Source organism: Indicator indicator, chromosome Z (genome assembly GCF_027791375.1).
Source record: "Indicator indicator isolate 239-I01 chromosome Z, UM_Iind_1.1, whole genome shotgun sequence".
NCBI classification, from domain to species: Eukaryota; Metazoa; Chordata; class Aves; order Piciformes; family Indicatoridae; genus Indicator; species Indicator indicator.
This window is the reverse complement of record NC_072053.1, coordinates 63,391,831-63,459,044: the sequence shown is the minus strand read 5'-3', so window position 1 is coordinate 63,459,044 and position 67,214 is coordinate 63,391,831. Positions and strand designations below refer to the sequence as shown.

The window sequence follows — 67,214 nt, the reverse complement described above, 5'->3', positions numbered from 1 at the left end:
ACACACGATGAAATTGGGCAATGCAGTAGTGAGGCTGCACCAGCCAGTGCAGGATGGTAGGAAAGCAGAGCCCTGAGACAAGGGGCAGAGGGTGCAGTGAGGAGGAGGCTAGGCCTGAGGTGATGAGTGGTGAGGCACAGCCTGGCTGGCCCTGAAGAATCCCACAGCTGAAAACATCTGCTCTAGGACCAGCCACCTAGATCCAGGCCTGGAGCTGATAAAGGTAGGGGGACCCCCTCGTGGCCAGGGCTTGTACTGCTGCATCCCTTCTCCCACCAGGCTGCCCCCAGCAGACACATAAGGAAACAGTGGCTGTAGCACCAGGAAAAGGCAGGGAAAGCAGCACAGGTGGGGACAGCAACACCACTGGCATTGTTAATAACACTGAGCTTTTTCTGCAGTTTCTTTGATTAAATACTAAATAGGGTTGGGAGCCCAGAAGCCAGTCTGGCTGTCCCTTAGACCTACCTAATGTCAGGTCTCCCTATTGCCCCAGCACACAGTGGTGCCAACAAGCTGATGGACACAACTCCTTGTGTCCCTGCCCAGGGAGATCCACAGCAGATGGATCACAGCCTTCTCATCTAGGCCAAATTATTGCAGGCAGGATGTGATGAGGCTCTGTGCTTCTGCTTCCTGGGCATCCTTGAAAAGATGTCCCAGCTCCTGATGGACCCAGGGCAGCAGAGGATGGAGAACTGCATGGTATACATGGAAGAGGGATGCAGGTATACATGGAAGAGGCATGAAAACCACCCACTGGAGCCCAGGGCAGTGGCCCTGCAGCTGCTGGTGTAGGTGCCACAGGGTGATAGAGGCTGTGGGTGTTTGGGTGTTCAGAAGCCTTTCCTGCCAGGTGGATGACAATTTGATGGTGTTGCAGGTGATGGGATAACATGCTTCTCATACATCCTCCCACACTGAGTGAAAGATGGAGCAGCTCACCCTCCTTTTGAAGAGAGGGAACTTGCTCTCAGTCCACTGCAGGACGCAAGTGGAACCGGTTGAGGGTAGGCATCACATAGCTGGCCTCCTTCCAGCTATCCAGGCATACTGGACAGTTGTCCAGTTCTGTGGCCATGCTCTTCACATACTGTCATAGGCTGGGGGAAGCTGGGGATGACAAGCCAGTCCTCACCAGTGCTGCAGCATCTAACATCACACTAGAAAGAGAAGAGAGGCCACAGTCATGGAAGAAATGCCTGGGTCTGTCAAGAAGGAAACCCTCCCAGCTCTCCAGGGTGAGGTGCTCCCATCCAGCTCACCTCTGCTGCTGCAAGAACACCTTCTAGGTGCCCTGGCTGCCTCAGCCTGGTGGGGCCAGGAAAAATTATCTGAGAGTTGAGCACCAAGAGCTGCACTCAACAGCTTCCCCAGTAAGACACCAGCACAAATAACTGCCTCGTACGACACCTTGTATACTCACTCAGTGCAGGTGTGAGCTGGTTGGGTGAAACTCAGAGCCCAAATATGAGCAGCAAGGCATGTGTGGTCACTGTCTATTACTTGGGAATATCACAATTGCTTGGACATGTTGCAGTCCGTCTCTGGGTGACATCAGAACCCATCCCTTGGTGACTCCACTATCTGTCATGTAGGCACATCACTGCCTGCAGAACTCCCCGGAGCCACAGCACACATACCCAGGGCCTAGTCAGTTCCCTCCAGGTGTATGTGGTAAGAAGGTTCATTCAATAGTACCTTGTGCCTCTCTTGCATGTGGCAGGACAAAGTCCCATGAAACCAGGACAGAATGGAGCGAATGTCCTGTGAGTAGTGGTTAAGAACAGGGGATTTGTCTGGCTTGGAGAGAAGGAGGATAAGGGGTGACCCCATTGCTCTGTACAGCTTCCTGAGGAGCTGAAGTACAGAAGGAAATGTTGATCTCTTCTCCCTGGGATTTAGTAACAGGGCACATGCAAATGGGTCAAAACTACATCGGAGGAGATTCAGGCTTGACATCAGGAAACACTTATTTAAAAGAGGGTGGTCAAAAACTGGAATAATTTCCTAGAAAGGTGGTCAATGCCCCAAGCCTGTCAGAGTTTAGAAGCATTTGCCCAGTGTCCTTAATAACTTCTACTCAGCCCTAAAGAGGACAGGCAGAGACAGGATAGACCTATTCTATTCTATTCTATTCTATTCTATTCTATTCTATTCTATTCTATTCTATTCTATTCTATTCTATTCTATTCTATTCTATTCTATTCTATTCTATTCTATCCTATTCTATCCTATTCTATTCTATTCTATTCTATTCTATTCTATTCTATTCTATTCTATTCTACTCTATTCTATTCTATTCTATTCTATTCTATTCTATTCTATTCTATTCTATTCTATTCTATTCTATTCTATTCTATTCTACTCTATTCTATTCTATTCTATTCCGTTCCGTTCCATTCCTAGTTGCTATTCATTGCTATTCCTGCATGTGAGACTTCAGCCTGTTCTTTCACCACATACTTACTGCTCTGAATCAGACTGTGTAGCAAAACTCTCTTAGTGAAAGATCATAGAATCATAGAATCAGTCAGGGTTGGAAGGGACCACAAGAATCATCTAGTTCCAATCCCTCTGCCATGGGCAAGGATGCCCCACACTAGAAGAAATAACAGCTTTTCACTATACGCTGATGCTCAGACTCAGGGCTGCAATGGTGCACTGGCAACTAAACAGGAACTGTTCCCTGCTCTCTACAGCAGGCTGGGCCAGCAGCATGGAGAAAGGGTAGACTTTCCTGGTAGCCAGAGCTCTATGCTGCCCAGAGCTGTACTCACAACACTCGACATTCAGTGCTGAGCAGGGTGCAAGGATAGTAATTTAGGACCAGTTCTGTAAAGGCATTAAACCTGGCATTTGGCACTAGAGAACTGTAGATATTGGTGCCTCTGTAAGTTGCATTTGCTCTGGGCACAGCTTTGCAAAACAGTGGCACTGGCACAAGCTTATAAACTGGCTGTGCTGAGACTTTCCACAGCTAAACCTCAGGAGCAGCTATCAGTGCCAGCCCTGTGCTGAGCCTTTCCACCTCTCAGTAAAAGAGTGACAAAAGAGATGTGTTTCCAGGGACTCACATGCTACCTCACTACTAAAATTCCCTGGAAAAGGAAGATCTTGGCACAAGGACATGGGTATTGTGTATTTCTAAAAACAAATGCAATGTATTAATCTAGTTTTATTCAGTAGGTCAATTACAGTATCATCAGTTTGATAAGCCACCCAGGAAGCTGCCATAAAAACATAAATCTGAAGGTAGTACCCACTGATCTTAGGATAAGTGTTGATCCTCTCAAGTTCCAGGGTAAGGCAAATCCAGAAAGTTGCATCAGTAAAACTGGGAGGTATTAATCACTTTCTGCTGGCTCAGCCTCGGGTTTTTTACCCACTGTATGTTTGACTTCCTTTGCATATTTGTAATGTAAAGACAGTGAGCATTAATGTTGGTTGTAAACCACTTACAAGGCATCTACACCGTCTGTAGTACATCTACACTAATGTATGCAGCATGCCCATGGCAGGAGTTGAAAGCCATTGTGCAGCATGGAAACTATGGTAAACATCAAAGAAATGGAGTTGGGAGACTCACACATCTGGAGTGCTGCAGTGGGTGGCTATAAACTCTCCAAAAGGGACAGACAAAGAAGCAAAAGCAGAAGTATGGCCTTGTATGTTAAGGAGTGTTATGATAACTTCTGAGAACTTAATGATAGTGAAGGTGGGGTTAAGTGTTTATGGGTAAGAGTTTGGGGAAAGAACAGCAAAGTAGCTATCCTGCTGGGAGTCTGTTACACATCTCCCCAAACCAGGACAAAGACGCAGATAAAATTTTCATAAGCATCTGGGAAAAGTATCACAATCTCTTGCCTGTGTTCTTGTGAAGGACTTCAATTTACCAGACATCTGCTGGAATACAATATGCCAGAAAGCTAAGAGTTCTGGAGATTCCTGCAGTGTGTGTAAGATAACTTCCTGACAGGTGCTGCTAGACCTGCTGTTTGTGAACTTGTGGGAAATGTAGTGGTTGGAGGCTGTCTTAGGCAGGGCAATCATGAAATGATATTTTTTGATTCTTGGACAACAAGGAAGTCAGCACAACTGCCACCTTGGGCTTCGTGAGGGCAGACGTTGGCTTGTTCAGGAGATTGGTTAACAGAGTTCCTTGGGAAGCTGTCCTGAAGGAAGATGAGTCTGGGAAGGCTAAACATTCTTCAAGAAGGCCCCTCTCATGTGCCAAAAGGCTAGCAAGCAGGGAAGAAGACCAGCCTGGCTGAACAGAGAACTTTGGTTACCATTCAGGGGAAACAAACAAACAAACAAACAAAAAATAAAAAAAACCCTTTGTGGCATCTGAAGAAGAAGCAGGCCACTCAGGAGTACAAACATGTTGTGAGGCTATGCAGGCTAAGACTGACTAGAACTTAATACAGCTTTTGCTATGAAAGACAGTAAGAAATGTTTACACATATATTAGCAACAAAAGAAGGACTAAAGCGAATCTCCATCCTTTATTGGATGCATAGTGACCAATGAAGAGGAAAAGGCTGAGGTACTTAACCACAGAATCACAGAATGTGTTGGGTTGCAGGGACCTTTAAAGGTCATTGTGTCCAACCCACCTGCAGTAAAAGCAGGAACATCCCCAGCTACATCTGGTTGCTTAGAGCCCCATCAAGCCTGGCCTTGAATGTCTCCAGGGATGGGGTGTTCACCACCCCTCTGGGCAACCTGCTTCAGTATCTCATCTTGCTCATAGTGAAGAACTTCTTCCCAACATCCAGTCTAACCCTACCCTACTCATTGCCCCTTGTCCTAGTGCTACATGCCTGTGTAAATAGTCCCTCCCCAGTTCCCCTGCAGCCCCCTTCAGGTACTGGAAGGCTGCCATAAAATCTCTCCAGAGCCTTCTCTTTTTCAGCCTGAAAAACCCCAACTCTCTCAGCCTGTCTTTGTAGGAGAGGTGCTCCAGCCCTCTGATCATCTTTGTGGCCCTCCTCTGGACCTGCTCCATCAGGGCCATAGAGCTCGACACAGTACTCCAGGTGAGGTCTCACCAAGCAGAGTAGAGAAGTGAAATCACCTCTCTCAATCTGTTGGCCATGCTGCTTCTCATGCAGCCAAGGACACTATTTGCCACCTGTGCTGCAAGTGTGCATTGTTGGTTGATGTCCTATCCCCACGTCCTTTTCTGCAGGGGTGCTCTCAATCTCATCATCCCCCAGCCTGTACTGATAATAAGGACTGTCCTGACCCAGGTGCAGAAGCTTACAACTGACCTAATTGAACTCCATGAGGTTCATCTGTGCCTACTTCTCCAGCTTGTCCAGGTCCCTCTGGATGACATCCCATCCCTCTGTCATATAACTGCACCCTCAGCATGGTGTCATTTGCAAATGTGCTCAGGGTGCACTTGAAGCCACTGTTTATAGGATTGGTGAAGATATTAAAACAGCATTGGTCCCAGTATGGGCCCTTGAGAGACACTGCTTGTCACCCATCTCCATCTGGACATCAAGCCATTGACCACTACCCTTTGGATGCAACCATCCAGCCAATTGCTTATACACCAAACAATTCACCCACTGAATCCATACCTCTCAAATTTAGAAAACAGGGTGTTGAGGGGGACCATGTCAAAGGCCTTTCAGAAGTCCAGGTAGACAACACCTATCGTCCTTCACTTGTCCACTGATGTAGTCACTCCATTGTAGAAAGCCAGTAGGTAGGTCAGACAGAACATTCCCTTAGTAAAGACATTCTGTCTGTCTCAAATCACCTCCCCGTTCTCCATGTACATTATCAGAGCTTCTAGGAGGATCTGTTTCATAATCTTCCCAGGCACAGAGGTGAGGCTGACAGGTCAGTAGTTCCCAGGGTCTTCCTTTCCAACCTTTTTTAAAAATGGGTGCAATGTTTCCCTTCTTCCAGTAACAAAGGACCTCACCTGGCTGCCAGGACTTTTCAAATGTCAGGGACAGTGGCTTGACAACTGCATTAGCCAGTTCCCACAGGACTCTTGGATGTACCTCATCATGTCCCATAGACTTGTGCTTGTTCAGGTACCTCAGGTGGTCATGATTTCTTTGCCTCAGTCTTTAGTAGTAGAAGTAATTATTTTCTGGCTACTCAGCTCTTGAGCTAGGAGACGAAACAGGAAACTGAATGAAACCACCCAAATCCGAGAGAAAATGATTAGTGACCTACTACACCAATTGGACCCACACAAGTCTATGGTCCAGACGGAATACACCAAGGGTAATAAAGGAGATGGTGGAGGTGCTCACCAAGCCACTTCCCATCATTCGGTAGCAGCCCTGGTGAACCAGGAAGATTCCAGTTGACTGGACACACAAATGTGACATCTGTTTACAAGAAGGGCCATAAGAAGGATCCAGGAAACTACAGACCTGTCAGTCTGACCTCAGTACCCAGCAAGGTCATGGAGCAGAGACCAGCCTGAGTACCCCTACTGGCACATGCAGCACAGTCTTGTAATCAGGTCTAGTCAGCATGGGTTTACAAAAGGCAGGTCATGCTTAATTGTCTTTATATCCTCCTATGACCAGGTAACCCACTCAATGGATGAAAGGCTGTGGATGTAGTCTGTCTGGATGTTAGTAAAGGCCTTTGATAGTATGTTCTCCTGGAAAAACTGGCTGTGTATGGGTTGAATGGATTTTCCCAAAGTGTTGTGGTGAACGGAGTTAAATCTAGCAGGTGGCTGGACACCAGCGGTGTCTCCCAGGGCTCACTAACAGGGCCAGCTCTCTTTAATATCTTTATCAGTGATCTTGATGAGGAGATTGAGTGTTCCCTCATTAATTTTGCAGTCAACACAAAGTTGATGGCATTGTTGAGCTGCTCAAGGGTAGGGAGGCTCTACAGACCTGGACAGACTGTATGGATGGGCTGAAGCCCATTGGGGTCAACAAGGCCACATGCCAGGCCCTGCATTTGGGTCACTTGGGAGTAAGTACCATAAACAAAAAAAGCTGCCCTTCAGAAAAGGACCTGGTAGTGTGGGTTGACAGCTGTCTGAGCATGAGCCAGTAGTGTGCTTGGATGGCCAAGAAGGCCAACAGCATCCTGGCTTGTATCAGGAATAGTGTGGCAAGCAGTGATTGTCCCCTGTACTCACCACCGATGAGGCTGCATCTTGAATACTGTGTCCAATTTTGGGCCCCTCACCACAAGAAAGGCATTGTGGTGCGGCAGCATGTCCAGAGAAGAGCAACAAAGATGGTGAAGGGTCTAGAAAACAGGTCTTATGAGGAACAGCCAAGGAACCTGGGTTTGTTTAGTCTGAAGAAAGCAAGGCTGAGGGGAGACCTTCTCACTCTCTGATACTACCTGAAAGGAGGTTGTAGTCAGAGGGGTGTCAGTCTTTACTCCCTAGTATCAAGCAATAGGACAAGAAAAAAACAGCCTCAGGTTGCACAAGTGGAAGTTTAGGCTGTACACTAGGAAAAATTTCTTCCCTGAAAAGGTTGCCAGTCACCTGGGAAGAGGTTGAATCATCCCTTGAGGTATCTAAAAAGATATATAAAAGCGGTTCTTAGGGACACATTTTAGCAGTGGACTTAGTAGTGTTAGATTAATGGTTGGGCTTGATGGTCTTTTAAAGGCCTCTTCCAACCTAGAGGATTCTATAATTCTTTTATCAGAAACTCCAGAAAGTTGCTTCCATTTCTCTACTGAGTCTAATTCAGAGATGTCCTAGGATTTCCCTTGCTCTTGGGCTTTTAGTCTGCAAGACATTGTAACAGGTCCACTTGTCAGTTTGTATTGGGTTTGGCCAAGCTGGAGTTAATTCTCCAGTGCTGTGTTTTGCAGCAGCAGTTGATAACATAGCAATGTTTTGGCTACTGTTGAATAATATTTGCTTTGTTTTGGAAACATTTCGGTTGTTTGGGAACATGCCGAGGCAGATAATGGCTATGTGTTTGTTTCTCCTACTTGTAGGGCTACTGTTCTGTGGGAGCTATGCTGGAGAGGTTATCATTTCTTTCTCCCCGCCTGAAATGAATATAGAGAATTTTATTATGCAGGCCCCCAAGATTTTGATCCATCCTTACGTGAGCTCTCTAGTACTGCTAATCAATGTCACTGGCATGTTACGGGTTTTGTGGAGTTTGGTTCCATCATGGTATGACAGGAAACAGCCCTTGGGTGGGGATATATTGAAACGTGCCCTGAGGTGGTCGGTCCCTGGGTGGCAGGGAGTGTGGAAGGATTTGGGCAGATTCCTAGGACGGTTATCACCTCCCATAGCCTGGGACTTTACCCCAGAAGAGCTGAGCAATCCCACTAAGCTGACTCACCATCTGATACAAGGGTGCCTTGCCTATCCCAATGAGAACCAACAACTTCTTGCACTCTACTGGGGCCTGGCCTGTGCTTACCGAGCCACAGTTCAGTGCTCTAAGAAAACTGTGGCTGAGGCAGGTACTCAAACATTACCTGAGGATATCATGGTTGAGATGGGGACCCAAATGACAGCCAAAGAGGTTGCCCCAGTAGTGAAAAAGAAACAGTGGACAAGGAGGTCAACAGGTCCCTCTCATCGATTGATAAGGGATGAGGAAGATTATGATCAAGAGGCTGGTCCATCAACTGGGAGATCAGAGGCAGTGAGCGAGATCAAACAAGAAGCAGAAACTACTCGGTCCTTAACCTCGGCAGAGCTGAGAGACTTGCGCAAGGATTACAGCCGCCAGCCAGGAGAGCGGATTGCTGCTTGGCTGCTCCGGTGCTGGGACAATGGGGCTGATAGTCAACTGCTAGAAGGGAAAGAGGCCCAACAACTGGGTCCCATTGCCAGAAACAGAGGTATTGAAAAAGGGAATTGCAAAGGAGACAGGCATATGCAGCCTCTGGAGACGACTCTTGTTAAGTGTGAGGGCAAGGTACCCATGCAAGGAGGACCTTATGAGCTCTCCAGGGAAATGGAACACTGCAGATGAAGGCATCCAGTACCTAAGAGAATTAGCGGTGCTGGAAGTTATCTATGGTGACTTAGATGATCAAAGTGTCTCCACAGACCCAGAGGATGTCCCATGCACGCGGGCCATGTGGAGGAAAGTGATCCAAGGTGCTCCAGCACTGTACTCAAGCAGCCTAGCGTTGATGTACTATCTAGATGAGGACACACGGCCTGTGGAGGTAGTGTCAGCCTGGCTCCAGAATTTTGAAGATAACCTCTGCACCAACTCATTCCCACGAACCAGTGCCTCACCTATTAGGTGTACCCCAAGAAACCAGTCCCCTTCTGCCCCAGTTGGAGGGAAGGGGAGACCCAGGCGCACGCCACGTGGAGTACTCTGGTTCTTCCTGCGTGACCAGGGAGAGGACATGAGGAAGTGGGATGGTGAACCCACTTATAAACTGGAAACTCGTGTTCGTGAACTAAGAGGGAAGACGGCGGTTAAAAAGGGATCATCTAAGAAGGCAGCAAAGGTATCTGCTGTAGAAAGCCAGGAGAGCAATCAAACGATCTTCCAGGAGGAAAAGAACTGAGGTTACACCCCTTGATCCTGATGAGGGGACCTCTGGCCACGTACCACCTGGATCAGACATTGAATATTCTGATGAAGACCAAGAGTAGAGGGTCCCTGCCTTTGGCCAGGAGAAGGAAAGGGATGACAGAGTATATTGGACTGTGTGGATTCGATGGCCTGGCACATCAAAGCCACAGAAATATAAGGCATTGGTAGACACGGGGGCACAATGCACGCTGATGCCATCTAGGCACAAAGGTGCTGAATCCATTTGGATTTCTGGAGTGACGGGAGGCTGCCAGGAGCTGTCTGTATTAGAAGCTGATGTGAGTCTAACAGGGAGCAAGTGGGAGAAACATCCCATTGTGACTGGCCCAGAGGCCCCTTGTATTCTTGGTATAGATTACCTCAAGAGGGGGTACTTCAAGGACCCAAAGGGTTATCGATGGGCTTTTGGTGTGGCCACAGTGAACACAGAGAAAATCAGACAGCTCTCTACCCTGCCTGGCCTTTCAGAAAATCCTTTTGTTGTGGGATTGCTTCGGATTGAAGAACAACAGGTGCCAATTGCTACCAGAACAGTGCACCGGAGGCAGTATCGCACAAACCGAGATTCCCTGGCTCCCATTCATGAACTGATCCACCAGCTGGAGATCCAGGGAGTGATCAGTAAAACACATTCACCTTTCAACAGTCCCTTGTGAAGAGCTGGTATCCATCAATTGCAGCACTCCAGCCATGTGAGTTGTTCCACTGTGTTTCCATGATGGCTACTACATCATAGCAATCTTGCAGTGTAAGTAGAAAATTAAATAATGAAACAACTAGAGTTTTTATAAATAAATATGAAATAAAATGGATTAATAACTAGATCACAGTAGAGAAACCAGAATTTTTACCTTGTTTCTTTAAGATAACACAGTTGAAAAGAGAGACCATCCCAGTGACACCAAAATGTAAGCCTTAGACACGGAGGTGGTGAATTGGGAAGTAAGCAGTATCCTTGAAGATAAGAAAGAACAAAGAATCTTCTAAACAATTCAGACTTTCACTAATGACTCCATGCCTCTTTGAGCATGTGTGAACCTTGGGGTCAGCTAGAGAACAGACTAATGAAGACACTGGAGAAAAAGTGGAAATTCTTCTGAAGCCCTGTTACTGTTTGAAGCCCTGTTACCTAGTCCTGGACTGCAAAGACTGAAAGTAAAATTATTACCTTTCGATGCAAAAGAGAAAGAATTATAAGGTCTATATAACTCATTGGCTTGTTAATGGGGATATAGAGTAGAGGCATAAACAGTTCTTCTTCTGTCACTTCTCCTTGCAACTTCTCTCTCTCTCTCTTCTGCGGCCTTGCCAGGGATATCTCTGGTTTGACTACCGTGTGAGGGAAGGAGGGAGGGAGTGGAAGAGGAGGTGAATAGTCCCCCTGGATCCGTCCAGGGGGGTCTGAGGAGTTTCTGTGTTGTTTATAAATTGTAAATATATATCTATTGTACATATGTTGTATATTTTCTACATACTCATTGCATTTCATATTTCTTGATTTTAGTTTGCTTGTAAATAGAGCTTCATTTGCTTCCATAGCAAACTGAGCTAGTTTGGCAATTTATGTTGGGAGTAATTCTACAAATTAGTTGGGGGGTAATTTAAACCTACCACAAGCCCCCTCCCCAAAATTCACCAGAGAATGGAAGTGTGCATGTGGAAGAGACATTTGCATAGATTAATGAATTCCCAGAAAACTGATTTAGTATGTTTATGATTTCTCAAAAAAGCAAGGAATACACATCAATGTGTCTTTTATAAGGCCATATACAAACCCTGTTTGGTGTGCATGGGCTTTGTGAAATGATTTGCTCATGCATCCATCTGTCAATATATGCCTTTTGCTGCCTAAAACCTTCAAACTGGTCTTGGAGAATTTGAATTCAAGATTTTGGTAACAGCAGCACAATGGCTTCAAGTTTGCCTGCTTGTTACCCATGCTGTGTGCACTGGCATTGGCCATCTTTTCAGGGATAGTGACCCTAGTTCCCAACCAGGCTGTTTGTGGACACTTTGACAGTGACCAGTCTATCAGCTCCTGTGTCTTTACTGACACATGGATCACTATCCTTCACTTCCACTGTGGCGGCCAGCTCCTGAACCTCACTAGCACGCTGTCCCACAGGTATCAGCATGCCATTTCCAGGCTTCTCTCTAGCAAGCACCTTCAGCTCTAGTTTAAAGCCCTGTCGATGAGCCCTACTTGCTCTTGGTCCAGGATCCTTTTCCTTCTTTGAGACAGGCCCTCCCTACCTGTTGCGTGCAGGCCAGCATCTTCTAAAGTAACCTGGGGTCGAAGAAGCTGAAGTCTTGCTGGGGACACTCATGAACCAGGCTCTTCCTGGTTCTGCCTTCATCATTCCATGCAACTGGAGGCATGAAGGAGAAAACAACTTGTGCTCCTAATCCCTTCAGCAGTCACCCCAAGTCCCTGAAGTCTCTCTTTGTTGCCCTAGGGTTTCTTATGGCTACCTCATCACTTCTCACCTGAAAGCTCACTAGTGGGTAGTAACCAGTGTGGGCTTTACCACAGTGGGAAGTCTTGTATTTTTGACCTGGGCCCTGGGAAGTCAGCAGACTTCCCTGAAAAGCAGATCTGGTTGGCATATTGGCTCTTCCACTCCCTTCCAAAGTGGGTCACCAATGGAAATGATACGTCTTTTTTTCTTTGTGGGAGTGGTTTTGATGTGGGGTGTAGAGTGACTGCATCCTGCTGACACCTGTCAGTTAGGTGAACCTCCACTTCTGTCATTGTGTCTCTCTGCAGAGCGCTGTACCTGTTTTTGCAAGGGGACTTGGCAGGGTGGGGTAGTTCAGGCATGGTTACAGGGGAGGACACTCTTGCCACACCTGCTGTGTTATACATGGACTTGTTGCCATCGCCCCCCATCTTCTGAGTTATCCTGATAAGGCAGGCAGAGTGAGGACAGGGACTCCGCTGTGTCAGGAGCTCTGGCTGCCTGAAGGGTTTGTTTTGGAGAGGTTAGGGTGCAGCTCCAGCTGCCTACACTCCCTGGTCATCCCCAACCTAATCAGAGCTCTGGGGAGGTGGGGAGCTCCCCAACCTGCACACACCTCCCACAGCAGTGCTCACTGTTGCCATCGATGCCAGCATGAGAGCAGGGCACGCCCTGCAGCTTGACACCTGGGTGGCAGCATGCTCAGACTGGAGCTCTGTCTGGGAAGCTGTACCACCTCTGGTGGATGCAGAGAACGAGGAGGCCACAGCTTTATATGGGGTGGTTACCATCTCACCCTGGCTGTTTCTCAGTGTGCTTCCTGCACACCCTGCCTGTACAAACTGCTGTGCCCTGTTCACCTGCCCTCTGGGTTGCCAGAGCTCCCTGGGGCTGTCTAAAGTCTGCATTTGCTCCTGTCAATGCCCCCTCGGTGCCACAACAGCCTGGTTCACAAGAGCTGCTGGATCCTGGTGGGACAGTGTTCAGACATGTAGACTGCTGTCCCCAGAAAAGCCTTCTGTCCATCCACCTAGAGGTAGCTTGTAGCACTTAACTGTTGCTTCCATCAAGACCAGTCACACTGAACCCATGACTCATATTTGCTAGCAGCATTTACTCACTCATTTAACCTATCCTTCAGAATACAGCTAACCTACAGCTAATTTCAAACTGTCATTTTTAGGGTCTGAAATAGCACTTCACATCATCATCCTGAGCACAACTTCATGCACATCTGGCAAATACAGAGACCTTTGGTTTGTGCTACAAAGCAGATCTGATGCAGCCTTGCATCTACAGAAGACTTTTAAAATATTAATATAGTGAGAAACTATTAATCTTTTCTTCAACTGCCCTTTATTAAAAAACATGAGCATTTATAAATATATAAAAGTATAAAGTACTTTTAAGTGCTTCTTCCTTCCCTATGCAGTAGGACTCAGGAGTGGCAGGTAAATTTAGTGTTATATCTGTTCAATGTATCAAGTCCAGTGTTGCAGAACTGACTGGCCAGTTTTAAAAAAGACAGCTAATCTCAGTCCTCTGACAGGTCTAAACTGGTCTTGTTTCACCTCAGTTTCAGGTTTTCTTCCTGATCCACCTAGAATCATAAAATCATAGAATTGCTAGGGTTGGAAGGGACCTCAAGGATCATCTAGTTCCAACCCCTCTGCCATGGGCAGGAACTCTTCACACTAGATCAGGCTGGCCAGAGCCTCATCCAGCCTGGCCTTAAAAACCTCCAGGGATGGGGCTTCTACCACGTCCCTGAGCAACCTGTTCCAGTGTCTCACAACACTCATGGTGTAAAACTTCTTCCTAACATCCAATCTGAATCTACCCACTTCTAGTTTTGCTCCATTACCCCTAGTCCTATCATTACATGACATCCTAAAAAGTCCCTCCCCAGCTTTCTTGTAGGCTCCCTTCAGATACTGAAAGACCACAATAAGGTCTCCTCGGAGCCTTCTCTTTTCCAGACTGAACAGCCCCAACTCTCTCAGTCTGTCCTCATAGGAGAGGTGCTCCAGACCTCTGATCATCCTGGTGGCCCTTCTCTGGACACGTTCCAGCACCTCCAGATCCTTCTTGTAATAGGGGCTCCAGAACTGGAAACAATACTCCAGGTGAGGTCTCACCACAGTGGAGTAGAAGAATCACCTCCTTTGATCTGCTGGCTAAGCGTCTCTTGATGCAGCCCAGGATGTGATTGGCTTTCTGGGCTGCAAGTGCACACTGGTGGCTCATGTTGAGCTTCTCATCCACCAGCACCCTCAAGTCCTTTTCTTCAAGGCTGCTCTCAAGCCAGTCACTGCCCAGCCTATATCAGTGCTTGGGATTGCCCTGGCCCAGATGCAGGACCTTGTATTTGGTCTTCTTGAACCTCATGAGGTTGGCTTGTGCCCACCTCTCCAGACTGTCAAGGTCCCTCTGGATGCCATCCCTTCCCTCCATTGTGTCTGCTGCACCACACAGCTTGGTGTCATCAGCAAACTTGCTGAGGGTGCACTCAATGCCATTGTCCATGTTGCCCAAAAAAGATATTGAACAGGACTGGTCCCAGGACTGATCCCTGAGGGACTCCACGTGTCACTGGCTTCCACTTGGACATGGACTCATTGACAGCCACTCTTTGGGTGAGGCCATCAAGCCAATTCTTTATCCACTCAATGGTCCATCCATCAAACCCAGACTTTACCAGCTTGGAGACCAGGATGTGGTGTGGGACAGTGTCGAAGGTTTTGCTCAGGTCCAGGTAAATGACGTCAGTTGTTTGACCTTCATCTATTAATGTTGTGACCTTGTCATAGAAGGCCACCAGGTTTGTCAGGCAGGATTTGCCCTTGGTGAGGCTGTGCTGATTGTACCCAGTCACCTCTGTTATTCTTCTGCCTCAACAGTGCCTTCAGGAGGATCTGCTCCATGATCTTACCAGGCACAGAGGTGAGACTGACTGGTGTACAGTTCCTGGGTCATCTTTGTTTCCTTTTTGAAAATGGAAGTTATGTTTCCCCTTTTCCAGTCAGTGAGGACTTTCTTGGACTGCCACAACTTTTGGAATGTAATAGAAAGTGGTTTAGTGACCTCATCTGCCAGGTCCCTGAGCACCTGTGGGTGTATCTCATCGGGTCCCATGGACTTGAACACTTTCAGGTTCTTCAGATGGTCATGAACCTGATCTTCATTCACAATGGGCACTTCCTTCTTCCAGTCCCTGCCATTATCTTCTGTGATTTTGGGAGTATGACTGGAGCCCTTGCCGGTGAAGACTGAGGTGAGGAAGTCATTGAGAACCTCAGCTTTCTCCATGTCACTTGTCACCAGCTCCCCTGTTTCCTTTCTGAGGGGGCCCACATCTTCCCTAGTCTTCTTTTTACCATTACCTACAGAAATTTTTACTGTTCCACTTGATCTCCCTGGCTAGAGTTAATTCTAACTGAGCTATAGCTTTCCTAACCAGGTCTCTTGCTGCTCAGGCAGCGGCAGCCCCATTCTAGCTGTCCTTTCTTCCAGTCCTTGTTTCTTTTTGTGTGACAGCATGTCCAGGAGATCCAGACAGGTCTTCCAGCATTCTTTTCTGTTTCTCCTGGGCACAGAGAAGGTGATCCTTGAACACTGAGCAGCTGTCCTGGGCCCTACTTCCCTCTTTGGGCTTTGTCCTACAGTACTTTGGCCAGCAGATCCCTGAAGCAATCAATGTCTGCATGCCTAAAGTCCAGGACTGTAAGCTTGGGATGTGCCCTCCTAGTTGCCCTGAGGAGCTTAAATTCTATTTCATCATGGTCACTGCAGCCAAGGTTATCCCTGAGCCTCACATTGGTCACTAGCTCTTTTCTATTAGTGAGAACATTTGACAAACATCAGTGCTTACTGGTAACAGCAAGGCTGGAGCTGTAGGAACTAGCAGGCTCCCTAGACAGTTGCAGCTAGGTGTTTTACAGAGGTAGAGATTTCCAGTTGCTAACAGGGAAGAGAATTCAGGCACTGAGAAAGTTCCTCTGTACAGTGTTCCTCAGCAAAAGTGAATCTTTTGCTTTGAGGTTCTCCTCTAGCTCAACTACCCAGTCACAAGTCCAACTTTGAGCTTCTTTAATCAGCAAGTATTCAGATCCCCATTGCAAGATGGTATGAAGAATTACCAAGTCTAGTCTCTTTTTTTTTCACCATTAAAATGTTACGGGATAAAGTTCTCAGGTTGTACATCTAAACCTGAATACCAAATCAGGACACTGCACTGCTGTGGAAGTAGTGTAAAATGAATGTTGGGGTAAAATGTTGGGGTAGCTGAACTTCAAATGGGATCTTTTGTGTCACTACCCATCTCTTCTATCACTGAAGAACAAATAAGTGTCAGCTGCACAGAGAACTGGAAAGTGCTTGTTGATGTTGTTTCTTACTTGGTCTTTCCCCCAAAGTACCTATCATCTGCAGAAACTTACAAGTCCCTGCGTTTTCTAAGTGGTCATCTTTGCCATCTCTCCTGCCAGATTCCAACACACCAAGCAGTACTGTGTCACTCAGTGTTCCCCTATAGGAGAGCATGACTTCATCTGAGGAGGCAATACTACACTAAACTTACACCAGCAGGCTCATCTTCTTGTGGAAAATATAAACCATTGTAATTGCTGGACTGGTGGAGAAACAAAACAGAAGCTCAAGTAGAACAAGCTCATCCTGAATGTCTCAGCATCTGGCAGGGAACCCAGAGGGTGAGGAAGGCTGCTGTATTTAACTTCTGCTGCTTACTGGTATTTTATTTTACAGGTAGCACTGCAGACAGAGCTTTTCTTTTCCTGTTTGTAGAAGAGGACAAAGTGGCTCATTGTGACAGACATATTTCAGATTACATACCTATACTTCACTGCTGCAATGGAAGGATGCTCTAGCTCCTACCACATTAGTTTAGGCACAATTAGCTCCAGCCTTAGAGTGGAAGAGTTTTTATAGTGTACAAGAACCACAGTCCTTTAAACAGAAGTTTTCCACTCCTCTGAAAGCTTCACACTGATCCAGGTACATGAAAATGAAAAAATGGCTGAAATATGCTGCACCTTTCCTGTGCAACATTTCTTTATCTTGAATCAAATCACCTAAAAATCCCTTTTACCTGCATAGCTGTCCATTCCCACTTTACCCTTTCTGGAAGCATAGGCTGCCTTGCAGCATGAACTAACAAATAAATACAAAATGGAGGAAGGCACAGCAAAGGTGCTCCAGTGACTCTCCTCTGGGCCTTGCTTGTTGTACAGCAGGACCTAGATATCCCCATGTGCCAGATGAGCATTTGCAGTCATGGTCCCTGCCCACAGGCTTCAGTTCTTTCTTTACTGGGCCCTTGGCATCATCCTTTTGGCCTGGTTAGGCTTCAGGAGCACTTTCTGTATCTTCTGCTTTGACCAAATCACCTTTGTTTCTTTCAGCACGGAGCCGCTTATAGTCAGTGTGGAAGAAGGCGACGTAGAAACAAGCCATAGCGCTGCAAAGGCCAGCCAGCACCAGTACTGCAGCTGCAAAGAAGGCACACCATTAGTGAATTCAGAACCCCTCACAGCTGCACAAATCTAGAGGTCAGATCCCCAGAAAGTGCACAGCCCAGGTGATCTCCCAAGGGCTACACCTGATGACAAGTGTACAGCTCACTTGAGCTTTCTAAGAGAACAGGTCCACATGGGTTACATTTTCCTAGAGTAATGTGTAGAAAAAGTACACTAAGGATAAATGTTGTAATCAAACTTTGTATTGAAAGAACCTTTTCCAAAGGAAAAAAAACCCAAACATATCTTAAAGGCCATGTAACAAGGCTTGGGAGTAGTTACATTCTCATCCCATCAGTGTCTCAGACACCTCCATGCCCTTCCCTGCAGATGTGCCTGCGTGTTTCAGACCGTGGAATGAGTAGGAATGGATACCTAATCATGAGATCCAGCTCTGATCTGATGAGATGGAGAGTTGCAGGCCTTCAGACACGAAGCAGTTAAACTGCCTTCTGGGCAGTTATTGTGAAGCCTTGTTCCTTGTCAGCTAGTGGGAGCTTGTTCTGGGGTGTTTCTGCTCAGCTGAGCATGATATATTTAAAAGGTGTTTGCCAGCCTTTGTGTCACAATGTGTCCCCAGGACTTGGTGACAGTATTACATAAAAATGCACCAGCTGAGAGATCAAGACCAGGGTTTAGCCTGCAGTAAAAACACATTTGTGTTCCTGTTCATCTTAGTTGCAGTTTCTTCTCCTGACTGAAACAGAAATATGGAGTAGATTCATAGAATGGCTTAGGTTGGAAGGGACCTTACATATCATCTAGACCAACCTCCCCACCATGGGCAGGGACACCTCTCAACCAGACTCAGCTGCTCAAGGCCTCATCCAGCCTGGCCTTGAACACCCACCCCAGAGGAAGCATTCACTACCTCTCTAGGAAACCTGTTTGAGAGTCTCACCACACTTATGCTGAAGAACTTCCTAAGGTCCAGTCTAAATTTACTCTAGCTCCACTTAAAACCATTCCCCCTTGTCCTGTCACTAGACACCCTAATGAAAAATCCCTCTCTAGCCTTCCTGAAGGATCCCTTCAGGTATTTGAAGGCAGCTATAAGGTCCTGCCAGACTTTTCTCTCTAGGCTGAACAACCCCAGCTCCCTCATCTTCAGAGCAGACATGTTCCAGCCCTTGGATCATCTTTGTGGCCCTCCTCTAGACTCACTCCAACAGCTCTGTGTCCTTCTTATGATGGGGACACCAGAACTGGACATAGTATTCAAGACGAGGTCTCACAAGAGCAGAGTAAAAGGGAAGAATCACCTCTCTTGACCTGCTGGCTACACTCTTCTTGATGCAGCCTAGGATATGATTTGCCTTCTGGGCTTCATGACCTTACTGCCAATTCATGTTGAGCTTCTCGTCAAGCTATACACCCAAGTCTCTCTCTTCACAGCTGCTCTCAACCCACCCTGCATCCAGCCTGCATTTGGGGCTGGGATTAGCCCAACCCAGATGCAGGACCTTGCACTTTGACTTGTTGAACATCATGCAGTTGGCACTGGTCCACTTCTCAAGCCTGTCAAGATCCTTCTGGACAGCATTGTTTCCCTCAAGTGAGTCCATTGCACCACGCAGCTTGGTGTCACTGGCAAAATTGCTGAGGGTGCACTCATTGCCACTGTTCATGCTGCTGATAAAGATGTTAAACAGCACTGGAGCCAGTACAGATCCCTGAGGAAATCCACTTGTCACTGGTCTCCACCCAGACATTGAGCCATTAATCACAACCTTTTGATCACATCCTTCTAGCCAGTTCCTTATCCATCAGGTGGTCCATCCACCAAGTCCATGTCTCTCCATCTCAAAGACAAGGATGTCACGTGGGAGAGTGTCAAATGCCTTGCACAAGCCCAGTTACATGACATCAGTTGCTCTTCTGTTATCTACCAGAGCTGTAAGTCTGTCATAGAAGGCCACCACATTTGTCAGGCATGACTTGCCCTTTGTGAAGCCATGATGGCTGTCACACCTTGTGGTTTTCCATGTGCCTCAGCACAGTTCCCAAGAGAAGATTGCTCCATGATCTTACCTGGCACAGAGGTGAGACTGACTGGTCTGTAGTTCCCTGGGTTTTCTTGTCTCCCCTTTTTACAAATGAGGGTTATGTTTCCCCTTTTCTAATCTAAGTGAGAACTTTGCCAGACTGCCATAACTTCTCAAATGTGATGACTAGTGGCCTAACAACCTTGGCTGCCATTTTCTTCAGGATTCATGGATCTATGTCATCAGACCCCATGGACTTGTGCACCTTCAGCTTCTCTAGCTGTTCCTGGACCTGATCTGCACTTACTGTGGATGGTCGTCCACTTTTCCAGACCCAGCCATTGCCCTCTGTGACTTGAGTGGTGAGGCTCAAGTGGTTACCAGTTAAGACTGAAGCAAAGAATTCATCAAGTACTTCAGCCTGTTCCATATCATCAGTAGCCAGGTATGTGGGGTGAAACCAAGCATCCAGCATCATTTCCCAAGGATACACTTACTTGTCCAGTCCAGGGCTCCATCCTGGTCAAGGGCACAGGTGGAAGATGGATCTTCAGAAACACGCACAGTGAGGGCTTGTAGCAGAATCATTAAAATCACACCTTCAATCTGGCTGTGGGGAGAAGCCAACATGTAGTCATGGTGTCTGCCTGATTTATCAGTGCTGCAGACAAGACCAACTTCCCCAGCAGGAAGAAAGCAAGGCCTGTTTCTGGAGCAGGATTCTTCTACCAGAGAAAGTGTCTTCCTCTGTCCCAGGCACTTGGTTTACTGTCCCTGGCTCACAGGGTATCCCGGTCAGCCCTTCAACACACTCCCCATCATGCAGCTAGCGTGACAGGACCACTACATACTCCCTCCAGAGCCAGGGCATGACTCCAACAACAGCTGCCAAGGAGAAGAGGTGTAGTCACTGAGCAGAGTTGGAAATAACCTCTCACTGCAGGGTTGAGGATGGGAAAAAGTCAGGCTATGACTTCATCCTCCTCATTCATAGCTGGCTGGCAGCAGCAACAAAATCCACAACCAGTGTAAGACAACAGCCTTCAAAGGTGGTGTCTAATGCTGTTCTTTGACCAATGTTTCTTGCTGCTGCTTCTCCACCTGACACACACACACATGCACCAGGCCAGGTATATCACTCCTTAGAGCTCCAATGAGTCATTCCTGTAGCAGTCCAGTAGCAATCCCAAGCATGTAAACTCATCATGGGCAGAACTGTCTTTGCACCATTTGTTGTAACCACCTGCCCTATGAGTGTTGAGCCCCATCTCCCTCAGCAGCACAGAGCTCCCATTTGCTTGAAAGGTAGGTGATGCTGGGCATGGTTAAATCCTGCTTTTGCCAAGAAAGGGAAACGTTTATCTTCTTCTTGCACCCTCTTGTTTTATTTGCAAGAAGTAAGTTCCACATACTTCTTGTTTTAAAACATCCAGCTCTTCAGACCCAGCCAGCTTTCCCCTTGCCATGGTCACAAACATGGACAGCAAACAGAAATTCAGCAGGGTGGCTAGCACTGAAGTCTGTACTTTTCTTTAGCTGCACCCAGACCTGTGTGTGTATGCATTTGAACCCATACTCAGCCGTTAATTGGATTTAACCTTCTTGCTTACCTTGCAACAAAAATCAGGCCTGTAGATGTGCCCTCTCCCACGGGGTAGGAGCACTCCACAGCCAGCTCCATGGCAATGGGGTAGATGGCAAACCCAAAGAAACCAAAGAGCGAGCTGGTGATGGCCAGTGTGACATCCTGATGTCTGAACCGAGAAGCCTGCAGGCAAAAAAGGGACATCAGTCTCTGTCAGCCCTGTTGCACAGAAAGTCTGAACTCATAACCTGCAGGAAGTCCCAAAGGCTCATTTTTCCCACCAGTACTTTCCCTATCTGTTCCTGAAATCTCTCTTTTACCTCCAACCCTCTAGAACCAACAAATGGCTACATAATGCAGTTTGTTGAATTTAAGCAAAGCCTATGGTGTAAAGTCTCCACATTCCGCATTGCTCGCCTGGCTACCTTCAAGTGATCTCCTTCTCTGTGTCTTCCTTGCCTTGTCCTCTTTGAAGAACCACTGCAGAACTAGGCACATAACTAGGCCCTTTCTGCTAATCTTACATTCCTGGCATCCACCACTCTTAAAAGTCAGAGTTGGTAAAACTATGGCATTGTTGTTCATTTTCGTACGATGGCTATTTATCAATTCCATGATAAATAGAATTTATTTCTTTGAAAGAATGATCTCAGGGCCAGTGTACAAACTTGGTGATCGAGGTAAGAAAGTAAAATTATGCCAATTTATGTATATCCTGAAGCAGGTTCCACAGTGACTGTGAAATCCTCAGTAAAAGGCTTTTCTGTGGAACGTTCCTAGACCCGAGAAAATCCTAAAGCATAACATGGGGCTTAATAAATACTGTGACATCAAATGACCTTGATTTGAGCTGATGATTTATCAGATGGCAACAGAACTAAGTCCACAGGTATGATGTGATGCAAGGGAGAACTCACCACTGCAAACATGATGCTGGCAAGTGCACTCAGGCAGAAACAAATCTTGGTAGACTCTATGAACTTCCTTGTCCGGTCGACATAAAGGCCTAGCAGGAAAGCACCCAACAAGCCACACACTGTGAACAGTGCACCATTCAGGCCAGCAAATCCCTGGAGGCAGAAGAACAAGTAACTGAGCAATTAGAGCAGTTAGGAAAGAGGTTTTAATGTCACTAACCCATCTGTTTGCTGCTAGTGGTTTCCTACCTCTTACTCAGGTAGGAGAAGCTTCCCTGCCTGTTGCAATATCTGAGGCCACCACAGGGCCCTAAGCACCAAATAAATAGTGGGGTGCAAATGCTGCTACACGTGTGTGGAGACACTACTCAAAAGATGGCAAGTCCCTGCACACCTTGTAAGGGAGGCTGTGTGCAGAGCAGCAGCAGTTCCTTGGACTGAATGCTCCAGCCCAGGCAGGAAATTGTTCTTGGCTCCTCCACGGGCAATCAGGCGCCTTGTCCACACTGGGCATAACAGGTCCAACTGCTGTGGGATCTGTTCCTGTTATGATTACGCTCCTGCCATTGTTTGATAAGGCACAGTACTGCCTGACTGTAGGAAGGAGATTTAACTAGAGAGGCCATGAGCAGTAGCTAGGATAGGTTACATGCTCTTTTGCCTGCAGTGACAACCTTTGCTTGTCCTGCTCTTTGAGCTCCATAAGAATTCAGATGTGGACACCAATCCTGAAAAAAAAAGGAACCTTTAACATATGTGGGTAAACAGTTTTTTTGGAGCCTCAGGGGCAGACTGGAAGAAAAGGGTATCTGGAATATCTTTTGTGAGCTAAAGGGCCAGGCAAACCAGTTACACAGACAAAAAACATGCGCAGAAAGCAAGGCTGCGAAGTTGAAAAGGTTTTCAGGTAAAAGCTAACAGAGTGTGCAAACATGACCTGGCTATGGAGTGCTGAGCCAGTTTATCAGATTCTGGGAGTTGAGAAGGAGTGGACAGAGACCAAATATGTAGCTGTGTATCTGTTAACAGCTGAGGAGGTGCTTCAAGAGGACCTCCATGGAAGTGCAAGCAGCAGGACTGAAGTGCTGCCTGCCTGAAGAAGCCCTTTGTTACTGCAGTAGAGAGCAGGAGGAACCAGCTGTGAACAAACTGTACGCAACGGAAAAAGTAGCACCTGGCTGATGTAATGGGAAGGATGGGGAAACAGCTGTCAGTACTTGTGACCAGTGCTGTTCAATACATTCATCAACGACCTGGATGAGGGCACAGAGTGCACTGTCAGCAGGTTTGCTGATGACACCAAACTGTGTGGAGTGGCTGACACACCAGAGGGTTGTGCTGCCATTCAGCGGGACTTGGACAGGCTGCAGAGCTGGGCAGGGAGATTCAAATGGGCAAGTGTAGAGGCTTGCACCTGGGAAAGCGCAACCCCACGGACCAGTACAAGTTGGGGACTGACCTGCTGGAGAGCAGTGAAGTGGAAAAGGACCTGGGGGTCCTAGTGGATGGAAGGCTGACCATGAACCAACAATATGCTCTTGTGGCCAAGGCAGCCAATGCCATTCTGGGTTGTATGAGAAGGGGTGTGGTCAGTGGGTAGAGAGAGGTTCTCCTCCCTCTCTACTCTGCCCTGGTGAGGCCACATCTGGAATATTGTGTCCAGTTCTGGGTCCCTCAGTTCAAGAAGGACAGGGAACTGCTTGAGAAAGTCCAGCACAGAGCCACAGAAATGATTAAGGGAGTGGAACATCTTCCTTATGAGGAGTGACTGAAGAAGCTGGAGCTCTTTAGCTTGGAGGAGATCAAGGGTTGACCTCATCCATGTTTAGAAATACGTGAAGGGTGAGTGCCCAGCAGATGAAGCCAGGCTCTTCTCGGCGATGCCCAATGACAGGGCAAGGGTCAATGGCTGGAAGTTGAGGCACAGGAAGTTCCATGGAAACAGGAGGAAGAATTATTTCACTGTGACGGTGACAGAACACTGGAACAGGCTGCCCAGGGTGTTTGTGGATTCTCCTTCTCTGGAGGTACTCAAGACCCACCTGGATGAGTTCCTGTGTGATCTGGTACAGGCCATCCTGCTCTGGCAGGGGGGTTAGACTGGATTATCCCTTGAGGTCCCTTCCAGTCCCTGACATTCTGTGATTCTGTGATTCTCTCCTGCCCTCTACTACAGTCATGTAAGACTGTGCAAAGAGGAAAAGGCGCTTGCATCAGCCTGCCTTTAGCTTCACTCTAGGGCCTGTCTGGGCCCCACCCTGGGGAAGGTGTCAGAAGACTGCACAGACATCAGTGCTCTGAAGCATCTTAGAAAGAACAGGTGTTTAAAGAGTAAAGGTTTTTCATTTGCAAATGGGAGCCTGGTCTCTGGCAGTAAAGAAATCACAGATCATCCATTACTGAGAGACTGTTCTCTGGATGAATGTACTGCTTAATCTGTACTACATAATGTAAGCAAATAAGATGGGAGACAGTGCAGCATATTTGTCTGCCTTCATTTTGCTCTGATTCCCTTACCAGGGAAAATTAAATTGTATTGTGGATGATGGGGACAATGGAGAGGAAAGGAGGAATACTTACGTTTGAATACCCCTTTTCACAAAGGATCTGTTCTAGCAGAGCTGAGAAGCAGGTGAACATCCCAATTCCTCCACCAAAGCACACTGCCAGGACGATGTACGACTTGTTTCTCAAGAGCTGGAGAAAAAAATTAACATTTAAACAAATTAAGGGAAAAAAGGCTGTCTGTAACAGCACAGTAAACTTTGGGGTCAGTGGCCCTGACCCCCCCCCCCAGCTGAAAATGCTGAAAGGGCATGTGATCATTAGAGGACTTTGGCTTTTTCTTGGCAGTTCAGTCAGAGGACAACTTAAAATGGGGACCATGTAGGGAGGAAGTATCACTTCAGTGCCCAAATTTATCCTTTATTTTGCCATATGCTGTCCTACCTGTTACTATATCTACTCAGTAGGCTCAGGTTGTATGGTTTCTCTTGGATGAGCCCAAGTGTGCCTGTTTGAGCTAGCTGAAGAGCAGCCAGCTCACAGCTGAATGGTCAGACATCCTCTCTCACAGCTTTGTTGTGAGCAGCTTCCACACACACTCCCCCAGAAGGAAGGGATGCTATTCCCCTTCAGGGGACTTTTCATGATGGGTTTGGTGCAATGGAGTTCTGAGTCTGATTTGTCAGCAGATTCCCTGTCTGGCAGCACTTTTATCTCTCTGTGCTACAACACTTACCATTTTGAGCCCTGTGAGGAATGGCTGGGAAGTGGAATTAGTGGCACTGGCTGAAGGAGGTGTTGGCGGAACCTTCTCATGAATCCCCACAGTTGCTAGAGCACAGGCTGTTACCGCTGGGACTGCATAAACACCCAACTACACGACGTAAAGTAAAGACATGTTACTAGTCTCCCCAGCCCCACTGCCTCCAAATAAATGTATCAGCAGAACCCAGCTGGCTGATTAAAGCAGTTTTCATTTACCATCAATGGGATGTGTTTTCCTTCAGGAACTAGTGCAGGTGACAGCACGTTTGCTATAAGAATACCCAAGGGATTGGCTGGAAAGAAAAAGAGACACTTTTTTTTTTTTTTATGCAAGCAGTCAGAATCATGTGTCCACCCCTACTGCTAGTCAGCACCTGAGCTGCAGTGTGTGGCAGAACATTGAGTAAGGACAGAACAAGGCATACATAAGGAGAAACCAGGAAGGGAATGTTTGTAGAAGTTGACTGTGGATCCTACTGCTGCCACATGTGTTCCCTCACCCTCATGAAGTCCATTCTGTAAACCCATTTCACAGAATCACAGAATCAAACAGGTTGGAAAAGACCTCCAAGATCATCAAGTCCAACCTATCACTCAACACCATCTAATCAACTAAACCATGGCTCTAAGTGCCTCATCCAGTCTTTTTTTAAACACTTCCAGAGATGGTGACTCCACCACCTCCCCAGGCAGCCTATTCCAATGGCAAATCACTCTTTCTGTGAAGAATTTCTTCTTAACGTCCTACAACCTCTAACTCCTGTAGACTGCTTTTCCTCTGTAAATTATGGTGTCCTCATGGTCACCAGGCTGCTTCGGTAAATGCTAAGATGAAGAGACAAAATGAAGATGGATGGAATCTATGTCATCTATCCTAAGGTTACATAGCAGCAGTAACAAATAGAGGTACTTTACTTCTTTAGTCCCCTTATGCCATTAGGTGTGTATATGGATAAGATCCCCCTGAGCCTGCCTTAAGGTGAACAGTCTAGCTCCCTTAGCCTTGGTCAGCATGACAGATACTCCATTCCCTTAATAATCTTAGCTGGACTTACAGTAATATGTCTATGCCCTTTTTGTACTGAGGAGCCTTGCACAGGACACAGTTCTTTGGATGTGGACAGGAGACCTCCCTCAAGCTTCTTTCCAGTGGTCACCAGGATGCCATTGGTCATCTTTGCCAAAAGCGCATGAAAAGCAGAAAAGCCCTATGGCAGCTTCTTGAGGAAACACTCGGCTTGACACCTTTCAAGTCAATCTATCTCCTCAAGTAAAGCCCAAGCAGCCATACAATTTGATCTCTGATACCAACTGTAAAAATCACATGGCAGAAGAGAATCTTGGGCACTTGTCTGTGCTGGGGTAAGGGGTTGCATTGTTATGGGGCTGGAGATGAGCAGTCTCTGAAGTAGCACTCCTGGGACTCAGCTGAGAACGTCCAAAATTGCAGGAAACAATTTTTTTAACGCTAAGACAAAGCTTTGCAAACAGGCAACAAGTGAAGGTGATTTCCTTCAAGTGTGCAGGGATGGGGTTAGAAAAGCCAAGGCCAATGTGGAATTCAGTCTGGTGAAGGGCAGCAAGAATGGCTGGTATGTTAGCAGCAAAAGGAAGGTCAGGGGCCTGCTGCTAGGTGGGCCTGGAGACCTGGTGACAAACAATATGGAAAAGATCAAGCCACTTAGTGCCTTCTTCACTTCAGTCAAGTAAGGCTGGCCTTCAGCCCTTTCACTGCCACTTTGATCCCTGAGAAGGTCATGGAACAACTAATTCTGTACATGCTATTTACAGACACATGAAGAACAACAATGTGAACAGGAGCATCAGTGATAGAGAAATGTTTAATAAACCTAATAGCTTTGTACAGTGAAATGAATGGAAGGGTAGCTGATGGAAGGACAGTAGAAGATTTTTATCCCAGCTTGACTAAGGTTGTTGACATTGTATCCCATGACATCATCAGAGCCAGGCTGATGAAATACCCGCTAGGTAAGTGGAATAGGTAAGTGAGATTAATTGAAAGTCATCTAAACAGCTGGGCCCAGAGATCATTGGCATTGGCACGAAGTCCAAGTGGAGGCCAGCCAGTAGAGGCAAACCCCAGTGTTTGGTACAAGGGCTGATACAGTTTAACCTTAATGACAAATGTGGACGATAGGGTAGAGTGCACTCACAGCCAGTTTGCAGATGATGTGACACTAGGAGAAGAGGCTGACAGAAACAACGGCTATGCTTCCATTAAGATCGACGTCAACAAGCTGGAGAAATGAGCAGAGGGTAACCTTGGTAAATTCAGTGACAGTAAATGTAAAGACCTGCACCTTGGGAGGAATAACCCCATCCACCAGAACACACTGGATCTGACCAAGTGGAAAGCAGCTCTGCAGAGAAGGATCTGATGTGGGGGTAGGGGGCCTGGTGGACACAAATAGACCGTGAACCAGTAACACAACCTCGTGAAAAAGAAGGCCACCAGAATCCTGGCCTGCATTAGGCAATGCTGTCAGTGGGAAGTGTTCATTCCCCACTACTCAACACTAGTGAGTAACATAGTATTGTGTCTAGTTCTTGGCTTCTCACTATGAGGGAGACACAGGGTCCTGGGCTGGCTAGGACAGGATTAATTTTTCACAAGAAGCTGGGAAGGGGCACAGCCAGAATAGCCAGTCTGAACCAGCCAAATGGATATTGATACCATACTGACATCATGCCTGCTATATAATGGGAGAGGTGGCCCAAGCAGGGAGGGAAGTGGGGACAGTGTGAGAGCAAGCAGCTGCACAGGGCTCAGTTGCTGACTGGGTCTATAAACCATGACAGCCCTTCTCCAATGTGGGGCTGGAGTGGTTAAGATAAGGAAAAATCTGACCAAACCGTGTTAAAACAATTTTGTCATACAGACTTTTCTGTTAGTTAAACAGTCCATGTTCACAGTGTTGGTGCATTTGTTCACATGGTGGTGGTGTGTAAAATCTTATGTGCTCTATGTACTCCCTCTGGTGATTACTTACCATCTCTGGATCAGGACTATCATCTAGTTGTATCGTGTAATGTCAAATTATGACACGATTATACCACTAGTCATAAAGTTAAGCTGGTATTTGTATGTGGCATTGTTATTTAGTAGCAATCTTACCTAATCTGTGGGAGAGACAAGGGAGGACACTTTCTTAGCTTTTCAGAATTTTGAATATCCTTAGGATGTCCAAGCCAGCACGCTCTTGTTGCTGTGTCCTGGGACCTGTGTCCCGGGTCTTCTTTAGCGTTACACATTTTGTTTCAAAGAATATCAACCAGAGATCTGCTCTGAGGCTGGATAGATATGAGTGGTAGTGTGTGGGGGAGAGTTTGAGCAAGTGCCTAGGACTTGCTCCAGTGTTTTCAAATTTTTTGAATTTTACCCCAGAATGAATGCAGAATTCTGACAAACTAGTAAAATATTTAGAAAAAGTATGTTATCAACCTGGCAATTCTTGAGAAACAAAAATCACAGGAATGTGCTGGGGCCGTGCTGAGTCCTTTTCAACATTTTTTCAGTGTCCTCAAGGGCAGGAGGTCTCTGGCCTTAAAAATTGACCATCATGTGCTGCACCTGAACCAGAGAACCAACTTACGCCACTATCAGTCATCTCCATTCAGAAAAAGAAATACACAAGAAAATCAGTTTGCTTTGTAAGGAATGATGATAAACCAGTGTCATCATGAGAGTGGAAGGAAAAGCCCAGAGGTAATCACCTGATGCCTATCCCCAACAGAGCTGAGAGACAGGCAAAGAGAAGGATTTCAGCCATCGTCCAGGTGAGGACGTTATCACCTGGCTGCTCCAGTGCTGGGATAACGAGGCCAGTAGTTTGGAATTAGAGGGCAAGGAAGCAAAGCAGCACAGTCTATGGACAATGACATTGACAAGGCTATTGGAAAAGAGACGCAGGCCCTCAGCCTTTGGGGGCAACTTATGTCAGGCAATATTCCTTCAAGGCAAGTGGACCACTATGGAGAGAGGTATCCAGTACCTGAGGGAATTAGCTGTGCTGGAGGTGATCTCTCATGATCTGAATAACAAGCAGTCACATACAAATCCAGATGAAGTCCACTGCATATGACCCACATGGTGGAAGTTTCTACGAAGTGTACCACTGCCATATGCCAACTCATCAGCAGTAGTATCACAAAAAGAAAGCCAAGGACAAACAGTGGATGAATTGGCTGGCCACCTCAGGCCAGCTCTAGCAAGCCTCTCTTCCCTTATATGGACCTGTGTTTCAGCTGTGGAGGAACTGACACAGGAGTTCCAGCAAGTCAAAGAGGACACATCCTACTCCCCACTTGTACAGTCCTGTATCTCAGCTGTGAGGAGTAAGAACTCCCCTGCCTGAGAATCTGGGAGATACACACCACAAGGTACCCTGTGGTTTTACCTACGTGACCACGGAGAGAATATAAGGACCTGGGATCAGACCCACTCTGATCCTAATTGCACAAGTACATGAGTTGTGAGCAAAAACATTGCAAAAGGGGATTCCTCCAGGAAGAATACTGTTTCAGTTTACAGTGGAAATTCCACAAACAGTAGAAAGGCTGATTTTTTGAAAGGATTCTGATCCTCTTGAAGGAACTAAGTAATTTTCCTAAGAGGTGAGAAACTCTGATCAGTATTAGAGCAGCCCTGTCTCCAGCAAGGTGGAGGAAAGGGACAACTGCGTTTACTGGGCTGTATGGATCTGGTGGCCTGGCACATCAGACCCTCAGGAGTATAAGGCTCTAGTAGTTACTGATGCACAGTGTACCCTAATGCCATCAAGCTATAGAGGGCTTGAACCCATCTCTTTTTCTGGGGTGAAAAAGAGATCCCAACAGCTAAGTGTATTGGAAGCTGAAGTGAGTGGGATAAACACCCCATTGTGACTTGCCTAGAAGCCTTGTGTAGAGAGGAACACAAGATGCTGGTGGACTGCAGGTTGACCATGACCCATCAATACACCCTTGCAGAAATGTGTCCAACAGCATCCTGGTCTGCATTGGGAAGAGCATTGCCAGCAGGTGGGAGGCAGTAATCTTTCCCCTCTACTCAGCCCTGGTGAGAAGCATCTGGAGTGCCAAGTCCAGTGCTGGGCTCCTCAATACAAGAAAGAAAAAAAAAATGTTAATGGAGGGAGTTCAGTTACGGGGCAAAGACAGTATTACAGGACCAGAGGATCTCCTATACATAAAGATGCTTAAAGAGCTGGGACTGTCCATCCTGGAGAAAAGAACCTTCATCAGAGCTTGTAAAGACAAGAGAACCAGAGTTTTCTCAGTGGTGCCCAGTGGCAGGGTAAGAGGCAATGACTAATGTCTGAATATAAACCTTTTACTGTGACAGTGATTGAACACTGAAGCAAGTTGCTCAGATAAATTGCAACATCTTCATCTTTGGAGACTCCAGAGTCAAACACAACCACCATGGCATTTCTGCTCTGCACTTGGGGACGTACTAGTCTATGATTCTGGTGAAATGTTATCTGCTTCTGAGTACATGGACACAATTAAATAACAGTTTCCAAGAAGAGGGATTTCAGCTGCCTTCTGTTTCTTGGATGAGAAATTATATGAGGCTAGACTAAGGATGAAAAGGAGATCACTGTACTTCATCAGCTGTACGCTGTGGTGCAGGGGTCATGGTGAATCAGCTTGCAGTAATCTGCACTGGAGCTGTGAGTTTCACAGTGATGCTGATGCAGTGAAGCTCTGCAGCATGCTGAAAATAACATGCTGACTACAGTAAATGATGATTCTCATGGATGAACGAGAGGCCACTTCAGTGGACTCAGATACCTCCTTCTTCTGACACAGGAGAACTCTTGGGTTTCATTGGATCAGTTCTTGGCCCTGCACTGCTTCTCTGTAAGTCTCTACAAGCGATGGAGAGGACTGAATTACAATAAATAACATAGAGCACAGCTGAGTCAGTGATTTTGGCTGTGCAGTTTTGTCTGCACACAAGGTGCAGGGCAGCTTACCCAGAGGCATTAACAGAAGCTGTGTGGATACTGACAGGATGCTGTAGGGCTGCTTTCTGGTGCAGCACTGGTACCAACAGTACTGCAGTGCTGAGTGCAGCTCTGGCATTAACACGGGAAATATGCATCAATAATTTGGTGCAAGATGAGAGAAAAAGCTCATGTCAGCAACAGACAGACAGGGGAAGAGGCAGAGAGAAACATTTCTGCAAAGTGACTGGGCTGGAGCAATTCAGTCTTTCTAGACAAGAGAGTTACGGTGACTCTGTCCATGATGACCTGATAAACAGGAGCAGTGAGACCAAATAGATAGGGTACAGAATCATAGAATCATAGAATCAAGAAGGCTGGAAGAGACCTCAAAGATCATCGAGTCCAACCTGTCTGTAAGAACCATCAAGACAAGAAGTAACATGCAGACATTTTCCAGTGATTCACCACTGAAGTAAATGGCTAGGGCTGTGGCTCCTTCTGGGTAGTATTTAAACTTTTATATGAAATCCTGATTTTGTACAGCAGACATTACTAATGGCAGCCCTCTACAGATCAATGTGCAGGTATTACAGCAGACAGTAATCGCAGCCTATTCAGTCCTCCCTCTGGTACCTCAACATGTCACAGACTGAACAGCTTCAGGCCTTAGCTTTCCACTGTACCTCCCTCTTCAGTTTTATTCTTTCACATAGCTAGATCCATTTAGTCCTGTAAGGACTGAGGACACTGTGAGAAATGCTCTTTGGCTGCTCTAGCTGCTCTCTCACTTAAAAGCACGTTTCCTCCAAGTGCCCAGTGGTCCTTCATAATACTTGTATCGCACCACACAGACAACGGAGCTCCTTCTCCAGCATGGAACATGAAGGTCTCTCTCAGACCTGAGAAACAAGGTGAGCCATCAACTCCACCCCATTCTAGGGAAGGCAGTGCAAAAATAATTTATCTGTTCTGACACCATAAATCCATTCTTACTAAACAACAGTACCCATGCTCTGGGTTTGCAGCAGCACTGGGAAAGCCATATAGGGGTGCTTCTATATGACCCTTTTCTCCATGCCTACCCCTTCCCCAAAATTCCAGGGCAGCAGGGAGGAAAAGCAGCTGTTGGTTGTTTTTAGGAAAGGGCAAGTGGATCTCCCACGCACATGTAGGTACTGTGAGATTTCCTAGCTGGAGCTAGTGAGCCAGCCCAGATTTAGGGCACCTCTCAGAGAAAGGAGAAAGAGGTTTCTTCCAGCCACTGGGGAAAATGTCACATATAGGAACAGGTTCAACAGGTGCAGTATCCTATCTCTAGCAGGGCCCAAAGGACCTAAGAGAGGAATGAGACCAGAGAAAGCAAATCTGGTGCTTCCCCTCAAGCTTCTCATCTTGCAGGCACTTTGCAAGTAAGATGTGGTTTCTGTGTGAGTAATCCTGCTGCGTTTAGTATCCCCAGCATGTTTATGTGGCCAGCTAAGTACATTTTATCTGTGTGCTGATACATACCAATTGGGAATACATACTCCACCCTGCTACTGGACAAACTGGTGGGCAAAACTGTGGCTGCAGCAGCCTCACCCCTATCCAGTTACAGAATGTGGCAACTGTGAGCACTGAGCTCACATGCAATTTGGACACCTTCCAAACAAGCTGCAGAATTAAGGCCATTCTTGCAGGACCTTGACGGCGCTGGTTTATTGCACATGACTATGAATTTCTTGGGTGGAGCTGTGTTTGCAGGGGAAAGTACAGAGGTGTTCCTTTGCCTGCCACCTCTGAAAGGCACACAAATGCTAGCAAGTTGTGGGAGGCAGCCATATTCCTTTGTAGCTATCACTTACCTGCTGAAAAGCATGGCAAGCTGAAGGCAATCAAGGAGACTCAAGGAGTGCCTTGATGATAACTTCTTAAGCCAGGTAATACCCAGCCCTACCTGAGAGGATGCAATACTGGACATGATGGTCAATGATGTCAAGACTGGAGACAGCCTGAGCTGCAGTGACCACGAATTGGTGGAATTCACAGTCCTAAGGCATATGGGACAGGCAAAGAGTATAGTCAGGACTCTGAATTTTAGGAAAGCAAATGTCCAGCTGTTCAAGGAATTAGTCAGTAGAACCCCATGAGAAATGGTCCTCAGGGGCAAGGAAGCAGAACAGGAACACTGCCTAGCTGTGTAGAGACGATGCCAGGAAGGCCAAGGCATGGCTGGAATGTGGCAAGGGATGCAAACAATAACGAGGGGCTTCTACAGGTGCATCAACCAGCAAGGGAAGGTTAAAGAAAGCATTACACCTTTGAGGAGTGAGAATGGAGAGCTAATGTCAACAGAAGAGGAGAAAGCTGAGATTCTCAACAACTTTTTTTGCCTCATTCTTCACTGGCAACCTTGCTTCTCACCCCTCCTGAGTCAATGGACCATGAGGTGAGGACCAGGGGGGTAAAGTCCCTCCCACTGTAAGAGAAGGTCAGGTTTAAGACCATCTGAACATACATTCTATGGGACCTGATAAGATGCATCCCAGAGTCCTGAAGGAACTGGCTGATGTAGTCACAAAGCCATCCTCCATATTTGAAAAGTCCTGGCAGTCAGGTGAAGCCCCTGGAGACTGGAAGAAGGGAGATATTATACCCATTTTTAAAAAGGGTAGAAAATAGGACCCTTAAAATTACCAATCTGTTAGACTCACCTCTGTGACCTAGAACACCATGAAACACATCCAAAAAAGCCAGCATGGCTTCACCAAGGGCAAGTCCTGCCTGACCAACCTCATGGCTTGTTAAAATAGAGTGACTACATCAGCGGACAAAGGAAGAGCAACAGATGTCATCTATCTGGACTTCTGTAAAACCTGTGACAGTCTCCAACAGCAACCTTCTCTCTAAATGGGAAGTGTATGGATCTGATGGGTGGATTGTTCGGTGGATAAGGAATTGGCTAGCCAGGCAGTGGTCAGTGCTTGACATCCAGGTGGAAATGGGTGAAAAGTGGTGTCCCTCAGGGTCCATAATGGGACCAGTGCTGTTCAGTATCTTCATCAGTGATACAGAGAGTGAGACTGAGTGCACCCTTGGCAATTTGCTGATGATACCAAGCTCACTGGTGTAACTGACATGAATGAGGGATTGGATGCCACCCAGAGGGACTTAGACAGCATAGTGAAGTGGGCCTGCACATGGGTTGGGGCAGTCATCTGTACCAATACAGGCTAGGGGATGATGAGAGTGAAAGCAGCCCTGCAAGGAAAGGAGTTAAACATACTGGTGCATGAGAATCTGGACATGAGCCAGCAACGTGTACTTGGAGCCCAGAAGGTAAACCATACACTCAGCATGGCCAGCAGGTCAAGGGAGGTGAATCTGCCCCTCCACTCTGCTGTGCACAGCTCTGGGGCCCCCAACATACGAGGAGCATGGAGTGATGGAGTGGGTCCAGAGAAGGGTCACAAAGATGATAAGAGGGCTGGGGCACCTCTCCTACAAGGACGGGCTGAGAGAGTTGGGGTTATTCAGCCTAGAGAAGAGGAAGTTCCAGGGAGATTTTATATCAGCCTTCCAGTACCTGAACGGGGCTACAGGAAAACTGGGGAGGGACTTTTCAAACTAGAGCAGGGCAGGTTTAGAACAGATGTTAGGAAGAAGTTCTTTACTATAAGGGTGGCGAGATATTGGAAGGGGTTGTCCAGACAAGCTGTGGATGCTTCATCTCTGTAGGTGTTTAATCCCAGGCTGGATGAGGCTTTGAGCGACCTGGTCTAGAAGGGCCCTTGCCCATGGTTGAAGGGGTTGGAACTAGAGGAACTTCAGTGTCCCTTGTAACTCAAGCTATTCTATGATTCTATGACTTACACATCGATGCAATCATATTTGCTGTTGCTCTCTGATGGTCTGGGAACCACAGTGCTGCTAGTTTCGTTGGTGAAAAGATGATAAGGGGCTGTGCCAGTGCACAAAGGCATTGCCCAATAAACAGGTACAAGTAGTTCTGGGAACCCAAGCTCAGGAACTTCAGGACGCTGAACATCCGGATGATGCTACCTGTCATGTTCAGCCACGCACTCAGGATCACCTGCAGCAAGCAGAAACAGCCAGGGATTATGTGCAGAAGCCTGAAGGCAGAACTTAATGCAACAGAGCAGCATAAGCAGAGTCTAAAATGCACTACAGTGTTAGTAATCAATGCACGAAAGAGAGCAAAAGGGCCCCCAAGAGAAACATGCCACAATGTAGCTTATGCAAGTCAACAGACACTGTCATGGAATAGATGAGAAATGCAAAGCTGATTTATTACACTCTGCAAGTTTGCACCATCACCTATATTTTGCTGTGACAATCCAAACATCATGGCAATGAGTCATGCAGCCTACAGATCCCACAAATGCACTTCTGTACCACTTCTGTAGCAAATTAATGTCTCAGTACCACATTCCACAGCACTCTTGCCTCTGAGAAGGCTGTGTAGAGACCCCAAGCTGGCTTAGCATAGCCCAGTCTCTAAGCTGAAAGGAGTCCCTTCCCGTGCCTGCATCCTGCCCTACTGATACCTTGAACTGGCCCTGAAAATAAAATAGCTGTTCTAACACATGTCATAGCAATTACAGCAAGCTGCTCACTGTCAGGTCACAGGATCTATCCCTGCCAGTCCAGTAAGACAACAAAAACTGAAGCAGGAAAAGGCAAGCAGTCATGTGACATTATTCTGACCTTTCCCAGTGTTCTTCACCTCAGAGGTGATTTAACAGCTATTACTGAACTGGGACAGAGCTTTCAACATGCTCATCCTCTGCAGCATTTGGCAAGACTGCCATTCACAGAATGCATGTTACTGCTTGGTGCAGCTACTGCTCTCTAGGTGAAATGCCCTCAGGGAAAGAGAACAGTTCAACTTACAGCACATCTGAGCCCCACGCTGTCAAGAACCCATGTTGCCACCAGACCAAATGGGATCGAGATGAGGAGGTACACTATTGAGAGCCAGTTGACCATCTCCAGGGAAATGTGGAAGTAGGCAGCTGTCTTATCAGCAACAGGAGCAAAGGTCAGCCACAGCTGCAGAGGAGAGTGCAAAGATGGGTAAACATGAACACCTCCATCAGAACAGAAATTCAGCAACCCCTCAAATTGCTTCAGTTGTGAAGAGACTCACTATCTTAGGATAGCTAGGATTGAAATTAGGATGTTAAGGTTGGTAATAAAAATCAAACCTCCAGTGTCTACAGTTACTCATGGAAGGAGTATTTACCATGGATATTATCATGCCCAGAGCACCCCATTCATTTCACTACCTCATCTCCAGTCTCTTAGTCCTGCTGCTGGGAGTTGTCAGAAGCAGCAGTTAGTACCTTTACTGTCCCTAAGTTGAACATGTTGGCTGCTGATGCACCTACTCACCTGACGTAAACCACAAGCAATCACAGATTCACAGATTCATAGATTGCATTGGGTTGGAAGGTATCCTCAAAGGTCATCTTGTCCAACCCCGCCGCAGTGAGCAGGGATACCTTCAAATAGATTGGGTTGCCCAGAGCCACATCAAGTCTGAATACTTCTATGTTAGTAAAAACAGGCTGCCATCTCCTCTCTATAACTAATTGCCTCTTAAATCCAAACTGGTATTTATGGTTGCATTGAAACCCCCTAGATATGGCCTTAAAGAACAACATTACTCCAAAAACGTGCATTATTCAATATATCAGAACACATAACAGGGAAACATAAGGTACTCTAGTAACTATCCATTTTTTCCCTTCCAGTCCCATACATGAGAATACTTCCCTAAACTTTACTTTAGGCACTGATTCCATAAGGTTGCTGCCTCCTTCTGATTTCCTTAAGGAATGACAAGCCTTGCTTTGATCCCCAAATCAGGCTCTGAGATCATGCCTACAAGAAAGAAATGAGGGCACTACCCCCAGGATTTTTGTCTGGATTCTTTGCAAAGATACCTTCTCCAGTGCTTCTCAAAAAGCCTGGCCCAACCTGAGAACAATGTAGTTTCAATCATGCAGGTGGAAGCTGCTCTACTGTTAGATGATGGTGCAGCTGTTCAATACTTATTTGCAGAAATTTGAGCAAAAAACATAGCTTCCTGCAAAAGATCTTCTCAGACAACAAGGAGTCTATTTGAGGTCACTGGGAGACTGGGAGCAGACTTCTAATAAAATGAGCTTTTAAAAATATATTCTAGTGGAGTTATGTTAGGGTTTTGTTTTCCCAGAACTGATCTCCATAAGATTGGGATGGGAATTTCAATGTTAAATGCGAATGTAACAGTTTAAATAATACAGGCATCACTAAGGTCTACTCATTAGTTTGATTATGGGGTGCTAAACTGCTGCTAAACCAAACCCAGCTGTGTATTTCCAGCATTTCTCGTTCTCAGTGCCTTCCAGATGGTGGTGGTGGTGATGAAACACTGTACCAAGAAATTGTGTTTAAATAAATGCTGCATTTTGTAAGCCAGCTTCAGGTACATTTTGCCCCTCCTGTTTCTTAACACAAGATACAGACACATAGGGAACAATATTACAAGCCAGGACACAGATTTTGTTTTCAGTAGCTGTATACATCTAGGCAAGCTGAGGTCAAGCAGTCTGGCACGTTTCCATTAGACCTGATAAAACACTATTCTCTGAAAACCAAGCACTTGGACTGCCCTGTATTTCTCCTGAGACAGATCTCCACTTCTAGTATATATATGTAAGAGCACAGAAAGGGGAAGTTGCAGCCTGTTCAACTCTGAGCCTCTTAGGCATAGGAATAAGGCTTATTTATAGGTATGGAGAGAAAAAAAGTACATTTCTGCCTCTGTTTAGGCAAGAGTCATTTACCATGGTTGTTCTAACAGGTAAACTAAAAACTGGGCAATGGAGCTTGAGGTGTAGCTCTGGTCAAAGAAACCTCCAAAAGCCTCTACAACAAAGAGGTTGTGGAGTCTACTTCTCTGGAGGCATTCAAAACCACCTGGATGCGTTCCTATGTGACCCACTCTAGGTGATCCTGCTCTAACAGGAGGCTGGACTAGGTGATCTTTTGAAGTCACTAACATTCTGTGATCTTGTGATTCTGTGTGAATGTGACTGCTATGCAGGGAATCCATTCCACTGTGGTTCCCTGGGCAACATGGCCTGCAAACAGCCGGGAGTGTGGAGCAGAGAGAGGACACTGCAGCTAGGCTCTGTGAGATGATTGAAAGAATGGGAGCTGGATGTTAGCACAGAACTGGCAAGGTGTGTAACTGCTACTCCAGCCAAGAGACTGCTATTTTTTGACAAAATGCTGACTTTTGTGTGAACTTTGCTCATTATAGTATTATCATAATGCCAAAACAAACCTCCATCCCAAAACCTACCTGCCTCCAAGGTGCAACTACCCCTCACTCAGCTTGTGCTCTGGATTTTGCTTAGCATATACCTTTAAAAGCAGAGCAAGAGAATTTTACACCACTCATAATAAAGGTATGTTATATGTCTATGACTGGAGTCACTCAAGCTCCACCTGAAAGGTAAAAATAGTTTAAAAAGCATCAAGGGAAGGGGAAGGTTAGGGAAGATACCGTCACAGACTACCTGCAACTAACTTCTGGGATCAGTTGATGGGCTGAGCCTCTCTTACCCTCCTACAGGGATGCCTTTGGGTAAGACTCTAACCTTTGGTTACACCAAGTGCTTCTGCAGGGAAACTTACATCTCTATACAGAGTTGTTTCTCGATTTTGCACATCTCTAGCCAGGCTGTATGATTCATATATTTTTAATGCATGCACATGATTCGCAGACAGTGTATTTATCACCAGCAATCCATAAGTACCTGCACTGCTGCTTTCATAAACTGCACTTTTATTAAGACAGTCATCACATTTTCTCATTGAACACTACCAGACTCTTTAAGCATAGCCATGGGAATTCATGGAACAGGACAAATCTGAAAGTGCAGTGTGCTATTAGTTCATCCTTAATCATGACAGTTCAATCTATATTGGACACAACTGGACATCCAGCACTGAAGTGGGCACCACTCAGGAAGTAAGCCCCTCTGGTATCTGAGGACAATCTGCAATGAAAGGGAGCTTCTTTCCTGCCAAATTACCTCTTAACACAATACCATAAGCAAGTGAGTATGCCACCTTCTGCTTTTGGTTTTCCCACCTGTGATGACTGCACCTACAGAAGTTAGCAAGCTGTTCTGCTGGCAGGTAAAGCCCTTAACCTACATGTTTTTAAAACTCTGCACTGCCAAGGCTGGTACTTATGAAGGGACTTCCCTGATACACATGCCCTCAGGCAAAACAGGGTGAGAATGATGCAGCTCTTTACTAGTGAGATCTAAACCCTGTAATCTCTAAAGGCACAAAATACGGACTGAGAGAGGTTCTTCTTAATTCTTAACTCTGTTTTGGCACACCAAAACCTGTTATTAGAGCTCCCTACTGTAAATCACAGTGACAGATGCAGAAGGAGAGGCAATGTGTGGGGTTACAGGATGCCAGAACCAAAAGCCTGGGACACATAAAGCAAAGAGAAATAGACATCTCTGTTCTTGCAGAGCTGTTCAGACCCTGCCTAAATCTCACTTTGTAGAAAAATACCCTTGTGGTCTACAATCACCTCTGCCTGTCTGCAATCTGCAGTTGCCTGTGTAGCAACTTCGAGACTTAGCAACACAGACTTAGAGCCTCGGTTACATACTGCTTGCTACATCCATGTGTTCCCATGGTCTTCTCTGAGGGCAGTTCAAAGGATGTCACAACACAACTGAGAAACTCCAACCCCTTAGAGTAACAGAATGGTTTGTATTGGAAAGGACCTCAGAGATCGTTCAGTTGCAATACTGAGACCTGGCCTTGAACACAGTATCACAGAATCAATCAGGTTGGAAGAGACCACCAAGATCATCAAGTCCAACCAATCACCCAACCCTAACTAATCAACTAAACCATGGTACTGGGTGCTTCATCCAGTCTTTTCTTAAACACCTCCAGGGCCAGTGACCACCACCTCACTGGGCAGCACATTCCAATGGCAGATCACTCTTTCTGTGAAGAACTCTTTTCTAAGATCAAGACTAAACTTCCCCTTGCACAGCTTGAGACTGTGTCCTCTTGTTCTGCTGCTGGTTGCTTGGGAGAAGAGACCAACCCCCTCCTGGCTACAACCTCCCTTCAGGTAGTTGTAGACAGCAGTAAGGTCACTCCTGAGCCTCCTCTTCCCCAGGCTAAACAACCCCAGCTCCCTCAGCCTCTCCTCACAGAGCTTGTGCTCCAGACCCCTCACCAGCCTTGTTGCCCTTCTCTGGACACATGTGAGCAACTCAACATCTTTTGTGAACTGAGTGGCCCAGAACTGGACACACGTCCAGGCTTAGAGCCTCCACAACTTCTCTGGGCAACCTGTTCCAGTGCCTCACCACCCTCATGGTGAAGATTTTCTTTCTAACATCTAATCTACATCTAGCTTCTTCCAGTTTAAAACCACTGCCCCTCATCCTGCCATCAGTAAAGGAAGAGGTGGTGTGTCAACTACTACAAGAGTTTGACCTGCACAAATCAATAGGCCCAGGTGCCATCCATCCAAGGCAGTTAAAGGAACTGGCCGATGTCATTGAGAGGCCACTCTCCATAATATGTGAGAAATCATGCAGGTCAGGAGATGTGCCTGATGACTGGAAGAAGGCTCATGTTAGCCCTATCTACAAAACAGGTTCCAAGGAGGATCTAGGTAATTATAGACCCATTAACCTAACATGAATCCCTGGGAAACTTATGGAGCAAATCCTCCTGGGAACTATTACAAGTAAACTGAAGAAGGTGATAGGGAAAAGGCAACATTGATTCACCAGGGTAAGTCATGCTTGACAAACCTGACTGCCTTCTATGACAAGGTGACAGGCTCAGTTGATGTGGACATTGTCCATCTGCAGCAAGGCTTTTGACATCATTTCCTGCAGCCTCCTCTTTCCGAAACTGACACACTGTGCTCTAGACAAGTGGTGTGTGGTGGGTGGGGAACTGGCTGACAGGCCATACCCAGAAGGTGGTAATAAATAGCTCTTTCTCAGATGGGCAACCTCTCACTAGTGGGGTCCCCCATGGATCAGTACAGGCCCAACACTGTTTAATATCTTCGTTAATGATTTGGATATTGGAATTAGGAGCATCCTGATGAAGTGTGCTGACAACATAAAAATAAGTGGGGAAGCTGACACCCCAAAAGGGAGAGCCACCCTCCAGGAAGATATTGACAGGCTGGTCAATTGGGCAAGAAGGAACTATATGAAGTTTAATGAGGCCAAGCATAGGGTCTTGCACTGGGGAACACATAACCAAGGAATGCATCTCAGACTGGGATCCACCTGGCTCGAGGGCAGCACTGTGGAGAGGGACCTGGGGGTCTTGGTGGACAACAGGCTCAACATGAGTGAACAGTGTGCTGCAGCAGCAAAGAAAGCCAACAGGATGCTGAGTGGCATCAATGAGGGTGCCACAAGCAGGGATAAAGAAGTCATTCTCCTGCTCTACTCAGTGCTGGTCAGGCCCCACCTCAAGTACCTGTGTATAGTTTTGGACCCTGCTATACAAGAAGGATATGGAAAGGCTGGAAAAGGTCCAGAGAAGGGCCACAAAAATGATCAGAGGACTGTAAGACCTGTCATGAAGGGAGGCTGAGTGAACTGGGTTTGTTCAGCCTTGAGAAGAGAAGGCTTAGGGGAGACCTCATAACCATGTACAAGCACATGAAGGGTGGCTATCATGAGGAGGGAGACTCCCTTCTTACAAAGAGTCACATGGTAAAGACAAGGGGTAATGGGCACAAGTTGCTACTGGGGACATTTGGACTGCATGCCAGAAAAACAATTCTCACCATTTGAACTATTAAACATTGGAACAAACTCCCAAGGGAGGTGATGGATTCCCCTACATTAGACAGTTTCAAAGCCCAGCTTGACAGGGTGCTGAGCCATCTCATTTAAACTATATTCTTACCCTGAAAGGTTGGACTAGATGATCCTTGAGGTCCCTTCCAACCTGGTATTCTATGAATCTATGAATCCTGTCTACATGCCTTTGTAAAAAGTCCCTCTCCAGTTATCCTGTAGGCCTCCTTCAAATACTGGAAGGCTGCTATATGGTCTTCCTGGAGTCTTCTCCAGGCTAGACAACCCCAACTGTCTCATCATGTCTTTGCAGGAAAGACGCTTCAGCCTCTGGAGCCTCACAGCCCTCTTCTGGACCCACTCTAATCATTCCATGTCCTTGTGTTGGGGGCTCCAGAGCTGGACATAGTACTCCAGGTGGGGTCTCACAACAGCAGAGTAGAGGGGAAGAATCACCTCCATCCATCTACTAGCCATGCTTCTCTTGTTGTAGCCCAGGATACGTCTGGCTTTCTGGGCTGCAAGCACACATGGCCAGCTCATGTTGAGCTTCTCATCAACTAGCCCCCTCAAGTCCTTCTCCTTAGGACTGCTCTCTATCCATTCTCCACCCAGCCAGTATTTGTGCTTGAGATTGCCCGCACCCAGGGGCAGGACTATGAACCTGGCTTTGTTGAAATTCATGAGGCTGGCATGGGCCCTCCTCTCCAGCCTGTCAAGGTCCCTCTGGATGCCATCCCTTCCCTCTAGAATGTCAAAGGCACCACATAGCTTGGTGTCATTGCCAAACTTGCTGAGGGTGCACTCAACACTAGCCAAAGCGGACGTGGGAACCCAGATGGAGCACCCATGGAAATATGCAGCCGTCCAGGTGACAGGCTGAAGGGAGTGCTTTTCACTGGCAGTGAGTGGCAGTTGTAACAACTGCTATGTGCCTGCAAGCAGGCGGATGATTTCCTCTGCCAGGCAAGAGGAAGTTGAAAGGTTGAGGAGCATCACGGAAGCAACAGGAGATACACTGGTGAAGCCAGGGTCTGCTCTCCTTGAAAGAGAAATGGAAGCAGCCATCAGAAAGTATGTGAGAGCAGGGGGCCCCTGTATCCTGGCCCTGCCAGACCAGAGGCAGTAGCCCAGATGAGAGGACTGAAGGGAGGCAAGTTCATGGTTGAGGCAGTAGATAAACTCCCTCACCCCACCAGGTGCCACTGAAAAACAGATACCAGGCTCTGGTTCAGAAAGCCAGTCAATGTAAGGAAAAAATTCTGGGCAGAAAGTCACACCTCCACACACACTCTTCACTATAAAAACTTGTGCTTTATACACTGAGTACAGCAACTGATGATGAAGAGGACAGAAGGTCCTCTGAAGACCCACAAGCCTGTTCTAGCTTGCACTGGAGTACAGTTTCAGCTGTCACTGCTTTCAGTACACAGCTGGCTGATCGGGTAGCCATGTCTCATCACCAGACAGAAGTGTTTATGTATTCTCAATTACAGAAGAGCCCCCTCCACAGCTCCTTTAGCATTTGGAACCACTTGGGACCATCAGTGAAAGCAACTGCACTGAAACTCAAACCATCTGACTACTACTGATGTTGGAGGGGCAATGGATCAACTTTCAGCTCTTTCCCTTTCCTTTGACTTTCCTGTAGCTGGCATTTTGTTTTCTCCTGTACCTCCCAGAGACTGCCTGCTCCCTTCTCCACTAATTATAGGCCTGCTTGGGCACTCCTATAACCAAGAACAGGTTACAGCTGTTCTCATCCTGCCCCTATTTCTTAGCTTGTAAGGACAGATGCCACCAAATTGGGTGGGAGTGTTCTTCTGATCAAAAGCAGCAAGGCTTTGCAAAAGAGATCTGGACAGGATGAATCTATGAGCAGCAGTCAGTGTTATGAAGTTTAACAAGGCCAAGTGCCAGGTCCTGCATTTGGGTCACACCAACCCCATGCAGCACGACACGCTTGGGGCAGAGAGGCTGCAAAGGAGCTCAGCAAAGGAGGACCTGAGGATGCTGGATGACAGACACCTGAACATGCGCCAGCAGTGTACTCTGGTGGCCACGAAGGCCAACAGCATCCTGTATCAGAAATAGTGTGGCCAATGGGACTAAGGAGGTGATTGTGCTCTCATACTTTGGCACTGCTGAGGTGACACCTTAAACACTTCATTCACTTTTGGGCCCTCACTAAAAAGACGTTGAGTTTCTGGATCATGTCCAGACAAGGACAACAAAGCTGGGGAAGGGTCTGAACAGCAAGTCTTACGAGAAGCAGCTGAAGGAACTGGGATTGTCTAAAGAGGTCGCTCTCTTACTGCTCTCTACAACTACCTGAAAGGAGGCTGTAGTGAGGCAAGGGTTGGTCACTTCTCCCTCATATCAAGTGATAGAACAAGAGGAAATGGCTTTGAGTTGTGCCAGGGGAGGTTTAGAATGGATATCAGGAAAATTTCTGCACTGAAGGAGTGATCAGACACTGGAATAGGCTGCCCAGGGAAGGGGTAAGGAAGTGGTAAAGTCACTATCCCTCGAGGTGTTAAAAAAAAAAACAGGCAGACATGACACTTCAGAAGTTGGTTTGATGGCCATGATGGTGTTACATTAAGGTCATCGAGTCCAACCATCAAAGTCCTTGAAGGTCTTTTCCAATAGAAATGATTCTATGATTCTATGACAAGAAGTAATGGTTTAAAACTTAAAGAGGGTAGATTTAGGCTACATACCGCAAATATTATTTCTTTTTTTACAATGAGGGTGGTGAAATATTTGAATAGGTTGCCCAAAGAAGTAGTAGAAGCCCCATCCCTGGAAACATTCAAGGTCAGGTAGGATGGGACTCTGAGCCACCTGATCTAGTTAACAATGTCCTTCCTTACTATGTCTATGGACTAGATCATAGAATCAGAATTGTTAGGGCTGGAAGGGACTTCAAGGATTATCTAGTTCCAACCCCCCTGCCATAGATCAGGTTGCTCAGAGCCACATCCAGCCTGGCCTTAAAAACCTCCAGGGATGAGGCTTTCACCACCTCCCTGGGCAACCTGTTCCAGTGTCTCACCACCCTCATGGTGAAAAACTTCTTTCTAACATCCAATCTGAATCTACCCATTTCTGTTTTTTTTCCATCCCTCCTAGTCCTATCACCACCTGACACCCTAAAAAGTCCCTCCCCAGCTTTCTTGTAGACCCCCTTCAGATACTGGAAGGCCACAATAAGATATTCTTGGAGCCTTCTCTCCAAACTGAACAGCCCCAACTCTCTCAGTCTGTCCTCATAGCAGAGGTGCTCCAGCCCTCTGATCATCCTGGTGGCCCTTCTCTGGACACGTTCCAGCATGTCCAGATCTTTCCTGTAATAGGGGCTCCAGAAGTAGACACAGTACTCCAAGTGTGGTCTCACCAGAGTGGAGCAGAGGGGGAGGATTAAAGATTCCTTCCAACCTAAAGAATTCAGTGATTCTTTGTTGCTCCTTCTGATACCTTGGTAAACCCGTAACTGATTCTCAGATGCAGATCCAGCCCTCTTCCTCTCAGAATCAGACCAGGCACTCTAGTTTTCCTCCTGTTCTCATTCCCCTTGTAATTCCATCTCCAGGTTCAGTTTCTTTGTCCTACTGCCTTTGCTGTTTTACTCCCATACAGACTCTTCAGAACCTGCACAACCCAGATTCCCTTCACCCATTCCAAGGAATCCCAACATTTGACCACCCTCTCACTTCTGCAGAAAGTTACTGGTGAGCTTTGAGCCGCAAATTGTCTGTCTGCAATGGTAGCAAAGTGATGGCTGAAGGTGGGACTCCATACAGACTCTATACAGGTGTGAGCTGTGGAAGGAAGCATAAATAATCACAGACCGAAGATTTTCAGAGCTCAAAATAGTAAAAGATATATTGATGGATCACATGTATGACCAAGAACAGCCCTGACAGAAAGCAGTATCAAACAATGTTATTTTTCATAAAAGGCAAGTTGTTAACCAGTGTCTACCCTTCTCACATACAAACCAAGATTCAAAAAGTGAAAAGCAAAATCATCTGCAGAATGGTAAGTGCATGCAATCAGGCAGGGTGGAAATGAAGCCACATCAAATGGTGGCATCAGCTAGCAAAGGCTGCCATATGGAGTGCTCTTCATTGTCACACCATATAGCTGTGCACTGCGTCGCAACGCTCTGTAATACCTTGTATATACAGCTTTAAAAGTAGGAGCCAAAGGGGATGAATTAGAATTAGACAAAATGGGACCTTCTCCACTTTAACAGGAACAGCTCAACAATCCCTAGGCAGGCACTGCTTGCAGCAGCTCTCCAAGTCCTAGCATGGTCTCTTCCATACTCCCACATGCTGTTTTCAAGGTGATGCAGGATGTCTGAGACACACAGACTGCATCCTCTTTCCCTGGGACCGGACTATGGGGCCCTCAGACCAGATTCCTCATCTTCAACAGCCACACAGTCTGGATCAAACAGCTTGTGGCCTCAACTGAAAGCACCCGTGCTGACACAACAGCCTAGGAAATGAGAACACAAGTGAGATCTTCAGAAAAGTCACATCCCTGCCTAGTTTAGACTCCACAGCTCCCAGGAGGACTAGCAGGACAAAACAGCTAGGTTGCAGCAGCTGTGCATGCATGCTTATCTACAGGAACACTAGTGGAGCAGACAGGTATGGGTGAGGAGTGTGCACACCCTGCCTTGGAGCGTGCCAGTCTCCACTTGGGCAGCTCTCCTTCCTCTCCCAAGTACACTAAGCGGTGGCGGAAATCCTCCAGGCTGGTGAGTCAGGAACCAGCCAGCCAAGTGTAAGCCAGCTCCAACCCTCTGCTCCGCTCCTCCTCCCCATCTTGCTTACACTGATAAGCACAGAACAAGGAACGAGGATACTCTCAGTATCTGTGCATGTCTCTGTCCTCAGCAGTAAGGCAAGAAGTTCCTCCTAAGAAATACAAAGTTCCAAGCTGTTCACCTTCATAGGAAGGAAGCAACACAAAGTTATTTACTTGCCTTGGCAATTTACTGATACAGCAGCTGGCCAGCACAGAATAAGTACTCTTAAACATTAGATCTTCAGATTAAAAACTACACACACACTCAAAACCATAGCATCAGTTTGACAACAATCTGAGGAGACACCACAGTCATAGTTCTGTTCCCCCTCAACAGGAGTGCTGCAAGAGACAGATGCAGATCAGATGGGGATCACAGTGTAGCTACACTCAGAACAGCATCTCTGCCCAGGAATGACACTGATGCCTACTCATGGCCTCTCAGGATAACGCAAGGGTTTCTTACACATTGTCAGCCAGGAATTTCCAGAATAGGCCATATTTAGAAAATGAGAACTAATCTCCACTTGTACAGTTGGAGAGACAAAGGCTTTCAAACTAAGGTCAGTAAAAGATATTTCAGTAAGAGCCTATCTATTGTTGGTGAAAAAGCCTCCATTGCGTCATATTTACCCCACTGAATTCTGGTTAAAAAAACGATTTCACACAATGCTGTGGAGCAGAATGAAACAGGGAAGAATACCTCTTTCATCACAGAATCACAGAATGGTCCAGGCCAGAAGGGACCTCCAAAGGTCATCTAATCAGACCTCCCCATAGTCAGCAGGTCATCCCCAACTGGACCAGGCTGCCCAGGGCCTCGCTGAACCTCACTGAACTTTGAATATCTCCAGGGAAGGGGCCGCAACCACCTTCCTGGGCAACCTGTTCGAGTGTTCCATCACACTCATAGTGAAGAACATCTTCCTGATATTCAATCTAAATCTGCCCTTGCCTAGTTTTAAGCCCCTTGTCCTGTCACCCCAGGCCCCTGTAAACAGTCTCTCCCCATCCTTCTTGTAGGCCCCCTTCTTGTAGGCTGCCATCAGGTCTCTCCGGAGTTTCCTCTTATCCAGGCTGAATAATCCCAGCTCCCTCGGCTTGTCCTTGTAGCAGAGGTGCTCCAACCCCATTTTTGTGGCCCTCCTCTGGACCCTTTCCATCATCACATGCTTTGTTCTGGTTTTGCTCTATCACAATCCTAGACCAGACTGAACTAAGAAATATTTCTCCCTCAAGCCTGTCCTTGCTATATCACCAAGTATGGTTTTCTGCAGTTTAATTACTTCTAGCTTGTCCACCTAACACTGACAGTGTCTCCCTCTCCCTCTCAGGACTGTCTCCTGTCTGCCACTTTTTGTGACACTGAAGGCCACTATCAGAAAACTGTATTTGTGCATGAATAAGAGTGGGGTATAAAAGGCATCGTCCTGGAAGCTTGGTACAGCACATGAGGTGATCTTTTCTTTCCAAGCCAGACACTTCAAAAGTCTTGTGTCCTCACTGTATGCATTTTGCAGATTGCCTGACACAGGAATACATAGAACAACACGCTACAGGCACCTCTGCACAGTAATTAAAGACACATCTTAACTTGCAAGGCAATTTTCACACCACAGAACTGGTAAATTAATCTTTCCATCTGGAGCCTTTAAACAGTAACCAACCACTTTGATTTCATAGCCTTTCAACCACTCCCTCCATTTTAATGTGATTTCTATCAGGAACATTTAAAAGAAGCTTTAGCATCAGGAAATGTTTGGTTACAACTTTGTATGTCAGCATACTTGCCATTCCAGACCTTTGCAGTGGCTTAGAAACAGTATTTACATGCTAAGGTATTTATTAAGCACATCGTTTTGAAGCTGTGATGTTTGGGCTTAGGTTCATTCTGTTGAAAATAACATTGTGGACAGTCTGGAAGTTGGCAAGACAAGTTGATAACAGTATAATCTTCCAGGTCTACAAAGCTTTCAGTAATATAACTCATGACACAGTTACACCTTTTTAGGTAGCCCTCCAGTTTCACTGTTACAGTTTCAGAAAAGTTGATACACGTACAAGGCCTCATACAGCTTCTCTCACCCATGCTGTCACTGTCCGTCTCTAGCAGGGTGGGATTTTTTGTTGCTACATAATGTTCTTGTGCTATGCCAATTCAACTGCAAGCAACTATTGGGGGTTTCACATTCCTTTTCTGCAGGACACTTGTTTATACTCTTAAAGGATACACTGATTTCCCTTCATACATTTTTTTGCATATTCATTTTTTAATTTCCATATACAGCCAAATTCTTACTATGTTTCCCAGTTCTCTACTCCAGTACTCTTGTATCATGGAATATCCACTCTTTCTTCCCAGCAGTTAAATGTTTGCAGGTTGCAGTGCCTGATCTTGGCTGCCTGACAGTCTGCATTCACAGCATGGTAATCACACACATGAATAATTCTTTATCAGTCTTATAATTATCAACATCCTTACTGACTTAATGAGCAAAGAGTTGGACTTCCACACCACATACTTGGACTTGGTAAGAGAAAACTTTACATGTTTAACTTGATAATTACTGAACTTGGATTTAATCTGTTCAGCAGATGAACTCTGCCACCTTTTTATTTTTCATGTCTTTCAGAGTAAATCCCTGTAGGCAATAAGTTCACATACCAGTATTCTTAAGGCACAACGACTACACCGTTCTGCATGTGCAACAGACTCCAAAAGGAAACCTACCAGTTCCTTTTTCTGACCAAATAAGTCTGCTGTCATAAGCCAGCAATAAGGCAGAGCTAACTTCTGCTTCTCTGTCTTAAGGGTTTCAGTACTGTTCTCCTATTCCTAAATTTGAAATATATGACCTCACAGACGCCGAATACATTCAATAGAAAAACAAATTCCCCAAAGCCTATGAAGGAGCCCCGGGAACAACTTCACCAGTGCACCGCAGTCCATTTTGCTCCATCCCATTCTAGCGGTGGTACTTCCTGCTGTGTTCTTCTAGATCACACACACGCCCTCCTACCCCATCCTGCCCTTCCCCTGTCACCACCGTCCACGCCTCGGACCCCACCCGTCAGAAAGCGCGGTGTGAAGGCCGAAATCGGAACCAGTGAAGCACGTTGTCATAACACACGTTCAAGAGGAAAAGGCTCTTATTCCGTCCCTAAGGCACGGCCAGAGGCTTCTCAGCACTTCGCGAGTAGAGCTGAGTCCCGCTGCTCCAAGGATGAGGGGGTGGATCTGAGAGCTCTGGGGTAGAGCCCCGAGGATTGCCTGACTATTTCTAGGAAGAGACGGGATGCAGTTTGGGTTTCGACGACCCTTTTACCCTATCCCCTCTCGGCACAGCCGCACCCAGAACTGCTCTATAGCTCCTGCACAGGAAGGCAGAAGAGAGGGCTGTTTGCCTTGCCTGCTCGGAGCTCCGCAGCGCGGGGCCGCCCTGTGCCGTAGACTGCGTGGCGGCAGCAGCTCCCCGCGGAGAAAGAAGCCAGGCGGCCGGCGGCTCTCGGCCGTGCCGGTGCCCGCCCCCCGAGCCCCGCACTCACCATGGCGTTCGAACAGTTCAGCAGGCACACAGAGGCCAGCAAGAACCACCGCCGCCGGTAGGTCTTGAACTGGCCCAGGTGCCCCAGCCCGCCTTCCCCTAGCAGCCTGTCCGCTTCACTACCCTCCATCGCGACACGACACGACACGACGCGACACGGCACGGCACGGCACGGCACGGCACGGCACGGCACGGCCCGCTCCGCCCGGCCCCGCCCCGCTGTGTTCGCCGGCCTCTCCGGGGCGGCCCCGGCTTAGCCTCCGACTGCTGCCCGGCACGGCGCCAGCTGGCGCGGCACGGCCCGCAGCACAGGGCAGCCGGGCGGGCGCGTCCTGCGGAGCCGTGCCAAGCCGAGTGACGCCCGTTCCACCGCGGGTGCTGGGCCCGGCCCGGCGCTGACCGCTGGTTCTTAGGCAGCTGCCTTTGTTGGGAGGGGAAAAGTTTTGCTTGACTGAGGGAAGTCCGGTGTTCCGAAACGAGATCTCTGAGATGGTTAGAAAGTGGACTGCTGAGATGCTCTGGAGACGAAACTCCTCTCTTTCTGCGTGTGTTGTGGAAACGACAACAGCAGCCACATCACTAATGCCCGCTGACAGCTCCACGCTACCGTAAGCGTAACCTTTAACTCTGTGCAGGGGCAGCACCAGAGCAGCAGCTTCAGTGTTTTGCGGGTGCTGATGGCAGTAGCAAGGTAGTAGGAAGTAGGGATAGGGAGGAGAAGAAAAAAAAAGCAGAAGAAATTTCAACCCCAAGTTGAGTCTGTTGTTGCAGGGCAGAGAAGCGTGGGTTGTTTGAGCACTGATAGATGGTGCCTTCCAGTGTCCCTCAGCTGGAATTGGTGGTTGCCATTTAGCAATAGCAAGTGAGACTGTTAATCTAATAGTAATGATTAACCTGTTCCTGTGTCTGCGAATGCCTGACCAGCTTTGCCTTGTTTATGAGCTGCTGACAAAGGAGCACTGCTGTTCCTATTCTGTAGGCTGAATGCACAGCACCTTCTGCCTTGCTCTGAAGAGACATGCTGTGTCCTGAGTTGTGTGCATGAGTTCATTGTCCTACTGACCCAATAGTGCTGACACTGGGAGAAACTTGTACATCAGCATGCTAGAAAGAGGCCCAGGTGTATGGAACAGCAGAAAGACCACCAGTCAGTGCTCATCAGGAGAACCACCTCTCCCTCCTGTTGGCAGGCAAGCCACGTATGAAAATGAACTTCTCTGTTCTCCAACATGTAAAATACCTTTACTGCTTCTGCTCTCTGCTGTCCATTTTGTTAGTAAAGTAAATGAAAAGCTCAAATTCCACATATGTGTAAGACAGCCTAGAATCAAGGCTGCCTGGTTTAGTCCCTTTCTGCATTACTTATCATGTCTGTGTGATGTTATCTACCTGAAGTACAGTCCAGGAGTGAGTTGTACCTGGACAGTGAAGGAGATACTGTCTATGAGAGCTCTGTCACCTTGGGTACAGACATCAGAAAGTATGTCAAGTAAGACCATAGAAAGGGAAAAAAGAGAACTACATCAGGAGATAAATTCTTTGCTGTTTGGACCAGAATAGTCAGAGGAATCTGTGTAAATCACATCTGGGAAGGAAATTATATTTTTTTCACCTTCTTGCTTTTCCTTGCTATACATACGCTGTGACGACTAGTCTGAAGGGAGCTAAAGTCATTAAGAGCAGCCCTGTGCAACTCCATTCTTGTAGTCTACACCATGTGTCCCAGGAACAAGAACACCACTTGTTACTGACAGCACACCAAAGACAGCAATTAGGATTAGTGCTAAAGGAGAATGGCATCATCTGCCCTGCACCTCCTCATTCTTTCCTTGTGCACTGTTTCTGCCTCATACATCTCCATCAGTGCTGTTCTTCCCAATGTCACCCTTTCTTCCCCACACCCCAGCACACCCTTTACCATCTTTTCATGCTGGCTTTCTTTTTTTCAGGAACTGACAGCTTAAGGAAGGTGGCACAGGTGCTTCTCAGTTAAGTAGTTTTATGATTTTTAGGTACTTATACTGAGGTACCAGTGGTATCTGATGTGTGAGCATATGTAATATACACAGAACAGACTCAGCTACACAACTTATACACTGAACAGTCCCTGTTATAAAAAACCCACAAACAAACAAACCGCACATTTGTTTTTTGTCAGGATGGAAATGCTGAGACAGTTGGTATATGAAAGGTTTTCAGCAATGGATAATTGAAGCTGCAGTATCTCGCTTGTAAAATGGATGTGGAACAACTTAGTATTGGGAGAGGATTGTGCATCCAAGGTAGCTTTCCAGTATTGAGCATGCATGGTAGGACTTACAGGGTCATTCAGGTTAGAAGAGATGTCAAGAGATCTCTAGTCCAGCTTCCTGTTCAAATCAGGGTCAGTGATGAAGTCAGACCAGTTTGCTTAAAGCTCAGTCTGGTTTTGAAAATTTCAAAAGATGGAGATTGCACAACTTCTCTGGGCAATCCATTCTACTGTTAGACTGGTCCTAGGGTAAAATCCACAGAACAGCCTTCACAAAGTATAGCTCATTAACCACAACCCTCTGACCCAATCCAATCAGTAGTTTGCCTATTCAGTCCAGACCATAATGCCCTAACTTAGACACAAGAACACTGTGGGAGACTGTATTGAAAATGTGGCTAAACTTATGGTAAATGACATCCATGGCTCTTTCCCCATCCACAAATCCCATTATTTTACCAAAATAAGGCCACCGGGCAGGTACACCAGGTATGATTTATTCTTGGTGAACTCAGGCTGATTATTCCCAGTTGTCTGCTTCTTCATCTGCAGAGAAGTATCATCCAGGATAACTTGGTTCTTGTTTTCTCTAGGGACTGAAGTGAAACTGGACTCTCTGAGTTCTTTTTGAATATAGGTGCAACATTTCTGCCTTTGGAAGGGATATCCATGACCTCTCAAAGATGATTGAAAGTGGTCTTGCTGCAGCATCAGCCAGCTCTCATAACATCTTTGGACAAAGCCATTCTGATTCCATGGACTTGTATGAATCTAGTTTTCTCCAACAGTCCCAACTCAGGTACTAATTTTTATCTTCCCTCTCTGTGCATCCCAGGTCTTGAAGCTGGGAGACCTTGCTGGTGAAGATTAAGGTAAAGGCGGCATTGAGTTCCCTAGGTTTGTCTGTGTCCACTCTGACTAAATCACCCAACCTATTCAGTAATCATGTGCCATGCTCCTGGATCAGATTTTTACTGCTTATTTAGCACTTGAAGCTCTTCTTTTTACCCTTGTGTCCTGGTTTCAGCTGGAAGGAACCTGTTGGGACAGCTTGTTGAATTTGCTTGTGAGTATTCAACACCATGCTGATGTCATGCCAGCTTTATAATGGAAGTGCTGGCCAGAGCAAAGGATGATGGAGCTTAGAGTTCAGTTCCAGGGGTCTTTCTTCCAGTTTCTTGTTTGGAGTACTGATCTCTTCCAGTTTGCTTGCTGCTGGGTGGGAACTTGTCTTGTGAGAGCAGGCTGTCTTAAACCAGAACGGTCTGTTTTGACACCCCAATGTATGGCACAAAAGGGTTGATAAGAAGAAACAAGATGTCGAGAAGATTCAATTGAAAGAATTTTGTATATATCTTTTTTTCCATAGTATGTTTGTCATGTGGATGCATTTGCTTTCTGGGGGCATCTGGGGCCAATGTGCTGGGGCCTGGGCTGGTTACACTACATAGACCTTATCATCAAGTCCAACCTATCACCAATTGTGATGTAATCTCACCAACTGATGGGCCAGGTTTTGTCCATAGTGATGCAGGTCTTTCTCAAGAATACCACCTGGAGACCTGCCCCAATGCTGAATGATGAGTGGCAGGGTATATGGGAGAGCATGGGCGAGTGCCTAGGATGGTAGTCACCTCTGGTGTTTCAGAGTTTTACCCCTAAACAAGTGCAAAATCCCAACAAATTGGTAAAATATTTGGAAAAAGTGTGTTGTCAGCTCAGAAATTCCCAAGAGACAGAAATCACTGCAATGTTTTGGGGCCTGGCCCATGCCTAGCAAGCCCTTCTCATCACTGTTCAGAGCACTCAGGGACAAGAAAAGCTCTCTGGACGTGCACACAGACCAGCAGGCACCACAACTACTCAGATCCCAAAAACAGGCATGGCAGCTGCACCAGGGACCAGGTTGTGCCAGTATCAGTCACCCCTGTATGGAAAAAGAGGTATACAAGGAAAGCAGCAGATACGGCAAAGTATGATGAATCAGGGTCATCACAGGAACAAGAAGAAGAGCCAGAGGAGGTCACTCCATCTTTATCGGTGGCCTTGAAACATGGCCAAGAACAAACGGTGGATGAAATGGCTAGCAGGGTCTGGCAATACAGAGGAAGCCTCTCTTCCTCTGTACAGGCCTGTGTTTCAGCTGTGAAGGAACTGTCCCAGGGTGGGGTACCATCAGCTAAAGAGAACACATCCTCTTTTCCACCTTAAACTCTCCTTATCTCAATCCACAAGGCTTTTGGTTTATCTCTTTTTTTTTTTTTTGAGATTGCTCCCAGTCATAGGAATAAGTCTTGTTAGAATGGGCTGTTTAAACCAGGACACCTTGATATACAAACTGAAACCCTATGTGTCTAGGAAATGTTTCTAAGTTCCTCCTTTGTATACCATTCCTGCCAACACCTCCTGTATGCTCTTCTTTCACAGTGGATTTCTTCCACGATTCGCTACATACATACACACACAAGCTGTTTCGCTGATGTATCTCTTTTTTTTTCCTAAATACTTGGATGGCCTGTTCTTTCATGTGATTAAAGCTTCAGAGACATTGGCACTGCTGGAAATAGTGATAAGAGTGAAAAGCTGCTTCTTCCCCTGCTGTGCACTGAAAGAAACAGGGGACAGGATGTCCTGAGTGGCAGAACAAAGAAGCCAGATACCTTAAGGGTGCACCCTTGGGCTGATTACCATTGTTCTAACCTTTCATCACAGTTGAGGCATTAGTAATATCCATATGCCACAAGTTTTGCCTGCTTGCTGCTGACACTGCAGATTTTCTATGCTGAGGTGCTAGTAGGTTGTTCTCTCTTCAGCCACAGATTTTAATGAAACTGTAGGAACTCTGCTGCTTTTGAAGAAGCTATCTCTCTGTCAAGTTTCTTTAAAACTCACTAAAAAAAGAAAGGATAAGAAGGGAGAAGGAAGTAGGCAGAGGTACTAGTGTGTGAATTCTTTCCTATCTAAGGAGCTCAAGTTTTATTCTGGCATTTCCTAATATTTTAATGTTTAAATTAGCAAGCCTTGATTAATTCTAGTTCCACAAAACTAGAGTAAAATGTGCTGGTTTACATAAATGGATCTACCAACCACTGCTCTTCTGTCTCTCTGCCTGGTATTAGATTCACAAAGAGACCTCTCCAGGGAATCTAGCTTGTGATTAATCTGGATCTTTTAATGCTAATTAAAGTGTGTATTTAAATGGTTTGTGGCAGAGAGGGCTCCAAAGACTCATCCACATACCTGGACACCAGCATCCTGTTTTTTTCCACAGTACAAACTGGAAGATGAATTGGAAGAAAACAGTTAAATCTTCACTTTTAAGAGTGTCACAATACAAGTCTAAGAACTTTCATGAAGCAGAAGACCATACGTAACAAAACAAAAAATAACATTAAAAAGAACCAGAGAGAGAGAGCAATTCTTAAGTGCAGAGACCACACTGCTACACAGGACTGCTAGAGATTATTGCCTATGCAGGTTCCACATCACTGGCAGGTATGGAGAGGAAACAGGGGTACAGAAGTCACTGCACTGACATGTTTCCAGACTGCTGAACCAGCTGCTTTCCACCAGACATAAAGATTAGTTGCTTACTTGGACAAACAGAGCAAAATAGACCAGTCAAGTCAGAAAAATGTCTTAAGAGGTAGCAACATGCATTACAATACTCTGGGTATCAAACCAGTTGTCCAGAGGCTGAATCTCGACACAGCAAGGCAGGTCCTGGTACAGGTTCCTCATGTTCTGATCTCCGGCAGCTGTAAGCCTGGGGAACCACCATGTCCCATCAGGGAAGTGATCTAGGTGCAGGGAACTAATGGTTAACCTCTGCCGCTATAAACACCAGTGAAAGACTAGGCCATTATGCAATTCTCTCTCTTAACTAGTCTTCTACAGAAGACAGATTTGTCTACAGTTTGTCTTGCTTTTTCTTAGGAGGGTGTTCTTTTTCCCAATTCAAAATACTGGTTTGTCATTACAGTTGTAACCACTCTTGATGGGTGGACCCCACCCCTCAGTAGGATTTTTTTGGCTAAAAAAATGTGCCTTAGAAAGTTCTGCTTGTGGACCTATGAATGTGAAGTAAAACACACTCTTGATTGCTTTTGTCTGTGTTGCCTAGTTTTTGAGTCTGAGATAACTCAATGAAAGCATTAAAGCATTACTTGATACTTTACAGTGGGGTTTTCTTGGCTTGCTATTTAGTTGCTTGTGAGCTAAGTTTCTTCCATTTATGTCTGTACCAAACTTGCTCACTCACATAAGACAAGCAAGTAAAATTATGGATATATCTTCATAAAAAACATTATATGTGTGGACTGCTCAGTTATTGCCTTGTAGAATGAATCAGGGAGAGAAATGGAAATAATACATTTTTAAATCTTTTCCCCATGGAAAACCTCATCAATTTATTGGCTTTGCAAACATGAGTAGCTGAAGCTATTTCAGAATCATTATCTCTGACTATATTTCATGCTCCATTTAAAATAAATGAGTGCAAAGTTGAAACAAAGTAGATGTCCAATATACATTTCAAAGCAAAATATGATTTTTAACATTGTAATATTTTTAAACATTTCACTCTTAAGCATTAGCAATCAGGGCCCTAGCATTGCCATGGTTTCACAATTCTTGTACATTCTTACTTGCTATGCTGGTGCACATCTAACTAATATCTTTCCATGGTATCCAGTACAACAGTGATGTCTTGTTCCAAATTCATCAGAGATGTCCTCAATACAGAAACAGTTGCTGCTGCATTGCAGGCACAGTGCTAATAAGACAAGCAAAGAGTCTTTTTCTCAGAAACATTCCCAGATTTATCCTTTGTTCTCTGCACAAAGAAATGTATTATATAGAAGTTAGAGAACAGAGTAAGAATCCACATATTTTTAAAAAAAGATTGGACACCTGATGTTTCCAGAAAGCAACTGCTGTAAGTCCATGTGCATGGCAGACAAAATGTAGGTAAGAAGAGATGGTCAGTGTTGGATGTTAGCCGTTTAGGTAGAGCACACAAGGAACTGTGTTAAATCTTTTCAGTATCTGAAGGGGGCCTACAAGAAAGCTGGGGAGGGACTTTTTAGGATATCAGGTAGTGATAGGACAAGGGGGAATGGAATAAAGCTGGAAGTGGGGAGATTCAGGCTGGATGTGAGGAAGAAGTTCTTCCCCATGAGAGTGGTGAGAGCCTGGAATGGGTTGTCCAGGGAGGTGGTTGGGGCCCCATCCCTGGAGGTGTTTAAGGCCAGGCTGGATGAGGCTCTGGCCAGCCTGCTCTAGTGTGAGGTGTCTCTGCCCATGGCAGGGGGGTTGGAACTAGATGATCCTTGTGGTCCCTTCCAACCCTGACTGATTCTATGATTCTATGATCTCCTTTACAGGGATGTTGTTCAAGACCCATATGATTATATTCATTGCACATCTCAACATGTCATTGTTCGTATTCCCAGAAAGCAGTGATGCCTGTGGAGAGTAGCGTGCGTGCTCTCTCTCTCCTCTTCTCCTTTCTTTTCCCTTCCTTGTCTACAGGACAATAGATAGATAGATAGATAGATAGATAGATAGATAGATAGATAGATAGATAGATAGATAGATAGATAGATAAGATTAGATGATTTATCTATGTCTCTCCTCCATGCATCATCTTAGTTCAATTTCTGGTGCTGGAAGACTTGTTTTATGTTAATTGCAATTTCTCCTTGGTGCAATTTACCACGTGATTGGATATATGCTTTTCTTCATATTGTTAGCTAGAGACCTACCTGTGATGGAATTCCCTTTCCAAGTATTATTTAAAACACCAAAAAGAATGTTACCATTTGTGATTTCTAATAACTGTGGAAAGGTTCTCAAAACCAAGGATTCACTAATGTATTTCTTCTGCTTTATTCCACTTCACAGATGCAGAGAGCAGCTGCAATATACAAGCAGAGTGAGGAGTATATAGGATGACAGGAGATTTTAGACAAGTCACAATATTTTAGACAAACGACTATAAACACGTTTCCCTCTCTTCTGTTTTGCCTCTCTCTGCCTGCTGCAGATCCCCAGCATGGGACTGAGAGAATCATAGAATTGTTTTGGTTGGAAAAGGTCTCTAAGACCATTGAATCCAACCATCAACCTGACACCACTATTCACTGAAGTGTCATGTCTCAGTTTATATTATTTCCCTACAGAATTATTTTTTAAATTCCTTAGAAAGGAAATATAGCAAGTTTTTCTGGGATAAGCTGCACTTCATTTTGCAAACTTTGCAAACTCTTGTATTAAAATTTCCTATTCTGGTATTTCTTTAATATAATATAAAGTGAGTCAGAGGAAAAAATCATCAAGAGCTCTCCTTGTATTTTACCCTGCCCTCCCTCCTCAAATTATTTCCTAGTAGATTTTTTCATACTACAATAAGTTCCTTATCTCTCCCACCTCCTTTCTCCCTCCCTGCCCCCATTAGGCACATGCATTTTTCAGTACTGACTGGTAGACACAAGAAGCTACAGTTCTGTTTATCTTGAAACTGCATGCTTTGTCTTTCTGAAGTGAAGGGCTCCAGAGTGCAAGATGGCAGTAAGGGAACCTTTGTAAAGTAGCAAAAGAGTGAAGGCAAAAGCGCAGGGGCAGAAAGGCTGTCCCCCAGTCCCTCCCCTTAGCGTGGGAAGAGTAAGCTCAGGAGTAGCTTTGACTCACCATGGGTGGGGACAAGAGTGACAGTGGCCAAATGCTCTCACATAGAAGAGCAGCCCCCGGGGAGCATAGCAGGGTATGGTGTGACAGGTGGTACAGGCAAGGGCATGCAGGCAGGTGGCCCTACCAGTGGTTATCACCTTCCTAGAAAAGGAAGCAGCCATGGTTTCCGCTTGCACAAGACCCATTGCCAGAAGGAATTTGGGGACCCAAACAAAGCTCTCACGCAGCTCTCATACAGCTGTCCAGGTCTTCAGCTGCAGGGAGTCACTGAGCCAGTCACTAGTGCCAGAGGACAGCAGAGACAACACCTGCGTGTGATGCCACCAGGTGGACAGTCTGCTCAGCCTGCTGACAGAGATGAAAAACGGGGTGGAAATGTTAAGGAGCATCACAGAGTAGGAGAGTGAGATACACTGGCAGAGCCAGACCCTACCATCCCTGAGGCAAAGAAGGCAGATGGAGGCTCCACAAGAAGTGGAGGACCCCCTGCCCTTTTGCCATAAGGCAGAAACAGGGGACCTAAGGGATGAGGGGACAGGAGGTGAATCACCTCCTGGCCTCCCTCACCTTCCCAGTTGCCCTTGCCCAAGAGATATGGACTCTGGAACTTGAGGACCACAAATATCCACAAGTGCTGAGGCAGCTGGCTAAGGCTATTGCTAAGCCACTCTCCATCAGTTTTGAAAGGTTGTGGAGAACAGGGAAGATGTCTAAGGATCAGAGGAAAGCCAATGTCACTCCATTCTTCAGAAAAGGCAAGAAAGAAGACTAAAGAAACTAAAGGCCAGTAAGCCTCACCTCCATCCCTAGAAAGGTGACAGAATACCCTTCCAACCCTAACAATTCTATCATTCCATGATTCTAATAGTTTTTTTCTGGAGGTCATCTCTAAGGACACAGAAGAAATTATTATCAGGACTAATCAGCATGGATTAACAAAGGAGAAAGCATGCTTGACCAATCTGAGAGCCTTCTATGATGGTGTGACCACATAGATAGATACAGGGAGCACAGTGGATGTTGTCTACCTCAACTTCAGCAAGGCAGAGACACTGTCTCCATGGCATCCTCACTGGTCAGCTTAGGAAGTGAGGATTAGATGAATGGACAGTGAAGTGGATTGAGAACTGGCTGAGTGTTGTGTTCAATGGTGCAGGGTCTAGTTGGAGGCCTGTGGCTAGTCAGTACTGATCCAGTCTTGTTCAGTATACTCATCAACAATTTGGATGAAAAAACAGAGTGTACCCTCAGCAAGTTTGCTGACGATACAAAACTGGGAGGAGTGGCTGACACACCAGAAGGCTCTGCTGCCATTCAGTGAGACTTGGACAGACTGGAGAGCTGGGCAGAGAGAAACCTCTTATAGTTCAACAAGGGCATGGATAGAGGCCTGCCCCTGGGAAAGATTAACGCCGCACTTCAGTACAGGTTAGGGGCTGATGTGCTAGAAAGCAGCTGCATGGAGAATGACATGGGAGTCCTGGTGGACAGCTAGATGACCATGAGGCAGCAATGTGCCTTTATGGCCAAGAAGGCCCATGGTGTTCCGGGGTGCATTAAGAAGATTGTGACCAGCAGGTCGAGGGTGGTTCTCCTCTCCCTCTACTCTGCCCTAGTGTGGTGGGTTGAAAATTCCCCCCCATCATTAACTTTGCCAGACCAGCTCAGTCGGAAGCAAATGAAACCTGTATTTATAAGCAAAATTACAATCTACAATGGAATGCAATGAACATGTACAAAATATACAATATTTACAGGTATTTACAATTAATGAACAGCACAAGGACCCCCCTGTCCAAAGACTAGGAGAGCTGCAACAGCTTTTCCCTTCCCTTTCTCCTCTCTGACCCTCCCTGTACATAAGGGACAAGAGACAGAAGCAGAGAAGTTAATACCAGTCAAAACAATGCAGCCAAGGTCAAGCACAAGCAAGTTAGTCTCTCCCAGAGCGAAGAAGCAAGAAGAAAGAAAAATTGTTTGGGGAACCAAATCTTATGTTAGATATCTCTCCAATGGGATTGTTTTGAATTATCTTTATTTTCATTTTTATACCCAATGGTGATTTATTTATGTTCTGTTACTTTCTGGTCCAGATCTGTGAGAAGTTTTAAAGGCATAACCTAAAAATACCACACCTGGGGAGGCCTCATCTGGAGTACTGTGTCCAGTTCTGGGCTTTCCAGTTCAAGAGGGACAGGGAACTACTGGAGAGCATCCAATGGAGAGCCAGGAAGATGATGAAGGGATCAGAGCACCTCTCTTATGAGGAGAAGCTGAGAGACCTGGGTCTCTGTAGCCTTGAAAAGAGAAGACTCAAAGGGGATCTTATCAATGCCTATAAATATCTAAAGGATATTATGAGGATGGAGCTGCGCTGTTTTCAGTGGTTGCAAGTGATAGGACAAGGGCCTACGGTGAAAGCTAGAACCCAGGAGGTTCCACTTGAACTTAGGCAAAAACTTCTTTACTTTGAGGGTGACAGAGCATGGGAACAGACTGCCCAGAGGGATTGTGTGGTGTCTTCTTGACCCTTTCAAAACCCGCTTGGACGCATTCCTTTGCAACCTGATCCTGGCTACCTGTGTTAGTAGGAGGGTTGAACTCCAGAGATTCCCTTCCAATCCCTACCATTCTGTGATTCTATGGACTGACCCTTTGTGATGTGTTCTGTTTTTTTAATTTTTTTTATCATGTGAGATTCTACTGTGAATTGCACTAGTTGGTGGTTTGTTGTTTTGTTTTGTTTGGGGGGGGTTGTTTGTCTCTTTTGGGTTTTTTTTTCTTTGGTTGGTTGGGTGTGGGTGTTGGGTTTTTTTAATTATTATTATTATTTCTTTTCATTGCTAAAGGAGTGGTCCTTCCAGTGTTTCAATAGTCATGCATAAGAGGCTGTCCTGAGCCTCTTTAGAACAATTTGTTTTGGCAAATGGGATTATGAATTCATGCTATCTTCATACATGAACTTGCTTAGTCCCTTTCTGATAATTTCCACATCATCTTCTGTCATGCTTGACAGCAGGTAGGAAATCCCAACGACTTTGCCATCTTACAAATTTTGTAAAATTAGGTATACAGGAAGAGAAACCACTGGTCCCATGTGTAAGGGAAAGCAAAGGGAGGTCAGGTGTTCTGTCTTCCGATCAGCTCCCCAGGAGACCAGAAGTAGAGGTAAGTTGAGCAGTTGGCACACTGACTCTTGTTCAAAGCTGTCCACAGCACACATTGCCTACTGATCCCCTGTCAACTCAACCAGAAAGAGCTCAGGATCATGGGAGGAACTCTAGGTGTCAAGAGGAAGGCCAAAATAAATGACTAATGTGGCAGAATGGATACTCAATAAAAACCCATGGTGAAAACAGTTCTTGTAAAGAGAAACATTTATTTGGATTTCTATTACTCTAAACCAGAAAGGAATAACTGGCTGGTTAAAGACATGACTATTTTCTTGGTGCTGTTTTTTGGTCTTAATGATTCTTCTTTCAAAGGAACACAGAGCTGCTAAGAAAATGTGTGGGATATTGTTTAGTCTTACTTCAAATCTGTTAAACTAGGATCTTGTTTCTCAAAGTACATTTGTTTGTATTCTCAGGCTAACGTTCACATTTTATTCCAACCTCGAGCAAACACCCAGTTCTAATTCAATGTATAATTAACAGAACTGAAGGCAGATAGAGATCTCAATTGTTAGAAATGAAATTCACTTTAGAACCCTGCAGAATCACTGAAGTTTCTTTTGACGCCAGTAGACTGAAACTCGCAACAGACATTAAACACCCAAAGGCTGATTCACAGTATCACAGTACATTAAAGGTTGGAAGGGTCCTTCAGAGATCACTGGGTCCAGCCCCTCTGCTGAAGCAGGATCACCTAGGGCAGTCCACACAGGAATGTATCCAGATGGGTTTTGAATGTGTCCAGAGAAGGAAATTCCCCAACCTCTCTGGGCAGCCTGTTCCAGTGCTCCTTCACGCACAGGGTAAAGTTTCTCCTCATGTTGAGGTGAAATCTTCTATGTTCAAGCTTGTACCTGTTGTTATTGCACACCACTGAAGAGAGATTGGCTCCCTCCACTTGACACCCACCCCTCAAATATTTATAGACATTGATGGGATCCCCCATCAGTCTTCTCTTCTCAAGGCTGTACAGCCCCAGGTCTCTCCATCTCTCTTCATAGGGGAAGTGCTGAAGTCCCCTAATCATGCTTGTATTTCACACTATCACACATGCTAGTGTAGCTGAAAATGGAATTACACCATATAAATGTTCTTAATAGCACAAGTTTCTAAAATCAGAATTGTTATAGGTAATTTTGAGTACTTTGAGGGTGTATTAGCATCTGCATACATGATGGGGTGTTTACATTTTACAGTTTCAGCCCAGGAAGCTGGAATAATCGTTTGACTTAGAAAATCTGATAGGCTGTATCAACTGCAAAACTTCTAAGTGATAGGCCTGAATTGCATATTTTATTCCAGCAGATTTAAATCTCATTATGGCCTTTACACATGCTCCGGAGATAAATTACACGGTTACACAGTTATTCATACAAAGAGCATGGGATAAACTTCACAGCACATAGTACAGATAATCCATGAGAACTGACTGCTTGTAAATAAATGTAAATGTGATAGCAAACTCAATGAAGTCAGCCATTGAGGCCCATGTTGCAGTATATTATTGAGTCATTACTAACACAAAGAAAAGCTACATGAGAATCATTCAGTGACTTTTGCTATATTGATGCTCTAAAATTCAGCTGTCCATTTCTACATAGAGCATACCATCAACTGCATTTTCAGATGGACTCACTTGCTGAATGAAAGTTTCCAGTAAGGTCTTATGTTTTTAATACAAATGAGTAAGTGTGCATACCCATTTTGTAAAGGCCAGGTTGCTCACTGTTCACCTGTGCACTCAGAAAATTAACACTGCTTGGAAAAAGAAATGTGCCCTTCTCTTTCCCATGTAATAAGTACCATGAATTACAACAGAAGCTCTCTTAACCTCCTGAGACACCAGATTCCCACAGTGAAAGAGGCAGCTTCCTGATGATGAAAAAAAAACCATCTCTCCTCTGCTTTGTCTCCAAGTAGTCAGTATGACTGTAACAGTAACCCTGTGACCCTGTGCAGTCTGCCTATTTAAGGAATAGTCAAGAAGGCAACAGGAATTTTGTCTGTCAAGCTAAGCTTTCATTTTGTGCTGAAATCTAGAAAGAGTTCCCCCCACCAAAACCAAAACCAGAACCCAAACAACAATAACAACAACAACAAAACCCACCACAACCAAAACCACCCAAAACCACCCAAAACCACCAAGAAACTAATCAAGCAAACAAAACAAGAACAACAAAACAAACAAAAACAAAACAAACAAACAAAACCCCAAAAGCAACAACAAACAAACCATGAAAAAGAGTGGAGAAGACTGCATCTTAAAATTCACTTTCTCCTCCATTAATTCCTTTATTTTTCTCTCCCAAGTAGGGCAGAGATGATATCCACAAAGGGATATAAACTATTGTTTCGTACAAGAGGCTTAGAGACTTCCTGGGACTTGTGTTTCATCACAGCATGCTAACAAGCTTTCCCTAGAGTCAGCTGTTGTGTGCTCACCACTTCTGACACTGCCACAATTTATTTAGATCCTGGGGCTGAGGTTAAGTCCCTAGCATCTGATATCTGTTTCTCGATACATATAGGCCATATTTCTCCCCTGAGGCCTGATATATTTCTAGCAATCTGCATGTGTTAGTGTAAAAGCAAAGACTGTCCAATATCAAGGCTTCTCTGTATATTGGAATAAATATTTCAAATACCTTGAGAAGGTAAAAAGCCTCTCTCTCTGCAACTTAGCAATACAACTTTTCTCCGATGTTTTCCCTTTCCTAAGGGGAGGTATTTTGCGTAAGACTCATTGATATCACAGAATCAATAAGGTTGTAAAAGACCTCAAGGATCGTCAAAGTCCAACCTGTCACCCAAGACCTCACGACCACTAAACCATGTCACCAAGTGCCACCTCCAATCCTCTCTTGAACACCTCCAGGGATGGTATCATTCTTAAAACCAAAGGCATTAATATATTCAAACTGAGCTAATTTTCTTGTTTGGCTATTTTGTAACAGAGTTGGCAACTTGAAAGGTAGACCTACTGTGCTAACTCTATAGTAAAAAATGCAATTAACTTTCCTACCTTTATTTAGGTTCAGCATCTAGGTTCACTTACATAAAAGTCTTCATAATAAAGCATTCACTGACACTTTCATGAAGCTTTTTTAGCATGGATTTAGGTCCTATATTATTAGCATATGTTCTTTAATCTGGTCCTAATTTGGCAGACCATTTCAAGTGATAGCATTTAACTAATTAGGGAAATAAAAGACTTGGTAGAATAATATCACTGAACAGCAGGTGTGCTAAATAATGTTCAGTGGTTAAACTAGAGTAATTATTTTTAAGCTGATAGTGAAAAAAACATGAATGGAGACACTTATTAGGAAGAAGGCCACACACAGAAAGGCAGGTAACACCTACCAGCACAGACTGCCCCTTGCTGAGAACACATGCATGTGGCATAAACAATAAGCAGCACTTAAACCAAAGGTCTCAAGCCCTTTGATGTTGGCCATGATTTACCTTTCTTTTGGATGCTTCTTCCTGTTGTGGATTGTTCTGGATCCCAGGGTCAAATGTGCTTAATGGCTTGCCTTGTGAATGTTGTTGAGCAGCTATGGAAATAGAGTTATTTACATACTGGCAGTCAACTCCTCTTATAAAAAGAAACACAATTATATCATTTATGCCATACGTTGCTGGTGTTAAATGTCTAGAAAAAATACTTGTTGCAATATTCCCAGTTATCGAGATGAAAACATCTGATAGATGTTGGTTTAAAGTTAATCATAGAGGGTTCTGATGGGAAGTTGCTTCCTTTTTTGCTCCTTTTTTCGCCATATATATGTGTACATTGGGAACTAAGGTCTCTAGCCTGCTGCAGGGTTACTACTTCAGAAACAAGGAGAAAAGCTCCCCAAATTTGCAGAGCATGCTGAAAGGTTTGGCTTGTATTTAAAACCAGGAACAAAAGCATATTTCAAAATAATAACGTATTCTTTTGTGCAGCAAAGTACCTACCTTCACCATAGCTTCCTCAAAAAAAAAAAAAAGTTTCCAACACAATAATTTACAGATGAGTGAGCAAGAACTAGTTATAAAGCCCTGCTCTGTCCTGAGCACATTGGGAAAAGAGCAACTTCAAGGCAATTGTACATCTGATATGGAAACGTGGTTCATAAAATCCTTTTCTAGACAATGCAACAATAGCAAAACATTGAACAGGCTTTTGAAGAAGTGGTCAGCTCTGCGTTTGCTTGACCTAAACATTCACTAATCAAGAAAAGATAATCCCTACTCTCTGTTTTACACAGATGGTAAATGTTACCCAGATGGTAAATCACTCATCTAAGAGACATAAAATGTGATCTTTATCATTGCCTCCTTGATTTCCATATTCTTTCCAGAAGATCAAAATGTTACTCATGCACTTCCAAGACATCTTTTTAGTGCAGATTTGACATTTAGTTCCATGATTTCAGGGCAGAGACACCTGGACTGTGATGGGGTCAATCCTCAATCCTCATTCACAGCAGTGTCTGCATTGTCCAATATATTTTCCCTTGGGAGTCTCTTTACAGACTCAGGCTTAGCATGAAACTTGTGAATGTATTTTTGCCCAACCCACATCTCCAAATCACTCTGTGT

At 45.7% G+C, this 67,214-nt stretch overlaps 1 protein-coding gene across 1 annotated transcript; it reads right to left on the bottom strand.

The window, feature by feature from the left end:
* Window positions 1–17,306: 17,306 nt before the first annotated feature.
* Window positions 17,307–50,640, bottom strand: SLC49A3 (solute carrier family 49 member 3). The gene is made up of 10 exons (XM_054397857.1): window positions 50,512–50,640; window positions 36,161–36,319; window positions 35,120–35,339; window positions 25,512–25,588; window positions 25,267–25,404; window positions 24,606–24,722; window positions 22,026–22,178; window positions 21,134–21,291; window positions 20,021–20,133; window positions 17,307–17,511 (listed from the first exon to the last, which is right to left on the bottom strand). Exons 1-10 carry the CDS (start codon window positions 50,638–50,640, stop codon window positions 17,363–17,365), a joined length of 1,413 nt encoding a protein of 470 aa, XP_054253832.1. The 3' UTR covers window positions 17,307–17,362.
* Window positions 50,641–67,214: the final 16,574 nt, after the last annotated feature.

Bases quoted from the DNA above. Each gene is read 5' to 3' on its own strand.
- SLC49A3 (XM_054397857.1), bottom strand. From the start codon at position 50,640: ATGGAGGGTAGTGAAGCGGACAGGCTGCTAGGGGAAGGCGGGCTGGGG. The intron at 36,320-50,511 runs GTGAGTGCGGGG...TCTCCTCTGCAG, and splicing joins TGAACTGTTCGAACGCCATG to CTGTGGCTGACCTTTGCTCC. The intron at 22,179-24,605 runs GTAAGTATTCCT...TTCTGCCTCCAG, and splicing joins GTGAAAAGGGGTATTCAAAC to GGATTTGCTGGCCTGAATGG.